The sequence below is a fragment of the Lepus europaeus genome, chromosome 4 (assembly GCF_033115175.1).
Source record: "Lepus europaeus isolate LE1 chromosome 4, mLepTim1.pri, whole genome shotgun sequence".
In the NCBI taxonomy this organism is placed as follows: Eukaryota; Metazoa; Chordata; class Mammalia; order Lagomorpha; family Leporidae; genus Lepus; species Lepus europaeus.
This window is the reverse complement of record NC_084830.1, coordinates 127,273,933-127,346,021: the sequence shown is the minus strand read 5'-3', so window position 1 is coordinate 127,346,021 and position 72,089 is coordinate 127,273,933.

The window sequence follows — 72,089 nt, the reverse complement described above, 5'->3', positions numbered from 1 at the left end:
TTGGGTCAAATAATAGTTCACATGGGAATAAAATAGGGATCTGTTCTTTTAAATCAGTATTTTCTTGCCCTTCACCCCTCTCCTGGGTAGGCTAGTTGCATGTTCTCCTGCCACTGTGACAAGAGAGACAGCACATTCGTCCAGCATTCCTGATGAGGGTGTCCTCAGTACACCTCCAGTCTGCTATCGAATTGTTGTCAAAAACAATGGATCCAAATCACAACTGAAATCGTGTTTGGCAAATGCCCTTTGCCACTCCATGGCAATGAACTTGGCTAATACCAACAGTTCTATCAGCAAATTATCTCACTTGATTAATTCATTACATTTCACAACTAGTTTATCTCTTGGGAGTACACCAGGGTGTCACAAGACTGGAAGTTGTGGTTTTTAAAGAAAGCTACTGAGGCATGTCGAAATGGACATACTGGTTCACGGCAAACACCTCCTGGGTAAACATTCTATGCCAGTCACTCCTCAGCCTTGGCCACATGTTAGAATTACCTGGGGGATCTTTTGAAAAATCCTAATTTCCATACTGAAACACAGAGCAATTAAATAACAATCTTAGCAGAAGATCCAGACATCAGTATTAAAAAAAAATAATAATCTGAGCATTCCAATGTGCAGGATGCTGACATTATCAGGGTCATACTCTACAGAAGTTGTTCTTACATATTTTTGTTTGTAGTAGGCGAATTCTTTCATCAAATAAAATTATAAACCAGATGGGGTATGTTCTTATGCAATTTTCTCTTCTTGAATATGGCCTGATCTTACTATCTAAACAAGCATACAATACCACAGAATAACTGGACATCACTGCAGTTCCCATCTTGGGTTCTCTCCCCTGCTCTTTCTTCTATCATTTGCTTCTAAGGGAATTCTGGGGCGATGTTGTGAAATACCTTTGTGGGAACGTCCACAAGTGGGCTAACAAATGGGTTTTCTGAGATCAACCAACAGCCACATGAGTATGATGCTTATTAGAAAGATTTCAACCCAGATCAAGCTTTGGAACAAGTACAACTCCAACCAGTACTTCAATCACAGTGTCTTGGACAGTCCTGAGCCAGAACCACCCATCTAAGATTCTCTGATCCCTAACTCATGGACATTATGCTTGATCACAAAACAGAGAGTAGGAGGAAAAGAACATTAAGAAGGGAAAACAAAACAAAACAAAACAAAAAGAGCATCAAGAAATGGCCAAAAAACAAAACACTGTTCACATGTCTGCCTCATTAGATTTGGAGATTGTATCATCCATCATATGGCTGGACACAAAATAATTTGCTTACTAATGATTATTAATACACTGCTTTAACCACCTTCTCCCTCCTCATATTTTCTCCCCAGGTTTACTCCTGGCATCACATACCAGCTATGAGTCTTGATTTAAAAAAAAAAAAAAAGATTTATTTATTTATTTGAAAGGCAGAGTTAAAAAGAGAGAGATCTTCCATCTGCAGGCTCATTGTCCAAATGGCCACAATGAAGGGATTGGGCCAGGCCGAAGCCAGGAGGCTAGAACTCCATCCAGTTCTCCCATGTGGATGGCAGGGATCCAGGCACGTGGGCCATCATCTGCTGCTTTCCCAGGTTCATTAGCAAGGAGCTGGATCAGAAGTGGAATAGCTGGGACTTAAATCAATGCTCATATGGGATGCCAGAGTCTCTGGTGGTAGCTTAACCCACAGTGCCACAACACCAGCCCTTGGTCCTCCTGGTACTGACACTGGCTATGTTGTTGTTGTTTGATTGTATTCAAGATGAATACAGACGCATTCCACGGATGAAGAAAATGAGGCCCACAGGGGGAAAATTACTCACTAAAGTTCTTACAGCTCTTCAATGTTGGATGAGAACATCAACACAAGCTCCTCTAGAGGCAAGACTCATAGCACCGAGAAACATGGGATTCAGTTTCAGACATACCTTATTTGGGGCCCATCACCTTCGATGCATCCATTCAATAACAATTTATGGAGTAATTCTGATGTGTAGGTCCAGACTTGGTTGCTGGAAACCATGAGCAAAACTGAGAGGGTCCTGCTTTAATGAATATGACCTTCTATTTTGGCAAGATAACTGATAGATAGGCGGACACTGATAAGATTAGATTTGGTAATTTCAAGTAGGGACGAAAATGGTAAAATAATAAAAAAAGAGATCATGTGACAGAGTAAAGGGAAAGTTAACTGTGGACAGGGTGATTTAATGCCTCTGTGAGGTGGTGACAGCTGAACTGACTCTAACTGGAGGAAGCAGTCATGGAAACCCTGGAGAAATGCACAAACAAGAGCCCTGAAGGGACAGTGAGCTCAAACATTTGAGCTATAGCCACTCATTGGCTGCTTTCCCCTGGGCAAGTTATATTTCTCTAAGAGTAACTTTTCTCATTCCTGGGAACAAGAACCCTTTCTTCACATGACCTGGCATGTGATAAGCACTCAGTAAATGTTTGTTAAATAAGTGACATCAATTCCATTCTTTGTTCATTTCACCCATGGCTCAATATCATGTCAAAAGGGGCCATCTGGGCAATTTTCCACTGCCAGGGTTCTCTCTCCTTCCCCTATGTTAAAGAACAACAGACAAATCAAGTCACATGTACTTAAGGCCTTTCCCCGAGCAGCTGTCCAGGTGCAAAGTCAAACTCAGCCCTGGCAGCTGGGCTTCTGTCTCTGTTGTTCATCTGACGGTTCGGATTTGCTCCCTGAATCATTGCTGTCTTAACCTGCCTCCTTCCAGATGCAAGGCATTAACTCTGAGTCAGCTCCCCCTGCTTTGCCATGAGATGCTGTCATCTGCAGAGTGATGACAGAAGGACTGAGTGACGGATGGCAGTCCCTTCAGAGCCCATCAAAGCAGACACTGAGAAAATGTAAGGATGGAGCCATCCCACAGGACCCAGGGAGAATCAGGGCCTCCTCCCAAAGGTAGGTAAAATGAGAAACCTCTGCTCAGTATCATATTGCAGTCTAAATGGGACACAATTACACCAGTTACAATGTTAACAATAAGCTGTATTCATTTAGTATTTCAACCCTAGCGTGTCAGTAAAGACTTTTTTTCCCACATCCATTCAACAGATATTCACTGATGCTGTGGGTGAAGCATGTTACAAAGTTGGAGCAATGAACAAGACAAAGTTCTTGATCTGATGAGACTAACACCTGAAAGAGGGACACCAACAATAAACCATCAACAGTACACTATGATGTCAAGTGGCAAAAATTAAAAAAAAAAATGTAGGGGAAGTGGTTAGGAGGCACATATGGGAGTGGGGACAGTTTGGAATGGGTGGCTGGTCAGGGGAGGCTTCCCAGGAAGCAATGCCTGAAAAGGGCCTTACAGTGAGCAAGCCAGCCAAGCAGGTGCCTGCAGAATAGCGGCCCCAACAGAGCAGGGAGGAGCCAGGGGCTCTGCAGCAAGGAGAAGCAAGGATGTGGTTCTCAAAATAGATATTTAGTCATCTCCTACTTGGCATTCCTGGAAAACAGTTCTGTCCTATGACAGGCTTTCTCAGATTTATTAGTAGTGACGTCTGGGGCCAGATCACTGTTCTGGTGGCTTGACCTGCACTTTGTGGATGCGCAGTGGCATCTCTGCCTACTCCATTGGGTGCCAGTAGCACTCACTCACTCGTGATAACCAAGATCCCTTTGCCCAGCATCTCTCTAGTCCCCTGCTTTGATGTTCTCATTTTTCACAGATGTTCTTAGCTCTAGAACATGGACACCAGGATGATGATTTTGCCAACTACTCTATAGGTTCCTTCATGTCCGGAACCTTGATTGTACACTTTAAGGTACATATGGAGAAGGATTTACAAGGAGTTAATGAAACTCAGGAAGTTACAGAGCCTCTCTCTTGTAGGGGCTTCTTGCACAAATTTAGCCCTAATTTTGCAATCATTATTTTGCATTTATGCATTTATTCTCTTAGAGTCCCTAAAATACATAGGACATCAGCCCCATATAACCGGGCTCCATCTCTGGGGATTCATCTGAACATAGTTCATGCAGCCTAAAGCATAGCACTGAAGCGTGGTGGGTCTCAGCATTTCATTACCCTCTCTTTCCCTCACAGCTCAGATAACTCAGCCCTTACTGTCTTGCTCTGAGTAACTGAAATATGCCATTTTTTTTTCTCCTTTGGTGGTAATGGTAGAGGGGAAAAAGAAGGATGCTGTCTTCCCCAGTAGGGTAGTTTTTTAAAATATAGAGCTCTAGCTTTGTATGCTTATTATTACTATTATTTGAGAGGTAGGGAGATAGAGACAGAGACAGATGGGGCTCTCCTCTGCGATTTCATTCCCCAAAATGCCCACAGTGGTCATCAATGGGTTAGGGGAAGATGGGAACCAGGAATGTAATCCAGGATTCCCATGCGTGTAGCAGAGACCCTCAGCTGCTGCCTCCCATGGTCTGCAGCAGTGGAAGGCGGAAGCAAAAGTCAAAGCAGAAATTTGAGCCCAGACACTCCAATGTGGGATGTGACCATCTTAACTGCAAGAATAAACACCTTCCCTGCTAATGGCATAATTTTATAAAGGAAAGGACTTATCTTTCTCTTCTTTCTAAAAAGCACTTTTCCTATAACCTTGACAGTACTTAATAATCAGATTTTATTAAATACATAAAACAGGAAAACCTAATATATATTCAGTAGCAATCAGTGGTTTCTAAAGTATGGTCCCTGAACCAGCAGAAGCAGCAGCAGTAGAAGGGAACTAGTTAGAGACGCAAATTCTCAGGTCCCACTCCAGAACTACTAAGTCAGAAAATCTAGGAACAGAGTCCAGGATTTTGTTTTTGCAAACCCTCTGTGTGAATTTGAGGACATTGCAGTTTGTCAGCTATTTTAACAGATAATGGCAAGGTCTCTATATACGCTATTATTTTTTAAGGTTTATATATTTATGTATTTAAAAGGCAGAGTGAGAGACAGTGGAAGTAAGAACAAGAGAGAAAGTGAGCTAGCAAGGGCTGTTGCCGTGGCTCACTTGGTTAATCCTTCGCCTGTGGTGCTGCCATTCCATATGGGCGCCGGTTCTAGTCCCAGCTGCCCCTCTTCCAATCCAGCTCCCTTCTGTGGCCCAGGAAAGCAGTAGAAGATGGCCCAAGTGCTTGGGCCCCTGCACCCGCATGGGAGACTGTGAAGAAGAACCTGGCTCCTGGCTTCGGATTGGCACAGCTCTGGCCATTGCAGCCATCTGGGGAGTGAACCAGCAGATGGAGGACCTTTCTCTCCCCCTTTCTGTCTGTCTCTCCAACTCACTGTCTGTAAATCTACCTCTCAAATAAATAAAAAGAAAGAAAGCTAGTGTAAAACAGACAGACACACACACACACACACGAACACATTTATACTTTCTGGTTAACTCTCCAAATTCCTGTAACAGCTGTGGGTGGGCCAGGCTGAAGCCCAGGAACACCATGCGGCTCCCCCGGGCAGGTGGCAGGGACCCAAGTACCATCCGCTGCCTTCCCTGGAACATTAGCAGGAAGCTGGATCAGAGGCGCAGAGTAGCCCAAACCAGCATTCCAATATGGGATGCAGGACGTCCAGGCAGCAGCTTAACCTGCTGTGCCACCTTGTGTGCCCTTCTATATATGCTATTCTTCAAAATCCCCCAAGAGAAATTCTCCAGGTAAGTACTCTTACTGTCCCTACTGAACTGACTTACAGACTGCCACTCAGTGGAATTACTTCACTTCAGATGAGTATAATAAACAATTAGAAAAGATGTCAATTCTCTAATATCTGACTTCAAATCTCATCTTCTTTCGCCTGTAGCATATTTCTTCCTATGAGAAGCTCCAAAATCATCTGTGTCAAATTCCTTCAGAGAACAGGTCAAAGTGCTAGGCGACTATGGCAGTGTAACTGGAAACAACAACCATCATCCTAAGGAGTACTTCTGGGCACAACTCTGGTGTGCCTGGTCCTCAGGTTCGTGACTTCCTGACATGGCTTTTCCAGGCTCTGAAAGGGTTACCCCACCTCCCAGAAGCCCCGACTTCCTCGCAGTGAGTCACTAGGGCACAGAGGAGACCAGGTACGTGGGTGTAACAACACACACAGCGCAGCAGGCATGCATGCATGTATGTGTCCCTACCGAGAGTGAAATGAAAACAGAAATGGAAAGCAAAACCCCTTCCCTTGGTGCCTGTCTCTGCCCGTCACCTGTCATAAATCTTGGAGACCAGAGTTCTATGTGCAAATGAGATTCCCCCCAATCCTTGCATGTGGCTTTTTGGAACTCAGGTCTAACGTCTAGCAGTGCACGTTCTGCAACTGCTTTGTGTTCTGGATGGATAATAGTATCAGGCACCGAAGTCTGTGGTTGGAGGAAGAAATACAAAAGGAAGCAGTAAAAGTAAGATAACTGGCTATTTATATCTGCTGTGTCGGAAGTGGTGACAGGTATAATTACTGAGTAGAAATTACAGGGCTGAATCCAGTGGTGTTCCTCCCGCTGTTTTTGGGAAGATAAAAGATTGAAAGTGTTCCTGACATCTCTTCAAAGAGAGGATGCTCTGGCATGCACTTTCATTTATTTTCACATTGATTAAAAGCAATTTCCTGTTGTTCATAGTTCAACAAGGGGCATTCCTAGTCCCTCCAATGCAGTGAATCCTCTGGCGGGAGGAGCTCTTTGAGCTCCACTCTCTTAGGAGCACCCTCCCCACCCCACCACATCCTGCGTCCAGGGGCCTTGCAGTCAGGAGAAAAACAAGCTATTAAATTAATTCACACGCAGATGTTACTGTCTTAATGGACTATAGTCCCAGGCATCTTTACAATGAAAACAGAAAAATCAACAAAAGGAAAAATCCTATAACATAGAGCTGCAAAGAGTCTAAAAATCATCTAACTCAGTGTTTCAGAAACAATCAATGACCAGAATTACCCGATCCCTTCAGAAACAGAGTTTCCCCAGATCTAATGAGCCATACTCTCCAGAGTTCAGATACGAGAAGTTGTCATTTTATGATGGTCTCCGGGTTTTTGTTGTCATGAGGCAGGTTTGGGGCTCCTTAATTCACAGGTGAAGGAAACAAATGTAGCATGGCCAAGACGTGTGAGGGAGACAGAGGCACTGGGCACCAAGCTTAAAATGTAAGGGGAGCCCAAAATCTAAACAATCAAGATAAATAAAATTTTAATGCAACAGTTTTGAAAATGGAAATTAATATCAAAATCCCAGAATGAACAAAATAGCAGTTTTAAATGAAGATAGATCAATATCATTGATGTTTCCTTTTTTCTCAGGCTTAAATATTGCTCAGCTTGGCACTCTCACTGATTCTTTTTGAAAGTAGTCTATAATATATGATTTATCTTGGTTTCTAAGGCTTCTTGAATGTTATCATAATTTCTTTACAACCAAAAGAAGTACCTCACTCACCTCATTGTACATTTGGGTAAATAGTGAAACTTGATGGTAACCATGACAAATACAAGGGTATTTCAAAAAGTTTGCTGAAAATGCATATTAGGAAAAAGCTATGCATGGATTTCAATTTTTTTTGCACCAAAATAAACTTACCTTCTATTTTCTACAAAATTTTTGAATTGCCCTCATAACAATCTGTAGAAGCAATTCACTTTTTAAAGTCAGGAAATTTAATATTTTTAAAAACTTATACCTAACCGTGAAAAACATGAAGATTATTTTTTTGGTGGGCCCCCTAATGATACCAATTGACTAGGGGTAAGCAGCTACTGCCCCCTTTCAGGTGGGATACAGACAATGGGCCACAGGTTAGGAAGTACTGCTATGGTGCAGCAGGTAAAACCAAACAAAAAAACAATACTTGCATAGATACCACTTCAATCCTTTATATGTCCAAACTGGCCTCTATGGGCATTTGCTTTTTGTGATCCCTGATATAGCAGGAGGCTACACATCGAAACAGGGGTGAGATTATGCTTAACTCAATGTTTCAGTCTTCTATCAGACACCAGCCAAGTAAAGGCGCTCTGACTTGGGCCACTCTAAGCCATGGCTTTCTCCTTTATTTCTAGTGTGCCAGTGTTTGTCAATTCATTCTCCAGCCGAGCTCTTGAACCAATATATTCAATTGGGAAAATTCAAGATAAGGCAAAGAACTGACTAATTCTGCTTTAGGCGGATATCTTTCTACAATCAAACTTTTGTCTTTTATTTTAAATTTTTTTCGACCACCTTTGAACTCAGAATCTATATTTCTAGCTTGGATCTCATTCCTGGCTCCTGAGTCCTGACCCTTGTTCCTGTACCTGAAACCTTGATTTACTCCAGATACTTGGGTATTCTTGTATCCTGGAGACAGGAGATTTGTCCTTAGCCCCACAAGCTGTTGATAAACATTGTGGAATACTTTTGGTGTTCATAGTAGTGGTGTCATCACAGTTTACAACACAGCCAAAACTGCTACCCAACTGGAGCTTGTTTTCTAGCAGGAATCATGGGTAAGGACACAAATTCTTCACCATAGGGATGCTTACTGCATGCTCCAACAAATTCTAATGCCCATCCCTCTCTGAAGTTGCAAACCTAAGTTCCCACAAGGTATGGCAAGGCATAATGAACGCTAGAGTGCTGGCATCCCATGTGGGCACCTGTTCGAGTCCCAGCTGCTCCACATCAGATTCAGCTCCCTGCTCATGTGTCTGGGAAAGAAGTAGAGAATGGCCCAAGTCCATAGGCCCATGCACCTATATGAGAGACTTGGAGGAAGCTCCTGGCTCCTAGCTTCAGCCTGGCCCAGCCAGTCCTTGAGGTCATTTGGGGAGTGAACCAATGAATGCAAGATCTTTCTCTCTTTTTCTCTCTCTCTCTTTTGTGCTCTCTCTCTCTCTCTCTCTTGCCTTCTCTCTCTTTCCCTCCCCCCCCACCATGGCTCTGCCTTTCATTGACATGAAAAGATGACAAAACAGAAAGTAAAAGTGATATGAAGCATATAAAATAATTGCATATGCACACATTTACACAGAAAAGAGCTTGGAACAGTACATGGAATCACTCTCATTGGTTTTTTTCTTGTGATTAAATTAAATGATTATTTTGTAGACTCCTAGTGTAATGTTTGTGCAAATAAATGGAAAAAGGAAGGCAGAAACGTTTGCCAGGTCTTCAGAAATATTTCCTGGGGAAATATACAAATTCTTATTCATTCAAAAGTGAAATGCCAATCATTATTCTTTATGCTAAAGATGTAAAATTGAGTAAGATAAACATGATGGCTTATTCCATGAAGCTTACTTCCCAGTGCAGAAACAGACAGGTATCTATCCAACCAACAAATGATTAACAACAATGTATCGGGCAGAGATACACTTTGAAAAAATAATAACACAAGTTGAGGCAATAAGGAATAGATGGAGCAAGGGAGACTTTTGTAAATCAAGGGTCAGGCTATTCACAGAAGTACTGTAGAACTGGAAAGACAACAAGCGCCAGCCTTGTATAGATAAGAATTAGGGAAGAATAGTTCACATCCAAGGAAAGTAGATTCCAAGTTAGGGCAGGAATAACCTTGGCATTTTTAATGAAAAGAAGATCAGTGTGTGCAGAATGCACTGGGAGAGACAGATGTGGCATGAAATGTACATTGGAGAAGTCAATTGACAAATGACTTAGGGCACTGAGACTGTCCTCAGGAGTTCGAATATTATTCTAATTGTGGGGTACCTGAAAGTACTTCTCATATGTCTTTGCACCATGTACAAGTATGTCAAATCTATATTCTTGGGAGAATCCCACAGTGAGAAGAATGTTATTTCCCCAGTCCTCAAATTCGGGCTTGGCCATGCAAACTTGCTTTGGCGTGTGGCCTGTTGTCAGACATGACACACACAGGAGTTTCAAATATACTTGCACAGTTAGGTTGGCTCTCAAGCTTCTGCCATAACTATGAGAGGCATATTCTTGAGAGAGCCTGCTGGCCCCAAGAGATGGGCGATATGCTGAGTAGACCTAACCCAGACCTGTAGCCTAGAGTCCAGACTAGACCAGTCTGAATAAGATGTGCAGTGAAATCCCTCAACTCACAAGCGTTTGAGTGAGAAGAAATGACTGTTGCTTCAAGTCATTGAACTTTGGTGGGATTTGTTATTTACAGAATTATTGCTGCAACAGTTGACAAACACAGGAGAAATAGGAAGGCCGTAGGCTACCAAACAGAACATTGGCAAGGTCTGATTTATAATTTTTTATTTTTTTCAAAGAACTTTATTTTCTTATAATTAATTATTTTTATTTAAAAGGCAGAGATACAGAGATCCCTACCTGCTGGCCCACTCTCCAAATGCCTTCAATGTCTGGGACTGGGTTAGGATGAAGCCAAAAGCCAGGAACTCAGTTGGAGTTTCCCAGGGGGTCAGCAGAAGCAAGAGTACTTGCTCCATCAGCTTCCTCTTCCCAGGCTATGTATTAGCAGGAAGCTGGAATCAGAAGTGGAACCAGAATATAAGCCTAGGCACTACAGTATAGAATGCAAGCATCCCAAATAACACCTCACACCCAATGCCTGCTCCCAATTTATATATTCTTTTAAATTTTTATTTAATAAATATAAATTTCAAAAGTACAACTTTTGGATTATAGTGGTCCCCCCCCCCCCATAACCACCCTCCTACCCACAAACCATCTTATTTCCTACTCCCTCTCTCATCCCATTCTTCATTAACATTCATTTTTTTTCTTTCTTTCTTTTTTTTTTTTTTGACAGAGTGGACAGTGAGAGAGAAAGACAGAGAGAAAGGTCTTCCTTTTGCTGTTGGTTCACCCTCCAATGGCCATCGTAGTCGGCGTGCTGTGGCCGGCGCACTGCGCTGATCCGAAGGCAGGAGCCAGGTGCTTCTCCTGGTCTCCCATGGAGTGCAGGGCCCAAGTACTTGGGCCATCCTCCACTGCACTCCCGGGCCATAGCAGAGAGCTGGCCTGGAAGAGGGGCAACCGGGACAGAATCCGGCGCCCTAACTGGAACTAGAACCCTGTGTGCCGGCACCGTAAGGCAGAGGATTAGCCTATTTAGCCGTGGCACCGGCCAAGATTCATTTTTAATTATCTTTATATATAGAAGATCAACTTAGTATATACTACGTAAAGATTTCAACAGTTTGCACCCACACAGACACATAAAGTATAAAGTACTGTTTGAATACTAGTTTTTAAAATTATTTTGACTGCTGTGTGTAGAATGCAGTTCAGAGGTAATGGTAGAAATAATGGATTCAACTGAGAACCAAATTTGTTTTTCTTGATTGACAATGATGGTGCCATTTATTACAATGGCAATAATCAGAAAAGGAGAATGTTTAGGGTAATAAGAGAAGATTCTTGAGTATAGGTAGCCCCTACCAGGTAGAGATACAACCTCACGAGAAATCCTGCTCTATTTACAAACATGTCTAGCTGCCAGCCCTTCCCTCTGACACTGAAATATCTTCCTTGGAGCTTTTACCTACTGATAGCGGTGCTCGCAAGGAGTCATACAAAACATCACCCACAGGTAAGCCTCCAAATCTAAAGCTGTTTTCGGAATCCTTGTCTCCTGAGAGTTGCAGATCCATATCCTCTTCCATAAATTCTCATATAACCATCCCGGTCTGCATTACATGGGCCATAGCTCTTGTATTATCTTGTAGTTGACTATTTACATGCCCCAACCCCCACATATCACAAGGACAGAATCTGTTATGTTTACTCTCTTCTATACTTCACAATATCTAGAACTATGCCTCCTACATGGGAGAAGATAGAAAAATGTCTGACAAACTGAATTTACATATTTCAGACAGATATGACATTTTTCTCTATGTCTGCTCATGTCCCATTCACTTGATCTTGGTTTTTAAAGAAAGTTCTAGTCATACAACCGAAACAAAATTGATATTTCACTTTGCAAGAGGTGTGAGAAGGAATCCTAAAAACTTAGCACACTGTGGGAGTCCACCAAAACAAGGGTTAAAAAGGGAAGGTCCAGAAAATATTCTATTCTCTCAATGTCTCTCTTTTGGTTCTACTGGGAATCATATTGGTTTGTTACCTAGCAACACAGAGCTTATCACTGGGCAATTTACAACCATTTCTCATTTGTCATCATTTGTCTAATCAAATCTGATCATAAATAAAATCTTCACACATTCAACTGACTTCAGTTTGTAATTAGAATCCATCTCCATCAGGGGAAGGACATTAATAGTCTTGCACCTTGCATGTGTTGATTTATTTGTGCCTTTTGTCATTTCCTAACATGCTACCCTTCACCATCACACATGATTCAATCTGTCTTGATTTCCTTCTGTAAAATTCCATCTTTTGCTGTGAGTTGCTATCAATCCAGGTGTCATTGGATGAAATCTGTAGGTCATATCTGCTCATTAATTCTGAGCATATCATCTGTGCAGAGTAACTTAATTTTGCAGTATAATGCTTATGTTTAATATAGCTTCTTGCTTCCTTTCTATCATGCCAACTAGTTCTGTCTACTTAAATCAATGCCACAAACATTTCTTATCAGGAATCCTAGCATACATAAGTGGCTTTGTCTGTCTGTCATTAGCCCCCCCTTATTCTGTTAACAGGAATCCTATACCTTTGGAGACCATAACCATAAAATTAGGGTTAGTGCTGCAAATCTGAATACACTTTTGGCCACAGAAACACACATTACAAGAAAAAAAAATGGTACTCCCTTTCTGGTCTTTGGGCTTGGTTCAGGATGGGCTCATGGCACAAGTCCGACCAATCTTTGGGGAATTATCTCTGCTCATTTCTCTAAAATAAAGTGGTATAAGTCTAGCACTTCCTGTACTGATAACTTTTGCTGTGTGCAACAGGCTCATCTACAGGCCATAAAACATACCCCAACATAGAAAGCCAGAGCGGAGAGGCAAATAATCATATGAAGATAGTCAAATGAAATAGAAATAGAATAAGGTTATGAGAGAGAAAGACACATGAAGTAAAAGAGGGAAGAGATACAAAGGAGAGAGAAACAGAACATAAGAAGAATTTGAGAGAAATGTTGATGGATTTCAGTCTCTAGTTTAAGTCCCTAAGAATGCGAAGTTTCCCTGATTCCTTTGTGTTGTGTGAGGTATACCAGTATCCTTTCTGTAAAGCCCACATTTTCTTTACATTAACTTTCTCTCAGGGGTACTTCCTTTTTCAATTATACGATTCACAAGCCTACCAAGTTGTAAAGCATTCTTTAGTTTAAAGAGCATGTTGACAATTATCATATGACTGAATCTTCAAATAATCCATAACTCCTAGGAAATAATTAATATAGAGAGAAAACTGCACCCATTTTGCAGGTGAGGAAATATAGTTGCAAAAAAAATGTTTTGCTATTTTGCTTTGCAGCTAGTGAGGGAAGGACTTTAGACTCTCAGTGCAGCGTTCTGTAAACAGCTATCTCCCTACATCACACCATGTCTGCTAAACACCAAACAGTATGTGAGCAGCTGTGTAGCTTCATAGACATCTGGTCCCATGGCTGGCCTGATACTCAGGGAATTTGTCTAATTGAAGAGATAAGATAGATGCAGATATGGTAACTAAAAATGCCAATATTGGCTTCAAATAGATAGAAGTGATGTAATGACTATGTCAGTCTTGGGCTGGAGTCATCAGAAAATAAGGGATTCAGACAGGCAGGAGGAGGGAGAGGGCTTTCCACACACCAGAAAGACATGAATAAAGGAGCTAAAGTGGGAGTAGACCAAGTGTGCAGGAAACACAGCCTTTAGCTTTCCATTTCTCTCCTCCACTGCCCTCACTCTGGGCCTTTCATCTCTCACTTGGGCTGTCTCAGAAACCCCTAACTGCTTCCCCCCACATCTTCTTCTGTATTACAATGCACTGTTCACATTATATCCCAAGTGGTCTAGTGTGCGCTGCTCTTCAAGCTCCAGCCACGCTGAATGTCTTCCAGTTGACATAAAGCCTCCTGCTCTCTCTGGCCAGAGGGTATTTACACTTGCTGATCTCTGCCCACCATGTTTCTCTCACTTGCTTACTCTCATTCTCATGGAAGTTCTCCTTATCCCTTTACTCAAAGAATAATTACTGGGTTGGTATTATGCATAAGAGAGGCAGATTTAAACTGGTCATCACTAACAAGGATTATGAACTCAAACTGCTATGTTGAAACATGGTCCTGATACCTACCACCTGTGTGACCTTTAGCAAGTTACTCAGATATTCTGTTCCATCTCCATTTTATTAGACCTGCTCTTCATGCTGTTATAGATTAAATAAGAGATAAGTAAAGGCAGAGGGATTGAGAGGGCACTTTGGATACCTACATTCCATATCCAAATGCCTGGGATTGAGTCCCAGATGTGCTCATGATTCCAGCTCCCTGCTAATGAACATCCCGGGAGGTAGCAGGTAATGTCTCGCATACTTGGGTCACTGCCACCAACAGGCGAGACCCAGGTTGTGTTCCTGGCTCCTGGCAGCCTAGCCCAGCCATGGCTCTTATGGGCATTTGGAGAGTGAGCCAACGGATTCAATCAATCTCTCTCTCTCTCTCTCTCTCTCTCTCTTTCTCTCTCCTCCCCCCTCAATCTTTCAAGTAATGAAATAAAAATTTTTTAAAAGATTACATGAGCATATATCAAGGCAAATATCAATGTTCAGTACATTAAGGGCTGTATGAGGGTCTGTAATAATAACTGAAGCTGAATTGTACTCACTTTCAGGACACATTTAAGTCCACATAAAAGCCTTCTCTAAGCACAGCACCAGGACCAGACTGAGCCTATTTCTATGAACTCGGTTGTACTTATCTTACTTTTTTTTTCATTTGAAAGTCAGAATAAAACAGAGAAGGAGAGGCAGAGAGAGAGAAAGATATCTTCCATTCACTGGCTCATCCCCAAATGGCCACAGTGGCCAGAGCTGCGCCCATCTGAAACCAGGAGCCAGGAGCTTCTTCTGGATCTCCCATGAGACTTCTTCTGGGTCTCCCACACGGGTGCAGGGGCTCAAGGACTTGGGCCATCTTCTACTGCTTTCTCAGGCCACAGCAGAGAGCTGGATTGGAAGAGGAGCCGCTGGGACCTGAACCAGCGCCCACTGCAGGCGGCGGTCTTACCCACTACACCACAGCGCCAGCCTCTACTTACCTTATTTTAGACCATTTTTCCTGTTGGCTTCTAAATCCCAGGAAGGCAAGGGTAGTATCTTTTCTAGTTACCATTCTATTTAAAAATTCTAGAACAATGGCTGGTCCAGAATAGGAGTTAAATATATTATTTATTTATGAGAAAAGCCAGGGTAAAATGGTTATTTCTTCGAAAGCCAAGAAAAATTAGTTGGGACATCAACTGCATGCACTGTGGATTTCTGAGTTTGGGGAAAGACATGAGACTATTTCAATTGGGGGAATTTTACATCTCCAGCACCCGCATCTTAAAGGTGATCCCACCAGCCATATTATCCCCTGAACAGTGATGACCCAAACAGATTCTGAGATACTTGCCTCCCTCATATGAGGACACCTCAGTCAGTCTGTGACTCATCCTAGGAGGGGATCTGACAAGGTCCCACTGACACTGACACCATGACTTTAAAAGTTATTACAAAAATACCTTTAAAACCAGGTCATGGCATGAGGGCCTATGCTCACAGGAAGGGCTACGATGATTTTCAAATGTCAGAGCAAAGGAACATTACTGTTTCCAGGCAAAGGGCAATGCTGCTTGAAGAGTGAGAAAGGAAGGCCTTTAAGTGGGATTCAGGGACTCTGATTACCCAGGAGAGGAAAACAGAAAGACCTGCATAACTCTTTGTCCTAAGTCCTACACTCAGGATGAAACCCATTAAACCACAGTCATTTCATGGTAAAATGAGGGCGTATCCTTAGGCATGGACAAATTAAGTTTCTAGGATTGGAAGCTAATCTATCTGTTCTCTTCATCTGGTGTATGGCATTCATTCTTCGGACAATAATTTGCTCACTGCCTCCTGGGCCACATGTGGATGCAAGAGATGTTAAGATGAGGTCACTGTGGGAAGATCATCGACACATGGAGTAAGGCAAGCCCAATGGGGTCCTACATTACAACCACAATGGGGCTCAAGGGAGGTCTAAACAGGTATCAAAATGCCCAAGCTTGATATCCTGAGAAGCCTCCCAAGAAAGCGTCTTAGGTATACAACAAATAAAAAGCCATTTGCACGGGATGCAGGGCAATAAAAAGTGCTGGGGGGGTGGGGGGGAGGCGGGGCTTACACACCTCCTCAGCCTCATGAGGGAGTGAAGTATCAGCAATGACCTGAAAGAAGTGAAGGGCAGCCAGTGTTTGGGTGAAGACCATGAATGCAAAGAGAACACACAGATCAAGACCCTGAGTAGATGTGTCTAAGAAGCACAGGAGCCCAGTGTAGCTACTTTGAAGTGGAGCAAAGAAGAGACAAGGAGTCAAGAAAGACACTGAGTATTGCAAACCCTGCAGAGGGCTTCATCTGGGTGAAATGGCCTTCAATTCTATATATGGGTAAACGGCATTGAGACTAGATTCTTCCTGAGATCTCATCTAGCTCTTAAATTCAAGAATTTTCTTATTTTATTATGTCTATGACAACTGACACAGGCAGATCATGTGAAATAGACAAGTTTATATAAACTATATTCTAACAGACTGTTCCAGACAGGACCAATATGTGTAATTTTATCTCCTGTCTAAAACTAAGAGATATATCCTAAGACGCAATGGTGCAAAGTTCTAACATTGTCTCTGGACTCTGACAGACCAATTGTCAAATACCACCCCTACCATATCAGCTGCACAGCTGCTTCCTTTGCCTCACCTCGATTTCCTCCCCCATGCAGTAGAAATAACTGCGGCTCCATATCATTGAGTTATTCTGAGGACGAAATAAGATGATGTGCAAAATTTTCAGCACAGTATTGGAAGCATTGTAAATTCTCCAAAATTTTCACTATTTTTCTTTTTTTTAAATAGTAGACACCAACAAATGCTTACAGAATTGAATTTTCAAAACCACTATATTTGGGATTTGTGTGCTAATTTTACCTCTTATATATCATCCAATATGCATTTCAGAATTTTGTTTCAACAAATGCTTATTAACGCTTATTTTGTGCTCAGATGCATTTCATGGATGAGTAAGAACAAGTTTCTGTTTTACAGGGACAGGAATGGAAGAGACAGAGCCACAAAAGTGATTATAATTCAAGAGAGGCCGGCACCGCGGCTCACTAGGCTAATCCTCCGCCTGTGGCGCCGGCACACCGGGTTCTAGACCCAGTTGGGGCGCTGGATTCTGTCCCGGTTGCTCCTCTTCCAGTCCAGCTCTCTGCTGTGGCCCAGGAGGGCAGTGGAGGATGGCCCAGGTCCTTGGGCCCTGCACCCGCATGGAAGACCAGGAAGAAGCACCTGGCTCCTGGCTTCGGATCAGCGCAGTGTGCCAGCCATGGCGGCCACTTGGGGGGTGAACCAACAGAAGGAAGACCTTTCTGTCTCTCTCTCAGTGTCTAACTCTGCCTGTCAAAAAAAAAATAATTCAAGAGAGACTATTAAAATTTTTATAAAGGTATAGAGGTGGGGAGCATACCTAATGGCAGAACAGAGAGGACATGAGTTCCAACTGGGGTTGAATATGATGGTCTCCTGTGGGAGATGAGGAATTTGAGCAGGTCAGAACATGTGTCTCACATCCATCTAGCGATGGACAGATGACACTGTAAAAAAATTTTGCTTCCCTTCCAGATGGTACTAGTAAACCATGAACTCAGTGACTTATAAAACTGCTGCAAGTTTGTAGACAGCTTGACTCATATTGCTCCTGGGCAAAGTGACTTCACATAAGCAATGTTGAGTTCCAATGGCCACAGTGATAAGTGGTGCTGAGGAGCTAAATTCAATTCACTTTGCTGCCTTCCAGGGGAACAAAAGAGGAAAGTTCTAAGAAAAAGAAAGAGGAAACAACTGTGATTACACTCAACTATATGGTCACGTAGGGTGTAATTACCCAAGAAAGTTATTTCTAAATGGATCTTTGCTCACTTGCCCTTTCACTCTTTTCTTTCTGGATCCATTAATTCAGTTGCTGGACAGCCTGAGGCAAATAGCTCTTCTTGGTAAGTAGCAACACATTCCTATTCCTACTGGGAAAATATGAGATGCTTGGGAAATATTTCACAAAAAGCTAGCCGTCCACACATACCTCTTACAGGAGTTGGTCCAGGGAGAGCTTGTATATTTCTAGGGCTACAACACACTTCACTATTAGAACATACTGAGTGTTCCCAAATGAACAAGTGAAATGTTTAAATATCCTCCTTTTTCCATTCCCACTCACCTTCTTCTGCTCTCAAGCTGTGCAGATAAATGGCCAAGGCAAAACATTTTACTTCCATTTCCCCAATTTGTATAGCTTTGATTTCTTTCTCTTGTCTAATAGCTCTGGCTAAAACTTCCAGGACTATATTGAATAGCAATGGTGAAACTAGGCATCCTTGTCTGGTACCACATTTTAGTGGAAATGCTTCCAACTTTTCCCCATTCAATAAGATGCTGGCCATGGGTTTGTCATAAATTGCCTTGATTGTGTTGAGGAATGCAATACATATTAAACATCTATATATTTCTATACTCTTTGAATTAGTTGCTCTCCTCACATAGTAGAAAGTCTCTTATTTCATCTGGCAAGGTCATGGTCTAAGAAATATACCCCAAAGCAAGTGCTACTCTCAGAAGTTTGGTGGGCATATGAAAATAGCCTAGGATGTTTGATAATATGGAGAATCACTATGAACTTTTTAAGTGTAGTATTGTGGTTCTATTTCTTATAAAGTCGTTATTCTTTATAGGTAATGTCATAAAAGTTTAACGTTAAATATGGCATCTAGGATTTTCTTCAAAACAGTGCAGGTAGAATGCTTGGGGAATAGGTAAAACAAGACTGGTTCTGAGTAGATGTGATAGTGCAATTACCAGGGGTAATTATATATTTTTCTACTTTTATAAATGTTTTAATTGTCTAGATACACTTTACCAAGAGAAAGGCTGAAGTCCAAAGATCTCAGTGAATTTGAAGAAGCACCCAGTGTTCTAGAACAATGAAGGTTTTGGTTGGACAATTTTATCTGTGCCATGCAGGACATCATAGATTGGAAAAAGACAGATACCATGGCAGGTGATGCTGAGGTTGAGAGAAGGTAAAATTTAATGTGAGGGAGGGTGTAGAAGAAATGAGACCAGGTTTTTCAGTGTTAAGAACTGACTAGTAGGATTATTCATGTGGCTTTCAGTAACCTGTTTTTTAACTCATCCTCTCACTAGAGTACATAGGGAACTTTGGGTTAAAAACAATGAAATGAAAAGAACTATGAAGATAAAAGCTACATAACAAAATTTTCAGACCAGCTCCTGACACAAAGAGCATATTAATTAATTCTTTGGGTGCTGGTATAGAAGGGACATTTATCACATTTTAAAATGCTAAGCAAAAATGGATAGTGAATACATAAATGATAGAAGCAGTTTTCTTAATATGTCAGCATTGTGAGCCGAATAGAGCAGGATGAAATGAAACACATAAATGCAAAGCCTTGTCCTGAAGTTCAAATACAAATGGCATAGGCACAAGATAGAAGACATGGAGCTTAGAAATAGCTCACATGTATATACTTGGGGAAGTTTAAAATCCCATAAGTGCCATATAAACAATGTGATAAGGCTGAAACCAGAAAAGCTAATTCTTTCAAATGTGCATTAGAAATAATGGAATATTTAAAATGAAGAAGATGTTAGACATATCTGTATTGGCCAGGCCTTCCTTGGAGTGTCAGATTCATTTGTGTCCAGAAGACAAATAAATAATAAATAGGGAGATGTAGCATATTCAAAAGAGAATAGAGGATGAAGAAGAGATCCAAAGCCTTGTCTTTGAGAAGCTATTGAAAGAACTAAGGATGTTGAAGTAAACAACTCAAACAGATGTGTGAATCAGGTTCAGATTGATGGCCCTATAATGTGGCACAATGAACATCAAAGAATGGGTTAGAATTGTTTAGTACTGTTCTGTTCAGTTGAATAGCCACACGGGGCTATTGGGCACTTTAAATATATTATTAATTCAAACAGACATATGCTATAAGTATAAAATATATACCAGATTTTAAAGACTTGGTGTTAAAATGTAATATTTCTTTAATAATATGCTAATATTTTGGATATATCAGGCTGAATAAAATATTGTAGGCTGAATAAAATATTGTTAATTTCACCATCACTTTGTTCCTTTATAATGTGGCTACTGAAAACTTTAAATTATCTAAATGACTCACATTTGCAGATTGTACTCCTTCCACTGGTTAGTACCATGTTAGAAAAACAATTAGTGAGGAGAAGGGATTAAGATTGAGGTAGACTTTATAGGACTCTTTAGATTCTATTATTTAGGGGATGCCTCTCTACAGGGCTATGAATCAAAGAGAAAGTTTTCCATCATACTTAGTGAAATAAGCCAGTCCCAAAGGTGCAAACACTATATGTTCTCCCTGATTTGTGAGAACTAATAGAGCACCTAAAACAAAATTTGTAGAAGTGAAATTGACACTTTGAGAAGCAATGACTTGAACAGCCCTTGTCTTGACTGTCAAGGAACAGGATTTTTTTTTTCTCTTTGCTTCTTCATACTATTTGTTGAACTCTTTACTTAACATAGAAGTAACCATATGTTTATAAAATCAATTGAAAATAGATCTCAGTAAAAAAATAACAGTGGGAATAACAGAAGGAGAAGGAAGTTTATAACTATAAAGCTGTATAGTTCTGCATACATTCCTATGGACCTACACCTAAGGATACAGTTTAGAAACTTGCCATAGGACCCAAAATCCCATTAAGCTTGGTGGTAAAAATGCCATTTTAAATGTTAAAGTGATCATATAGATAGCATTAAGTGTTAAAGGGATCACATAAATAAGATCGCCATGGCTCACTTGGCTAATCATCCACCTGTGGCGCCGGCACCCCGGGTTCTAATCCTGGTTGGGGCGCTGGATTCTGTCCCAGTTGCTCCTCTTCCAGTCCAGCTCTCTGCAGTGCAGCTCTCTGGAGTGCAGTGGAGGATGGCCCAAGTGCTTGGGCCCTGCACCCGCATGGGAAACCAGGAGAAAGCATCTGGCTCCTGGCTTAGGATCAGGGGTGTTTGGGGATGAACCAACAGAAGGAAGACCTTTCTCTCTGTCTCTCTCTCTCTCACTAACTCTTGCCTGTCAAAAAAAAAAACTTAAAAAAAGGGTCTGGTAATAATAATAGACAGAATTTAAAAAGAGAGAATGTTCCAACATGGGAAGCAGTCCACACAGCAGACTCATAGAATGACAATCACTCTAAACAGCACTCTGAGCTCAGAATCAGCCCTTAAGGCATTCTGGTCTGGCTGAAAAGTCCATAAGAGCATTTCAGGCATGGAAAGTCAAGACACTGTGGCTAAAAAAATGCCCTACTAGAATGATCTCTGTGACTGAGAACCCAGTGGAAAGAAAGGGCCATCAATAAACAGATGTACTTTTCTCTGAAGGGAGGAGAGAACTTCTACTTTTCTTATGGCATAGTCTAAACGTTAATGGAGACTACAGATTCAAAAGGCTTCCATAGCCATGGCAGCTCATATCAAGAGCCTGAGGTGGTCACTGACATCATACATAAGAGTGTTAATTGTTAAATCAACAGCAGGAGTCACTGTGCACTTAATTCCCATGCAGGACCTCCATCCTCAATGACTTATATTATGAGAATTAACTGTAAAACTTGCTCTCAAACAGTTGTGTGTGTGTGCACGCACGCATGCGCATGCACAAATTGCTGAAATCTTCACTTACTATAGAGTTAGTACTCTGTGTATAAAGTGAGTTGAAAATAAATCTTAATGGAGAATGGGTCAGGAAATGTGAGAGAGAGAAGGAAGAGTGGGAGTAGGGGCGGGGGGAGGGTATGCTGAGAAGTATCACCGTATTCTTAAACTTGTACTTGTGAAATTTGTATTAAATAAAAGGTTTCTTTAGAAAAAAAAAGAAAAGGTTTTCAACAAAAGTATACTTCCAACTAACTGTGTTGCCTTAGAAAAGTATCTTAACCATTCTGACTTTCAAGTTCCTTAACATGATCAACTTGAATATTCCCTTAGGTATTTCCTACTGCAGAAATGTTGGGATTCTACTCAGACTAGGGTTACAGGCCATTTCCTGTCCTGGAACACAACAGGCAAGCCCTGTAGTAAGAAATATTCTCTTCACTATTTTTATGCAAACACTTTCAACCAATTACTTCGTAGTTTTCTCAATTTTCAAACCTATAGGGAAAATATTGCATTCAAAGTTGATGACCTCAGCACATCCACAGTATGCTAATTATCATCTTTACCCCCCAACACAATATTCTGGTTATGATTTATTGTATGCCTACATCATGCTAGGTGTTCCTGTGCATTACTCATTTAATCACCACAGACATCTTTCACAGTGAGCACTATTATTATCCTTATATGACAGAGGAATACAACTAGTTTTAAAACCTGTTTCTATAAATTTGGGTGTGTTATAAATCTCTCCAAGCCACAGTGAACTAGCATAATAATATCAATCACTTGTAGTACATCCAATCATGGTATAAACTGTAGTGAGCATTAAGGGAAATAATGTACATGAATTTCCATGGGAGTAGCAGATTTATAACAGACAGTGAATACATGCTAGAATCCTTCCTCTACTAAACTAGTCCATTATGAATTCTACACATCCTCCAAATCTAGCTCCACAGGGCTTCACCGTTTACCTACAGCAAGAAGAGCAGTCTGCCATTCCTGGCCAGCATAACCTTAAGTCCAGTCATTTCCTTTTTGCCTTCATCATTTCCAATCTTCCTCTGCAGTAACATGCAAGCACATCATGTCCCCCTTGCTCAAGCACAAAGTTCTGGAATGAAAATACTATCTCAGAGTCAGATTTTATTCAGTTTAGTGTGGAGCACAAATGTGATTATTAATAAACACCAATTAATAATGATAACTATCATTTGTTTGAAGTTTTCTGCTGCCAGATCCTGAACAGAGTTAAAGCACTTTATATACAGATCTAATTTATTCCATGCAACTTGAAAGGCAGGTACTTATTTTACCCATTTTACACGTGATGTCAGGATTTGAATTTTTGAATGTCTCCGAAGCTCATGATGTTAACTATTACAAAGGAAGGATAAATGACTGGATAGAGGGTAAGATGGATGGAAGGATGGCTAAAATGAATGGGGAGCAGAAGTACAGGATCTGCACCCTTGGAATGCAGATTCAAGACATCCTCTGAGTTACAGTTTTCTCCTCTAGGTCCCAGCATGTTACTGGGAGTTCAGCAGAGAGGAAAAAGCAGCACATTTCACCACTTTAAAGATTCATAATGAGCTAAAAGGCCAAGTCAAAATCAATTTATTATTCACCAAAGTCTCAGGTCCCTGCCTGTTTTGTTCTCCTGAATAAAACATACCTTCTCAAGTATAGGAGCTGCCAGCAGCTGAAAAGAGAATAAGGGAACAAGTAATACATATTTACATAATTAGAAAGAAGGGAAAAACATTCAAGCAGGTTTCCTTTCTAACGTTTATGTCTATCTGAATCCCCAGCTCAGGAAAATGTTTACCTAGTATAGAGAGCATGTGTATTCTTCACCTGTTAGCAGGATTTCATGAGCAGGGATTTCTTTTCTCATTAGCAGCAGCAAGCCCAGAATTTGGTACAGCATCCTGAGCCCATCGGAGCCCCAGTCATCTGAAAAAAATCTGCATTCTTTACCCAGGCAACCACCAGCCCATGGCAGTGACATTCAGTCCACCGGCATCCCTGGCATAGGTTGGGAGCGGGCCTTGTGGTTTCGAAAGTGACAGTGATTGTAATTTATTACCTGCATTGATTCGCAGAGTGTGACTCCTTGTACAAACAAGCAGACATTTTTCAATTGTGCTATGCAATGGATAAATTGTTTTGCATAGAAACTGTACTTTTTAAATTAATTGAGGTACGCAACGCAGATATATGCATTATGCATGTACAAATACTACATCCTTGGGGAAAAAAAGCCCCAGATGGATTCAATTTAGCTTTAAAACTGCATTTTATTAATGCATTTTCAGGGAAAGAGCTTAAATCAATGACCCTACTCCCACTAAAACCAGAGCATTCAGGCAAACAGAATCCGGGCTGCCTGCTTTATTTCCCGCCCCCTCTCTGAATGCAATGGCATTTCATTTTCCACACAGTCCTTTTTTATTCATAATGTCATATTTTAATCCAATCAATGTACATTAGCTACAACTAATGTAAATGTCATTGCTACTCTTTCCTCAAACCATTTTTTTTAATTTGCTAAAACTCAGTACAGCACAATTTTTCCACATCAGATTAATAAGTACTGGACAGCTCTTCTATATTTCTTTTTCCTTTTCAGTGGAGTATTATTGAACAAAGCTCTAGGACATTTTTAGGACAATAAACAAAACAGATCCTCCTTGAATCCCGGAGAGTGCTTGGAAGTGTCAACATTTTCACCCTCAGTCCTCCCCTTCCTTTTAATATTCCTGCAAGAACCAGGCAGAATTCATAACACATGGCCCTCACTCTCCAAGTTACCTGCCTTTGTACATGCTGTTTCTTCCACTCTGAATGCCCTATCCTGATATTCTAAAGAGTCAATCAAATACCTCTCTTCCAGGAAGGTTTCCTTGATTTCACCTTTATCTCATCCCAATCAAAAAATCCATTGTTTTTTAAATGGTCAATCTCTTGGGTCTCTGGAAATAGTCCATCTTGTATGGCAACATCTGATGTCTCTGCATTAGCTCTCCATGTAGACTGTAAGTTCCTAGAATTTAGGAACCAGCAAATGGCATTTTTTATCCCCTGCACTAATCAGTATAAAGAATGCACAGAGATGCTAGAGAAATAAAGAGAAGGAAAGAAAAAGAAAAGAACAAAAAGAAGAATAGTGGGGGAAAAAAACAAGTGAGAGAGCAAGGGAGCAAGGGAGAGAAGGTATGGACTGTAGGGCGGAGAAGGCATGGCTGTTAAGGACAGCAGGGCTCCATGGTTACTGACCACAAAGCACTGGGACGTATACGGGAATTTCATGTTTGCAGCACAGTGGGTGGAGATGCAGGAGTACGGCATCACCAATTCTCAGCCTAGGACAGACCCTGCAAAGTTCAGTGTGCCCAAGAGTAGCCTGGGGCGCTTATAAACTATTGCTTCTTTGCAAGTGGACTGCCATCCCAGCCTTGTCCTCAAGAAGATCCAACTTATCAGGCTTGGTAAGGGGACCAGCAAGTACTCTATTTCCAATAGGATGCCAGATGGTTCTGAGGTAGTGTTAGAAATCACATGACACATGGGCCAGCGCCGTAGCTCACTAGGCTAATCCTCCACCTGCAGCGCCGGTACCCTGGGGTTCTAGTCCCGGTCAGGGTACCGGTCCTGTCTCAGTTGCTCCTCTTCCAGTCCAGCTCTCTGCTGTGGCCCGGGAAGGCAATGGAGGATGGCCCACGTCCTTGGGCCCTGCACCTGCGTGGGAGACCAGGAAGAAGCACCTGGCTCCTGGCTTCAGATCGGCACAGCGCTGGCCGTAGCAGCCACTTTGGGGGGTGAACCAACGGAAGGAAGACCTTTCTTTCTGTCTCTCTCTCTCACTGTCCAACTCTGCCTCTCTGCCTGTCCAAAAAAGAAGGGAGGGAGGGAGGGAGGGAGGGAGGGAGGGAGGGAGGAAGGAAGGAAGGAAGGAAGGAAGGAATCACGTGACACAGTGGCCTGGGGAGCACACCAGGCTCCACTTCCCTGTACCTGCCTCTCTTCAGTACCATCTACTTTCACCACCGCAGACCTGACGGTGCCTGTAGGACCTAGCTGAGATTTGCTTCTGAACAGGAGTAGCCAGAAAACATCCTGAGTTTCTGTTTTATATGGCGTTATTTTTTTCATTATTTTATGTTTTCAGTTTTGTTGTTTTTCTTGCCTAAGGCTTCTGCCTCCTCTGAGGTACCAATTTGTATGGTTGATCTTACGCTGATTCCAATACATTCCAGGTATTTAGACACAACCAAGCCTTCCTGGTCCCACGTTCCTGTCTAGTCCATGTTCATACTCAGTTACATCAGTAGCTACAGCATTCATCCACACAGGGTCCCAAGCGCTAGGGCAGAATAATTAGTTCATGGTGTAACAGGCCATTGGATTCTTCATCGGAAGCCTGGATTCAAATCATGAGTCTGTGCGTTGTCTATACAAGATACCCTCAGGGTATCCATTCATTACACAAAAATAATAATCCCTTGATGTAAAAATTATAACAAAATCAAGACTTGGAGCATAAAAACCTGAATTCAAAATCCAGTTCTTAGGAAGATTTTAGATACATTGAAATCAGGTTCACATTTTCTAGCCTAAGAAAGAAAACAAAATTCAACAACAAAAAGTAGGCTTATTTCACTGTTCACTGGAGCATTGTCAGTAGCAGTTAAATAGAATAGATTAGACCTTCTTAAAATCTGGGTCAGAAGCCTTTCAAAAATTATTCTTGCAGAAGCATGCATTCTTTTAAATTATTAAATTTAAATAATTTCTTGTAGGAGGGAAGGACAAGACAGTTCTACCACTTCGTAGCTATACCACAGGGACAAGTTATTTATCCTCTAAGTTTCGGTGTTTTTCTGTAGAAAATGAGGTTAATAATGCATTATCTACATCAAGGAGTGGCAGTAAGGATTAAGTAAGACAATGGGTGCTAAAAGCACAGTGCCAAGAACACAGTAAGTGATAGTGGTGATAAATGATAGGATATTGTTATTGTTGCTATCATCACTACCATCATCGTCACCTCACAGCCAACATCAACATAAATTTCAGTGACTTCATTTGTTCAATAAACAGTACAGGACATACACTGTAGTGAAAGGCCTGAAATTTAGGGCCAGTATTATGTGTTGCCTTGACAAATGGTAAAACCTAGCAAGGCCACAATTACCCTGACCATAAGTTCCCATTCCACTCTTCCCATCCCCCTTCCCAGATAAAGCTCTTTCACCAAGCAGCCTTCCTTAACAAGAAGATTAGACACCATTCTTGTTCTTCCCTAGGTAGTAAGTTTCATTTTCCACTAGCCTACACAATTATTCAAACAAATGGATCACAGCTTCTAAAAAGAAATTAGAAGTACCCCATCCTCCTAATACTACAGAGCTTCTTGCCTACAGCCCCTACTTGTTCACTCTGCAGCGAAGCACAGCCCCCTGCATGGCTAGCATGCCTGCATTCCCAGGCAGTGAATATGCGAGATGATTACCACAGTGGACCTATCCAGTACTGGGTGTTGTGTGTATGGCCATCCCCACAGCGCAAGAGTGAGAATCCCTTCTTCATCCGTGAGATGGAGAGGAGGTGAAAACACCTCAAGCATGACCACTGATCCTGCCATTCACAACCCAGAGGAGAAAACACTTGGGTAAAGGGGCCTTTAGATCAATTGGATGGGTGATAAATGGAGAGGCAGAACATGCCATGTGAGCAGAGAGAGAAGCAGGACAGTCTAGATGGAGGGGTGCAGGACAGCAAATTTCTCAGATAAAATCATATTTGAGTCAACTGGAAATTCTCAGATGAAGATTCATAAACATGATTAGCATGTAGCACTGTGCTAAAGTCACCCTACCCCTAGTTCTTACCCAGGGCACTCCCAGCGAGAGAGAGCATGCTGGTTCCATACATAAGCCTGATGCTCTCTGTGCTTCAGATGGTGCTCTGAGATCCAGGATTGTCTATGCCCTGTGTTGTTCTAGTTCTGTGTTTATTATTCATACCTCGAGCTGCTCACTGTGTTGTTGAGTCTTTCTCTGTTATAATAGAGTAGTTGCCAACACCTGCTCTTGTCTGCTGTTTGTCACAGTCTACAGACAGCATGCTCAGACTCCATCTAGAGCAGCTGAGCCCTTAAATCAGCCATCCAGGGCCAAAACTTACTTTCCAAAAGTGGAAATAAGCACTTTGCTGCATTTCCTTCTTTGGAATTTCATTCGTCTCTCAATCTACGTCTCTCCCACTCTCTACATGTGCATATGTATGTGCATATATTTGTGTGGAAGACATATATCATATCTACTACATGTTTTAAATGAAGATAAGAACATTTACTATTTGAATACTCGCTGTGCTCCAAGCACTATATAAGGATATTGCATACATTATCTCATTTAAGCACTGCACAGCCCCAGAAGGTAAAAAGGGGTCCCCTGGATGAGAAAATTGAGTCCGGTGGATGTATAGTAACTGATACACAAACACACAGCTATTATATATAAAAATATATAAATAAAAATTTAGGATTACTTGAGTCTAAATTCATGCCTGGAACCTCTGCCCTATTCTGATACAATGTTTTTCATCACAACTCAAAATTCTTTGGCCAAAAATGTTAGAAGCTTGTTACTTAAAAAGTTTAAAGCAACAGTGCAAGTTGAAAACCATCCTTTAACAGAAATAAACCAGTACTTAAATAAAGTACTGGTTAGTAGAAATTACTACCACATCTTTGTATAAATGCAAGGTTGGTTTGTCTTCTTTCAAATCAAATCAAATACTGCTCAAGTTGAGTGTTCTCCGAACTAGATGCATCATGAATACTAGTGGACCTGCTGTTAGATATCATTCTAAACATCTGAAACCATATTTTCACCCTCTACAGCTCTGCAGGTTAGTTCCATAGTAATCTGAATTAATATTTCTTTTGTGGACACCATAGAGGAGAAACAGTCTAAACAGTATTTGAAGAAGAAAAAGACTTGCATTGTCTTAGCTGAGACTTTGCAGTCAAGATTTGATTATGACTTCTTTTAGAGACCAAATTCCAATAAATCATGCAAAACCTAGATATGCCCATTTGCAATAGCCAAAAAGAACACTGTGGGAAAAGCTGTGCAGAAAGTAATGTGGTGGTTGAAAAGAGTGTTTTATAAGGCCTAAAACCTCATTTCCTCCTATAAAAGTCTAGGACCTGATTTAAGATCCTTGTCTTTTGTTCTATCAGAAAGAAGACTTCAATAAGACTCCATCAAAGTGGTCCAGAGAGAAGCATGATACAACAGCAGACTCATAGAATGGCAAATGCTCTAAACAGCACTCTGGCCTCAAAATCAGCCCTTAAAGCATTCAGATCTGGCTAAAAAGCCCATGAGAGTATTTCAGACATGTAAAGCCAAGACACTGTGGCAAAAAATGACCTATTGAAAGATCTCTGTGAGTGAGATCCCAGAGGAAAGAACGGGCCATCAAAGAAGGAGGTATCTTTTTCTAAAGGGAGGAGAGAACTTCCATTTTGATTATGGCCTTGTCTAAATAAGGTCGAATTTTGTGAACTCAAGAGGCTTCCATATCCTTGGCAGCTCATGACAAGAGCCTCAGGTGATTACTGATGTCATAAATAAGAGTGCCAACTGTTAAATCAACAACAGGAGTCACTGTGCACTTACTCCCCATGTAGGATCTCTGTCCTTAATGTATAGTACTATGCAAATTAACAGTAAAACTAGCCTTCAAACAGTACTCTATACTTTGTGTGTCTGTGTGGGTGCAGTCTGTTGAAATCTTTACTTAGTATATACTAAGTTGATCTTCTGTATATAAAGAAAATTAAAAATGGATCTTAATGAAGAATGAGATGGGAGAGGGAGTAGGAGATAGAATGGTTTGAGTGTGGGAGGGTGGTTACGGGGCAGGGAACCACTATAAATCAAAAGTTGTATTTTCAAAATTTATATTTATTAAATAAAAGTGGGTTTTTTTGGGTTTTTTTTGTTGTTTTTTTTTTTTTTTTTTTTTTTGACAGGCAGAGTGGACAGTGAGAGCGAGAGACAGAGAGAAAGGTCTTCCTTTGCCATTGGTTCACCCTCCAATGGCTGCCGCGTCCAATGGCACTGCGCTGATCCAAAGCCAGGAGCCAGGTGCCTCTCCTGGTCTCCCATGCAGGTGCAGGGCCCAAGGACTTGGGCCATCCTGCACTGCACTCCCGGGCCACAGCAGAGAGCTGGACAGGAAGAGGGACAACCGGGACAGAATCTGGCGCCCCGACCGGGACTAGAACCCAGTGTGCCGGTGCCACAGGCGGAGGACTAGCCTACTGAGCCGCGGGGCTGGCCCAAAAGTTTTCTTAAAAACAAAACAAAACAAAAGTGGTCCAGAAATATTGCTAATCTTCAGAAGTGGGACTGAATTTCCTGCCCCTCAGTATTTTAGCAGAGTGAGAAGGTTTATTTTAGGAAATCATGTGTTTTCTGAAAGTAATCCATCAGCTTAAGAAAAATACCAAATGTTGATATAAATTTGGCATGGGAGCTACTCTTGCTTATGTGACCAGATCTCTGTTTTCTTCCAGGAAAGCTACACTATGTGGGAGTTCAAGCAAGGATTTTCAATGGACTGGATGTTCAATATAATGTCAGGTTTAATAAAGTAGCTGAACTTAACCAGGAAGATTGCTTTATTGAGAAATCTCATCCTAAAGGAAATTATTTCTTTAACCAATTACTCAAGAAATCATAAAGTGTTGAAATTCATAGGGACATAAAAAAGCATCTGGATCAGGAGATTATGACCTCAGGTCTGTGGAGTCTTCCTAGAGATTATAGGTAGACCTCAGTGGCCTCATTAATAATAAATACACACAGATTCATTTATGTTCATGTGTAAATATTTGTTTCATTAGTTTTTCTCTAGAGAAGAGAGTAGAAAATGTCTATCCATGTTTTAAAGGTTTAGATACCACTGATTTTGATCAATGCTTATTTATCTGTGAGCATACTGGTGTCCAGGGAGGTCAGGTGATGTCATAGAATCATAAAGCTGGAGAGAAGCAGAACTGCCAGTCATTGTCTCTTCTGATTCCCAGACCAAGGCTCACACTTCTTCTAAGTGACCTACAATGGTAGGATTTCTTCTGTGGCTGCATCTGAGCTGCAGCCTATAACTAGGATTGTCAGAAAACAGAAACTTAAAATATTTTGCTCAAGAATAGGAGGTTGATATATTGAGTGCATTTATATCTAAGATTTGGAATAGTGGAGTTTCTTAGTTTGAATTTCCCCAAAAAAGAACCTGAGATAGGCACTTGGACTTAAATAATTTAATTTGTTGGTGATTCCAGGAATGTATGAGGGATTAAGGGAATAAGACAGAGAAGGGATAAAAGTCAGTGACTGGTATAGGAATTAGAAGGGTAACACTATGGAAATAGGGCACCATCTTGGGACCTCATGGCTCATAGATATGCCTCCATAAGGGCAAGAAGGAAGTGCCACTTATCTTTTACCTGCCATCTGTCACTAACTGAGGATTTTTCTTGGCCATAAAGGAACGATATGGGAATCATACATGGGCACTGTCTCCCAGAAACACCCAGGTACAGGAAGGTTTTCACAACACCTGTTAAGAGATGTTTTAAGAGGTAAAGGAAGGAAGATGTATCTGTGGATTTGAGTACCAGTAGATCATAACATGTGGGGTAAAAGGGGAATTTAATAAGTCATCTATTACTACAACCTCTTATATAATGGATGTAAATGATGTAAAATTAAGATTCCCTATTTAATACAAGTTAAAATAGCAATTATTCTATTATCTTCAATATCAAAACATAGTTTTTTTGTTTGTTTGCTTGTTTGTGGTGTTGCTTTTTTTTTTCAAGGTCATCTCCATCCTTTGTTGCTTTAATTTATGTGGAGAAAAAATTTACAGGGGTCTTCCACTGGTGGCCAACTTCTCTTTTGAAGCTACACAAAATACGATCAAAATATCTTCTCAATGATTCCCTATAAGAGCCAGATTACAAGATAGTTCCCCATGATTCCCACCTTCTAGAATCTAAGATGTTGTATAAACTCCACCCACACTGAATAAAGCTTATTCATGTACCCAAGAGAACACTATAGAAATGACAGAATGCAACGTCAAAGACTAAGTCACAGAAGTTACTATAGTTTCAGATTATTCACAGAAGAAAGCCACAGCCGTGTCGTGAGGACACCCAAGAAGTCCTGTGGAGAGGTCTACATAGGGAAGAACTGAAATCTGCCAAGAGTCATCCAAGTCAGCTATTTTGGAGATGGATCCTCAATGTTCGCCAAGCTTTCAGATGACTACAAGTGCAGCCAACATTTTGATTGCAAGTTCATGAGAGACCCTGAGCCAGAAACCCCCAGCTATGCTGCTCCCAGATTCCTGACAAAGAAAATGTAATATAAAAAGGTAATATAAAGGCATTACCAAAGAATGTGGGAAACAGAACAAGATAAGTTTTTTTCTAGTGCAAAAATTTTTGAAATCCTTAGTTTATTAATAGTATGTATTTTTCGACGAGCTTTTTGAAGATTCCTCATACAACTTAAGGGTTTTAAGCCACTGAACTTCAGTGTAATTTGTTACATAGCCTAGATACCTGGTACTTAGCTTTTTGCTACTTAAAGACAGAGACTGCCAGTCTTAGAAACGCCCCCCTTTTGCCTTCTTTCTTCCTTGGTGGGGCCTGGTTTTCTGTCTCTTTACTTCCTTATAGGACCGATCCTATATGTGAATATATGTATTTTAGGTTCAGTTTGTATTCGTTAAATCTCTTTGCTAAAAGTGACAGAAACTCATATTCTCCCAGTTTACACATAAAAAGAAAGGCTATGTTGTCTCACATAACTCAATTTCCATAAGAGGGGATGTGGCCTTCATGACAGTTGGAACCATGAACTTAAATAACACATGAGCTCTTCCTCTTTCTTTTCTGATTTTTATTCTACATTTTGGCTTCCTTTTTGAAAGAAGTTACACTACTTTTTACATAGCTTTTATGTTCCTAACTGTTTGGCCGGAAACCAAACACTATTCCTTCCTGCCTGGTAGCTCCAGTTAAATCTCAGGGAAGAATTACAATTGGTCTGACTTAGACCATGTTCCTATCTCTACATCACTGTGAATGGCAACACTTTATCATGCCCAGGTCGATGCTGTGTACATCCCTGTGACTGGGGGTATATTACATGGAGGGTTAAGAAAATTTTAGAGGAGCAGGTAATCCTAAAATGAAAGTGACCTTTTGGACCAAGAGGCAATAATGTCTGCAGTCTTAGCTAGACATGATGTCCATCATATTTGGATGAATGTGGAAGCACAGAGATTACTTTCTGGTGTAAAATCAGTACATCCTATTAAAAATGTGATACGCTAATATCTAAAAACCAAAGGATATACTTAAGACATGGTTGGTAGTAGTAAAAAAAATTATATTTTAATTAGAAGAATACTGTTTCAAAAGATAGTGTGGAATAAACACCACATAGAAGAACAAAGTTTGCTCAGATGAGGACTTGGATTTCAAGCATAGATACATAGGGGTTCATGCTCAAGGTCATGGCTTCTTCACAATAGTATAACACACTAGACTTACAGTTCTATGTGAGGTAGTTTGAGATTTTTATTTTGAATAATTATTTCCAGGAGATAAGCTATCATAGTTTTTATTTTTCACTTTTCTTGATTCTTTTCCTTTCTTATGTACCAAGGTAGAGTCATAGTCATCCTTGTGGTAACAGCTGTCTTGCTAGCATGCTTCCCAAGATAGAGTAGTCTCCTTTTTAAAGATTTATTTATTTATTTGAAAGGCAGATTTACAGAGGCAGAGGCAGAGAGAGAGAGATCCTCCTTCCATTGTTTCACTCTCCAGATGGCTGCACCAGCCAGAGCTGCACCGATTCGAAGCCAGGAGCTTTTTCCCGGTCTCCCACGTGGGTGCAGGGGCCCAAGGATTTGGGCCATCTTCTATTTTCCTCCCAGGCCATAGCAGAGAGCTGGTTCAGAAGTGGAGCAGCTGGAAACTGAAACAGCACCCATATGGGATGCTGGCACTGCAGGCGGCAGCTTTACCTACTATGCCACAGTGCCAGCCCCTATAATATAGTCTTATGATTGATAAGATAGTCATCTGAATACACAGTCTAGATTTGGATCACTGATTTGCTCCATATTAGATTTATAATTTTGTGCAAGGTCTTTAAACTTGCCTTGTCTCAATTGTGCCTCATGATAGAATTTGGAATCATAATACTATTTCATATGGATATTAAAAATTAAATGAATTAATGTATACAAAATTCTCATACTAACATCTCATTTATATGTGCCACATATATCCTAGCAATTGCCATTGCTATTATTATTATAATTATCCTTTAAGTGATGGTATTGTACTTAATGCTATTCCCATGGAAATTTATGCATACCCTAGGATACTGCAATTGCAGTATGTCACCCATTTGAATATCGACTGCTCCTTAAGTTGAGGAAAAAGAGAAACTTGAAAACTGTCTTTCTAAGCACTCAGTGGATTTGATCATAGTCTCTATTAAGAGACTGGCAAGACAAATGAGTTAGAATAATTTGTGGGACATTCTGACTGGAAATAGAGATCTCTTACAATACTGTAAATCCAGTCATCTGGTAAAGTCTGTACTGATTGCGTATAGATCTGTCTTCAAGTAATATAAAAACAAATATATCCCAATGCACTTCCATAAGAAATGAGCATTCATCTGTGAGTTGCTGGTTTTCCAATTGCAATAACAAAGATTTAAACAATATTTAGGACTCAACATATCCATCATAAAAGCTAATCTTTCCTAATGCCCATTTTTATCCAACCACAGTGTATAATTAAATGCTAGCACTGAGAAGCACCATATTTAGAAAAGAACAAGGCAAGATCATCGACCACAGCTATTTATATGCTCCTCCAGCTCAAATATTTCAGACTGTGCACACTTGCTACCGACAGGGCTTACTTTTTAAAATTCTTTAAAACTACTGCATAAAACACTGTTGAAAGGTGTAGCAGTTAGACCATTACATCAATAATCACAAAGCTTTAAAAAGTAAACAATACTTCAAGATCATTCAGTACACCTAGCTGGGTAGCATTTTACTAAATATTTTTAAGACTTCTAATAGCACAGAGGGGCTTAAGGAAGCAGTGTGACTGTGACACAAGCACAACACTGTCTATGGCAGTCACAGTTAATTTCCAAACAAGCCCCAACTGAGCATGAGAATACCTTTCAATGCAGCTTTCTGGATTAACACATCAAATCAATGAGCAGTAGCCTAAAACTGAAATCTGTTAGCCTTGACCCAATGGTGGATAGCTACATTCCACAAAGGATACTCAGTTTCCATACTAATCTCATGATATCATTCAAATTCTTCAGTTATGTAAACCAGATTGATTGGGCCACCCCGCCACCCAGCCACCCACCCACCACACCCCCCACCCACCTCCCCCCCACCCCCCCACCCCCGCACTGTTCTGCTGAACAGTCAGCCCATCTCAGTTACCATGCTAATGAAATCCCTTTCCTGGGCATTGTCATAAGCTCTTCTGGTGAAAATCACAAATTTGTAATGGAGCAAAATTAATACCACACAATGTACATTTTAAAGTGCATGATTCGTTGCATTTTATTGTGTTCACAAAGTTGTACAGCACTGTCACTGTCTAATTCTAGAATATTTTCATCACCCCATGAAGAATCCCTGCATCCATTAGCAATCACTCCCCTATTCCTCGCTCTCCTCTCACTGTTCCAGCTCCTGGGAATCACTAACATATTTTTTGCCTCTATAGATGTCCCAATTCTGAATATTTCATATACATGGAATTGTATAATACATTGTCTTCTATTCCTAGTCCTTTCACTTGGTATAGTATTGTGAAGTTTCATCCATGTTGTTACACATATTAGTACTTCTTTCTTTTTGTGTAAATGATAATATTTCAGAGCTGGAACTGTGGCCCAGGCAGGTTAAGCTACTGCCTACAGAGATGACAACCCATCTTGGCTCCTCCACTAATGGGCTGTGAAAGCAGTGGAAGATAGCCCAAGTGCTTGGGCCCCTGCACTCAAGTGGGAGGCTCAGAAGAAATTCCTGGGTCCTGGCTTCGGCCTGGCCCAGCTCTGGCCATTTGGGGTGTGAACCAGCAGATGGAAGATCTCTATGTCTCTCCCTCTCTCTCTCTGTATTTCTACCTTTCAAATAAGTAAAAGAAATCTTTTTTAAAAATAAAGAAAATCTGTTAATTAAATTAAAAATAAACATTTCTTTTTGTGATACACCACATTTTTTCCATTAATAGTTGATAGGGATTTAAACAGTTTCTATTTGGGGCTATTATAAAACAACAACACCACTATCAACATTCATATGCAAGTTTCTTTTTTTTTTTTTTTTTGGCATGAAGGGTATGATACTTTATTTTAAAAAAAATCTGTCCCACACTGATCACCCTGACCAGCACTCACATGATAATGGCTTTTCTCTTGGGTATTAACATTGCAGTATTTTTATATACTGAAATGCTTCAATAGGACCAAGAACGTTAGAGGGTAAAGATCTTAGATGAAAATGAACACTAATAATTCTGGTGTCCTACCCAGCAGAATTAATTTAAGCTCCTTGTGAATCAGTGGCATTGTAACGGCATGTAGTTATGAAGAACCTCCATTCTCTTAGAAGTAGGCAGTGTGACTGTTTACTTCCTTGTACTTTCATTTTTATGTTTTTTAAACTTAAGCTATGTCCACCCTGGCTAAAGCACAAACATACAGGACACCTCAAATAACTTCCATGCTACCATTGCACAAATTTACTGATTTTACTAAAAAAAAAAAAAAAGAAGAAGAAGAAAAAAAAAAGAGAAAGAAGAGAAAAAAAAAATCGAACTACCATCAAAAGAACAAGGCATATAAAAGTGAATTTCAAATCACTGGAAAAGTATAGTGCTTACTTGTCCCATACAGACGCAAACTTAGATTAAATGCTATAATTATAACCTCCAAATTTCTGCAATAAAATTAATATTTATGTATCAGTTTTGCTTATAGAACTATATTTTGCAACAGATGAAAAAACGTTATTTTAGAGAACGACATATTTGGTGACAGTTCCACGTATCTGTAGTAAAGACAAAGCCATGTGATGTGAAATCTGGCTCTCAGTAAGCTAAGGTACAAAATTTTGACCAATGATCAAAATTACAATAATTTGATCTGAAAAATCCAACCCATGAGATTCCTTTTTCAAAAAAGCAAATGTGCTGTTGAGTAATTGTTCCGGTAACCTTTCCTTGTCGTGACTATCCGCAGATGGAACCTCTTCAGGTCTCATCACCACTCACCAACAGCTCAGGCTAACCCCTTTACTTCTGGGTCACCATTTCAGTACCCAGGAGTTTCTGAGGCAGCGGAAGATCAACTTTATAGAAACAGTAGATACTTGAACCTTTCAGTGACAGTTCTGAAATCTGTAAACTCAAGAATCACATTATTAAGCTCAGCAAATATAAAAAAAAAAAAAAATTGAGATTCTGGTACTTCAAGCCAGCAATCTCTTTGTGCTTTTTAACTTAAGCTGCTTTTGAATCTTTTTGGTATTTATCAGCCATTTATATTTCCCTTGAAACAGTAAAAGAATATATTTAAAACAATTTTTAAGGGTAAAAGTCCTGCGGGTTGGGGGCTTAGGAATACTATTTTTTAAAAACACATTATAAATCATTATTTTTTTCCTTCAGCATCTGGAATAGTAGAAATTATTTCTGGTCCCTCCTTAGATCAACCAACACCACTTTGCATCATGTATAACACTGAAGTTTACAGACATCCCTGAAAGTTTTTGATTAAGTAAACGAGTGAATCACAGTGGAGTCTCAATCAGTTAACAGTGTAGATCCATTAAAAAAAAAGAAAACTGAGTAGTAAAAGAAAATCTTCAATCTAAAAAAGAGAAAAAAAAGAAAAACCAAACCCATCCAAGAACTGAAACCAAGTGTGTGTTGTCACTGATCCTGTACTTGCATCCTCTGATTGATCAGACTCCTCCTCTGCCTGTCGCAAAACAAGTCTGCTGAAATCTTCACGCCAAGTTCTCAGGACACCTGTGTGAAGAGGCTATGCTACTGTCGCGTCTATGGGAAGATGGTGGCAGGTGGCACCGTGTCTTCCCTAATGGATTTCACACCCAAAGATGAACTTCAAGTCTCCCTCCATATGCAAGTTTCTAAATGGCATTATGTTTTCAATTCCTTTGCACATATATGCATCAGGGTGAAATTACACAGTCACATGATGACTCAATATTTAAGTGTGGAGGAACTAACAGACTATTTTGTAAAGTAGTTGTACACTAACACATTCATACCAGCAACGTATAGGATTCTAATTTACCCACTTCCTCACTAACACCCACAGTTATATTTGTTTTGAATCATACTCATCCTACTGGATGGGACTGTTATCTTACTGTGCTTTTAGTTTGCATTTCTCCACTAACTGAAAATAGTTAGCATGCCTTCACATACTTATTAGCCACTTATCCTTGGGGAACTATTTTTCAAATACTTTGCTAAATTTTAATTGGGAAATTGGTCTTCCAATGTTGATTTTTAAGAGCTCTTTTATTGTGATTATTCAGCCCTCATCAGATATGATTTGTAGATGTTTTCTCCTACTTTTTAGGTTGCCTTTTCACTTTCTTGAAAGAATCCTTGAAGTAAAAAGATTTTAATTTTGATAATAACCAATTAATTACGGAGTTGTTTCTTTTTTTCAATTTTGTTTTACAAGTTTCATGTATTTCATAGATACAGATTTAAGAACATAGTGATACTTTCCCCCATACCCTCTCTCCCCCTATACTCCAACCCTTCTTCCTCCTCCCTCTTAAATTCCCACTCTTAATTGCTCAAATATATATTTTCAGTTTACTTAATGATCATATAGTTAACTCTATACTAAGTAAACGAATTCAACAAATAATATGAAAAAAAAAACACACTCCTCAATGGAAGAGACAAGGGCTGTAAACAATCATCTAATCTAAAAATGGCCATTTCACTCTAACACATTACATTTTAGGTATTTTATTAGTTACCTTGGATTAGGGAAAACATATCTCTTTTTGGGACTGGCTTATTTCACTAAGCATAATGGTTTCCAGATGTGTCCACCTTGATGCAAACAACAGGATTTCTTTTTTTTTTTTTTTTTTTTACAGCTGAGTAGTATTCCATGGTGTATATATACCACAATTTCTTTATCCAGTCAACAGTTGATGGACATCTGGGTTGATTCCACACTTTAGCTATTGTGAATTGTGCTGCAGTGAACATGGAGGTACAGATATCTCTTTCAAATGCTGATTTCTTTTGGTTTGGGTAAATTCCCTGGACTGGGAGTGAGATGGCTAGGTGATATGGTAGGTCTATATTCAGATTTCTGAAGTATCTCCATGCTGTCTTCCACAGTGGCTGGACCAGTTTGCATTCTCAGCAGCAGTGGATTAGGGTATCTTTTCCCCCACATTCTTAACAGAATTTGTTATTTGTTGATTTCTGTGTGAGAGCCTTTCTAACTGGAGTGAGGTGAAACCTTAGTTGTTTCTAGTTCTGTGTTATATCTAAGAAGTTTTTGTTTAATCCAAAGTCAACATATTTTCATATTTTCTTCTAAGAGCTTTATGGTTTTAGCTCTCCTATTTATGTTTTTGATAAATTAGTATCAACTGAATTTTAATAGTATACAAAAACCTTGTTTCAATTTAATTCCATTTCCTTCTCTTCTTTCATGCTATTATTGTCAAATTACATCCAGATATATTTTATGTCCATAAACACAGACTAACAGCTTTTGTTTTCAGCTGTCTTTTGATTTCATATCAGACAGGAAGGAAATTAGTGCTATAAACAATGCATTTATCCTATTATCTGTTAGTTACATGTATCCTTCATGTATCCTTTCATTTCAGCCTGAAGGATTCCTTTAGTATTTCTTTTATGGCAAGTTCTACTGAATTTTCTATTTTTCTTGATCTGAGAATATTGTAATTTCTCTTTGGTTTTTGAGTGACAGTGTTGCAGGTATATAAATTATTCTTTGACAATTTTTCTTTCAGGGCTTTGAATATTTACTTCACTGCCTTTTGTTCTCCACAGTTTCTCATGATAAATAAGCTGTTAATATTATTGAGAAGCCATAGCATATTAAGAATCAGTTATCTCCTGCAGATTTCATGATGTGGCTTTTAATGGATAGGGTTGTAGAATAGAAGATAAAGTCACCACCTGCAATGCCAGCATCCCATATGGGTGACAGGATGTTATTACAGCTACTCCACTTCTACTCCATGAGAGCCTTTCTAATTGGAGTGAGGTGAAACCTTGGTTGATTCGACTTTTGCATTATATCTAAGAAGTTATTGTTTAATCCAAAGTCAACATATTTTCATATTTTCTTCTAAGAGCTTTATGGTTTTAGCTCTCTTATTTATCATATTAGCTCCCTGCTAATGGCAAAAGAAAATGGTCTAAGTACTTGAGTCCCTGCCATTCACTTGGGAGACCCAGATGAAACTTCTGGCTCCTGGCTTTAGCTTGGCCCAGCTTTGGCCATTGCAGCCATCTGGGGGAGTGAATCAATGAATGGAAGCTCTCTCTTTCTCTCTCCCTCTCTTTTTGTAACTACGATGTTAAATAGATAAACAAATCTTTAAAAAAGATTTGGCTTTTGCTATTTTAATTATGTGTCCAGATGTACATCTCTTTAATTGTATCCCACATGTGGCTTTTTGAACCTCATGGGTTTGAAGATTAATGCTTTTCACCAAATTTGGAGAATTTGTGTCTATTATTTCTTTAAATATTCTTTATCTCCCCCTTTCCTTTTTTTCCTTTCCCTCTTAGGTTCACATTACGTATGTGTTTGTATATATGATGACCTTTCATGGGTCTATGATACCATGCTTATTTTTCCTTATTCTCTTTTCTATTTACTCCTCAAATTGGGTACCCCAAATAACCCAATGTCATGTTTTCTAGCTCTATCTTCTGCTTTTGAGAATCTGTTAGTTCTTCATATTAAATTTTCATTTCAGTTATTGTACTTTTCAACTCCAGATTACATATTTTTATAAAAAGTAATTTAACATTTTAAATATTATTTATTTATTTGAAAGAGAAAGAGAGAGTACTCTCATCATATTTGCACCCCAAGTTCTCCCAAGAAACCCCAACTAGGGTTGAAGCTGGGAGCTAGAAACTCAGTCCAGGTCCTGTACATGGGTGGCAGAAACTCAATTACTTGAGCCATCACCAATGCCTCCTAGGGCTTGTTTCAGCAAGAAGCTGGTGTCAGGAACAGAACTAAGTATTGAATCCAGGCCCACTGACACATGCATCTTAGCAGGTATCTTAACCTCTAAATCAAATCCTATCATTTTTAATATCTTTAATCTCCATATAGATATCCCCTGTTTCCCAAGACGTTAATTGCCATATTTTATTTGTTTAGACATATTTCTTCTTAGTTCTTTGAACATATTTCAAATATTTTGATGTGAAGTCTTATTTAATAAGTCCAAGATCTGGGCTTCCCTCATGGAAAATCCTTTTTTTTTTAAGATTTATTTATTTATTTGAAAAGCAGAGTTACAGAGAGAGAGAGGCAGAGGCAGAGGCAGAGTCAGAGAGAGAAAGAGAGAGAGAGAGAGATCTTCCATTTGCTGTTCACTCCCCAGATGAACACAACAGCTGGAGCTGCATCAAACTGAAGCCAGGAGCCAGGAGCTTCCTCCGTGTCTCCCACGCAGGTGCAGGGGCCCATGGGCTTGGGCGATCTTTTACTGTTTTCCCAGGCCATAGCAGAGAGCTGGATCGGGAATAGAACAGCTGAAACTTGAACCACCACCCATAAGGGATGCCAGCACTGCAGGCAGCAGCTTTACCTGCTATGCCACAGCACCACAGCGCTCCAGATAATCCTTTTTACCTATGCAAGAGCTAGTTTCTTTTATCTAGGTATGTCTTTTGTTGTTGAAAATCAAACATTTTAAATATTACAAAAAGGCAAATCTGAAAATCTTTCTCTACCCCTCACTCTCTGCCACTCCCCCCACTACCCACATGTGGTGTGTTGGGGAATGGATTTGTTGTGTGTTGAGGTATGCCTTCAACACTAACACAGACAGCTCACAACTCTTAGTCTTAATGCCATCTTTTCATATAGCCTCAGGGCCAATCATAGATGGAGTTTAAGACCTTCTAAGGTCTGCTTGAACATGTAGACAGTACGTGCCATGTGTGCACCTTCATATTTATGCATGGTCTTCTAGATTTCAAGGAATAAATCAAAACTTTCAAAGACTACATTAGCCTATGTCAAGTATTTAGTTGTATTAACACAAAGCTAATACCATACTCATGGATATCTCATTCCTAAATTTATAGTTAGTCCATTGTTTGCCCCAACTGTTATTCACCACCTCAAGATAATTCCATGATAAAAAAAAACAAAATTGCCTCATTATTTTCAACAAATATTCCCAGGAAAGAGCCTATTCACACTGGGTGAGCTGCAACGCAGGTCTAATAATGGCAGTCTTTTGAGTAAGTTCTTCCCAGAAACCATCAGACAAGTGAGATGATCCTAACTCTCTCTTAGAAAGGGGGCTTTGAAGATAGTCAACTCTATACTGCCCCCTTCAGCAGCTGCCAGGCTGCAGGTTTCATGTCATTGCAAATGTACTCTCTTCCTTTTCAGGGATAATGTATAACTGGTAGTGGGAATTTAAACAGAGAAATTTAAAACACAAAGCTCACTATTCTTACCTATATCCTGCCATTTTTCTTGAATATAAAGGCTCCTTTTGTTTCTATAGGTCTTTTGCTGATTTCCAGAGTTCATTTTGATAATTTTCCCTTATTCATGTTGCTTTTATGAGCAAGAGGATTCTTGGAAGTCATTATGTCACTATTTTCTCTGATGTTGCAAATTAATTTTATATTTGTCTGTACACATCACTGTTTGTATGGGTTATACAGACTTGTAGAACCAGAACTCTTATCGTGGCTGATAGGACTCAACAGGATCTTACTCCCTGCTTTCCTCTGTATCTAACAGCTATCCCTCATAAATGATAAAGCATTCCTATGGCTCCATTGCTGTATCTCAAACATCACAACATCACATGACCACAAACTTTGCATTTGGTATTCTCTCTGCCTGGAATTTTCTCCCACTAGAAGAAATGTCTCACTCTTCTAACACTTCCTCAGATATCACCTTCTTAGAGAGGCTATCCCTGCCTCCTTTGCTGAAAGAGCTGTTTTATCTTACCGCCAGAGCCTTCCCATCTGCAAATTATCATTGTCACAACACAATCTATTCTATTCACACCATTTATTAAACTACAAAATTACAAGAATGTTTCAACAAGTAAACAGAAAGTGGAATTATAATTTTAGCATACATAACATTTTGAAATTGATGCATCTTCAAAAAGTTCATACAAATTGAATATTATGGAAAAGCTACAAATGGATTTCAAAACACTTTACAACAAAAACCCTGATATTTTAATTCCATTTTTCCATGAACTTTCTGATGTGCCTTTGTATAATGTTTGTTTTACTCATTTGATTTATTTCTTCCAGTATAATGTGAGTTTCATGAGAATAGTAACTTGTTCATGTTATATCCCTATGGCCTGCATAGTTACTAGCACATACATAGTAGGTGTATTATGGAAGATAATTGGATGGTGAGAATTCTACTTACAATCAATAATTCTACATGTAATCAATCCTAACCTGGGATTAGGATCCTAGAAGCATACATATTATTTCAGTTAATTTCCAAAGACAAACCAATCAAAACATATTGAGTAGTCAATTATACTGAGAAGATGATGAAAAGTATCTTGGATTTCTTCTGCAGAGAAAACTTGATAAGGAAGAATGGGGTGTCTTGCCTAAGCATTCAGACAGACTGCTCATTTTTGCCGTGCCCTAGAACAAACACTATTTCTATCTCAGTCTCCATTTTCCTCATGTGCAAAATTACAAGGTCGAATCACATGATCCCACCGTGTCTTCCAGCTCCTATCCTCTTGTTCTTAGAGTCTCATAATGTACCCAATTACCAATTAGAGAGAAAACTGCTTTAACTTCAAAAAGTAAAATTGATTTCAAGTGCTATCCAATGAAGGAACAAATATGAAACACCAGGATACCACTTTAACAGAATCTTTTTTATGTCTGTAATGGTACTTTAATGTTTTTTGTCAAGGACATTTTGAAGTTTATAGCACTAGAGTAAAACATATAATCTTTCATCTGGTTAACCAAATTATGGCTATTGTATTCCAAATTATTCTAAGATGCTACTGAGATTAAATTTTCTGAGGCCTTTCTTTTATTTATTTTAAATGAAATAAGTTGTATATCAAATCCATCAAGTTATAACAGAGATTCAAGATGGGTCTTCATAAGTGTTGCACAATAAATTGGAATATTACTCTGGGTTTCAGCATCACTGATTCTTATCTCAAAAGACCACTTTGGAGTTAAAGTTTTGTAGAACTCATAAGTCAGGAAAACACAGGTAAGTGGGAAATCAATCAATAGCCAGATAGTTTCCATCTCTGAAGTAGAATAAAGAATCCTTACAAAATGCTGGTTTTTCTAGATCCTGATCATGAAGTTTGTATATTCTTAAGATAGAAGCAAGGTGAGAAAATTATGTGAATGATGTATGTATATATTTCTGGGTATTATAATTTCTCAACCATGTCCCCCATGGACTAAAATTTTCTTGGTTCAATCCACAGTGCACATTATAAAATAAGCAACATAGGTGTAGGTTAAATAAAAATTTGGTCACTAATTAGTCTATCAAAAGAAGAAAAACCCGGCCACTTTGGATTTCTACATGGGAGCTGAATAATGCTGCCCCAGTCAAAAAAAAAAAAAAAAGAAAGAAAAGAATCACTCCTTTCCTTCAAGATCATCTGAAACTTACCACATGGCTGATACAATTTTCTGCACTGGCAGAAGTGTGTTAAGAACCCCAGGTAGGTTCAGGTAGAGAGGCAAGTAAATACAGTGACACTATAGACAGGTTTACCTTATATGTGACAAACAAAATTGTCTCTGAACATTTCAAATTATCCTATGGAAGTCAAAATCCCTCCTACTGGAAACTATTGGTTTGTTCCTCAGAGTATATTGCTTTGCATTATTAGTTCTTAAAAAAAATACTAAATCAATAAAGCCACTATATGGTATACCAATAATCAGCTTAAAAAGTCAACTCAGTTTAGGCTATTCTGTTATTACCAATAAAATAATATTTTATTTGATCTATATTTATTGATCAATAATTATTTTTTATCTAATATAGTCATGGCTATTTTTAGGACAGTTTTTCTGTGCTAAATGTTTTACATGCTTTGGATAATTTATATTTCACAAGAACACTATAAGACATCATTCTTCCTATAAAAGAAATCCAAGATATCTTTGGTCATCTTAATATCATTACAGGTAAGCAGCAGTGGAACCAGGATTCTAATTCACCCTCACACTCCCGCCAAGCTCTTTAATCCTTCCCTCATAGCTAGTGACCTTGGTTTGTAGATAACAGAAAACAATGATTAAGAATGCAAGTTCTGAAAAAAAAAAAAAAAAAAAAAAAAAAGAACTTCTTCCTAGATCTAAATTATCCCTAAACTTAGTTCCTAGCTACATACACTGAAGTAACTTACTTAAACTCCCTGAGCTCAGTTTTTAGTTTACAAAATGCATCCCTCTCAGAGTAAAACAGATAACATATACACATGCGTGCAAAGGTCTGACATATAGAATGTTCTCATTTAGGATTCCAAACTCATATGCCTAGCCGAACCAGAGGCAATGTGCAGGAGTAGAAGGGGCCTAGGCGTTACAGTGTGGAATAGTGGGGATTGCACCATATGGGTCACACATTGTGTGCAGGTTTCCCAACCAACATTTTACAAAAGAAGGTATAAGCCAGATAATGCATACTGGCAGACTGCTTTGAGATCCTAAGGCCCCAGTTTACTGAGCCAGCAATTATAGCCTTCTGAAGTGGAGGAATCTTCTCAGGTTGTGTTGTTTCCTGGGGAGTCAGGGACGGCTCGACATGGAACCAAGACTTCATTTTATGCTTGTCCAGTTCTCATCCTACCACCCTAGGTGCGTCTCCTCTAACGCCTTGAAAACCAACTCATTTTTATTTCTGTAAATAAGTTCTGATTTCATAAGATGAAAACATTTATTCACATCAGGACCTGAGCAATGCTTGTGGGCATGCATGGGATTGCTTCTACCAGGGCATGGACCATTTAAATTGCTCCCCACTGGGCATCAGAACCCTCAGTGACAGAACGCACAGTATTCCAGCAGGAGGATTATAGCTTTCTACATGGAAGAAAAGGGCCAAGGCTTGAGAACATATGCAACTACCAATTAGACTCCCTCAAAACTATATTTAATTTAGAGTCCTTAAAACAAACAAGGATCGTTTTATTTTAAATATCTGTTTTTTTTTTTTAAAGGCTGTCACCCTTTAAACTACCTCTTGGTTTTGATCCTAAGGCAATGGGTTGGCAGGATTTGACAAAGAAAAACATATTTGACAGAATCATACATTTTTGACATAAAAAGACAACTTAAGAATGCAGAAAAATCCCAAATATTGAATGTGAATTTCCAAATATTTCTGTCAGTTTATTCCAACACACACACACACACACACCTATTCTCACTGCCGATTTTCATCCAGTAGGACAGAGCTCATAACTGTTTATTTTGTTTCCTTAGGACAAACAACAATGCCTACCATATATTTTCTCTGTTTTCTTAATTTCCCCCTTATAACTTTAAGCCATTGATCCCAGGACTAACCTCACACATTATTTAAAAAAGAGCTTCTACCTCTTTTCCAAGCATTTGAAGACTGCTTTCATAATTTCCCAATCTCTTTCCATTTATAATCCATAATTTCCTTTCTTCTGTGACATGATTTCAGATCACTTTAATATGTTGATTGCCCTACTTGAGCTATTCAACTTAGTTGCTTTTACTTAAATTTGGCAGCAGAGAATTCCAGTCACTCTCATCATGTACTTATCATTTTTAGCATAGTGTAGGCAGATGCTACCATCCCAGCTAAAGACTACATTTCCCAGCCTTCCCTGCATCACTTTGACTGCATGGCTATTCTGGACAATAAGACGTGAATGAAAATGATGTGCACTTCTGAGTCATAACTCTAAAGTGAGCTGCCTGGATTTTGAATGTTGTGGTAAGCCCGTTGTAGACCATAGATAGGGGAACGCATCTTAGCAATGGAAGGATAACAAATAATAAGTAGTATCTAGGTCCTGGGATAAGCTTGAAGAGTACAGCTGTGATGTCAGCTTTGTACTGCCTATTTTCAGATAATGACATGATAGAGAAATACGTCACTGACTTAGCATTTAGGAAACAGATGGAGAAGATGTAAATATCGCAAGCCTAACAGTGTTCTTACTATGCTATGTAACATCTCAGAGTGCAATCCAACTGCTGTCTCAAACAGCAGTTTGGTATTGAGAACCCATATTTACTCATTTCACATCCAATGTCCATTCCACTGTGATCTCCAATCTGACATTTAATATGATTTTTCTCAATCTTTACTTGTAGCCTTTTGCTATGTGATAATCATGCCTCCAGCATTTATTTTGTTTTCAACTAAAATGTAAAGGACATCACCCTCTGGAATATCATTAAAGATATCTCACAAGTTTGGTATGCACCCATTCATCAAATTTTGGTGAACATTTGTTCAATTATATTGAAAACAGAAAATTTCCTCAACTGTTCAGTCACATAAACTGAGCCTTAATATTCATACACATACACATGCACACAAACATTAATAACCATCTTAATGTATCTGCATGTTAATAAGGTATGTTTGTTGTGCTTTCACCTTGATCTTCTAAACCATAGCTCAGCAAATTAAGGCTCTTTAGTCAAATATGGCTCCCCCCTTTTTTTAAAATAAAGTTCTATTGGAACGTAGCCATTGCATTTGTGTATGTATGTTCATGGCTGTTTTGAGGCTACAATGGCAGAATTCAATAGCTTCTTCATATACTATATAGCTACAAAGGCAAAAATATTAACTATTTGGTACTATGCAGAAAAAGTTCTCTAATGCCTGCTCTAAATTAGCTTTATCCAATATTATTTTTCCACCAAGAAGCCTTTTGAGACTTTGTTTCCTAATCTCTCTGACCTATGAAATTGTAATGCCAGAGATATACCTTGTACCTGTGCCCGTATTTTGTCTGTGTGTTGTACACTACACACAAAAACTGTAAGACTCTTCACTTCTTAAAAAACCAATCTTGGGGCTGGCCCTGTGGCATAGCGGGTAAAGCCACCGCCTGTGGTGCTGGCAGCCCATATGGGCGCCGGTTCAAGACCTGGCTGCTCCACTTCTGATCCAGCTCTCTGCTATGGCCTGGGAAAGCAGTGGAAGATGGCCCAATCCTTGGACCCCTGCACCCACGTGGGAGACTTGGAAGAAGTTCCTGGCTCCTGTCTTCTGATCGGTGCAGCTCTGGCCATTGCAGCCATCTGGGGAGTGAACCAGTGGATGGAAGACCTCTCTCTCTCTCTCTCTCTCTCTTTGTAATTGTGACTTTCAAGTAAAATTAATAAATCTTTAAAAAAAAAAAAGCCAATCTTTGCATCATTATATATAATATTCCCCCTGTTGAAAATGCATGCTCTAGTAGAGTTTTTCAGTTTCAGGGATGTTGATAATTTGGGCCAAATAATTCTTTGTTGTGGGGGCTATCCTGATATCCTGAGTTTTGCAGGATGCTTAGCAGCATTCCTGGCCTTCACTCACTAGAGGCAAGTAGCACTCCTGTATATAACCTGCGATGGTGCAAAATGTCTCAAGACAATCCTAACCATCTCATGGGAAAAGGCAAAATTGTTCCCATTTGAGAACCACTTACTCTAGACTAATAATATTATAAAGGGGAGGGAGGGGCTGATTAATATTACCATATCATAAACTTAATAAGTTTTTCCTTATCATAGTTACTACTAATAGATAGTATCTTATCTCTGTTCATTCAAAAAAATTAAATCAATCACCAACAACATCTTTAAATATTTTATTTGAAATTTCCTTCCAACATTGACATTACACTTACCGGTCAGGAGCTGCTTGAATCTCCTTGCCTATCTCCAATCAACTACGACATTTTCTATTTTAACAGCATTCTTCAAAAGCTAGTCGGGGATTCTGTAATCTTATTTAACAATTCTTTCAATGTGTTTCTTCGAAGCGAGGAAAATGGAACTTTTTAAGAGTAATTCGTGCTATCCCTTCTCATACACTAAGCTTCCATTCTCCATTAACAAAGGCCATTCTACCATCTGATCTGTAAGGATTATTCTCATTGTCAGGAAACTAAAGGAAAATACGGATGGAATTGAATTTCTTTGTCATTGAACATGGGCAATAATCTCCTAGATATTTCTGCTCTGAACAAAAATATAAATGGTTGGTCGCCACTCAATTTCATTATATCATAAAGGATTTTCTCGAAAACAAAATGGCTCTTGAGACATAGATATATTCCTGAGAATGAAGAGGACAAATGCAAAATATTGCTGCATGTTTCTTCTGAGCTATCTGGAAGAAAGTGTGTGAACAAGTGAGTCAAAAAGGAAAAATGTGCTTAATTCTTACTTTCCTGGTAGAATCGTGTTTATAGCAAAGAACCATTTCCACCACATCTCTAATTTTATCACATTTCTGTGTGATTTTCTGTAACTTGCCTTTTACAATGTAATAATCCAAAAGAAAAAAAAATAAAATGACCTTTTAGAATTTCTTGAACATAAATGATTTGAGAACAAATTGAAAGTCATTGCAAGGTCAGAAATGTGGTGTGAGCTACTTGAGTCAGAGCCTTGGTCCTTCTAGCCATTCTTTCAGTCCATCAAGAAACAAACCTATGTTTAACATGACATTGGCATGACTCAGAATTCACTGAATTAGGACTTCTTTCTTATGCAACTATTAGTGTTTAACAATGGAAAATCTAGGATCTGGAAGTAAGTGGACATCATCTTTGGATTGCTGAGGACAAAAATATTCCCTGACGTTGTTATTCCACAGACACAGTCAAATGGTATGAAAAGTCAAATGGCCCTTTGATAATCTTTCAAATTATAACGTACAAACTACCATGAAGTCTGCTTGGTCTCTGCTTCACCTGTTCTCCTTCACACTAAGTCCCACCCCCAGCATCTCATTCTCCTGCTCCCTTTAATCATTCAGCTCCGCCCGGTGTGTTTCCAGGAGGGAGGTATAGGCAGGTTCTCTGTGTTCTGGATCACCAGAAGGTGGACAAGGCCATCTGCTTGTGCACAAGGACAACTATGTCCCCCACTGTGATGCATAGGATGACTCACTGGCCAGAAAGCAAATTTCATTTCAGTGGATGAAAAATGCAGAGAAACTCCCTAGTACCATGAGATTATTTAGAATATAACTGTGGAAAGTTAAGGAGTTTAGAAACTTTCATTAAGCTTTTGAATCAATAATATCTTTATGTGGTTCACAAAGTTTGTATTGTCTACAGATAGTGTTCATGTTGTACCATCCCAATATATACAGATTTTATTTGCCATGCTTTAGTTTGATAATGGCATTCCCCTAACAATATGCATATGTTTCAATTATATCAGGATATTAATTGTGGCTAATTGAATAGGAAGCACACTTTGCTGTTAGCTCTTCAATACACAAATCACCATAAAAATAGCAGACACAATCATGTGAGCAGTCAATGGCTTCCAAAGTCTGTAATAACTGATCACTGCATATCTGTTACTGTCAGCAGAGCACGTAGTTGTGTTGCTTCCTTATCTTCCAGTGATAAACCCATGTGACATTTTATAAAAACATATAGTCAAAAGAGGGAATTAGCAAATAGAAGATCTCTCTCTCCCTCTCTCCCTCTCTCCCCCTCCCCGTTTGTCTAGGTAACTCTTTTTTCTAGGTAACTCTTTTTTCTTTATTAGATTTATTTACTTATTTGAAGGGCAGAGTTACAGAGAGGCAGAAGCAGAGAGAGGGAGAGAGAGGGAGAGGGAGAGGGAGACAGGGGTCTTCCATTCACTGGTTCACTCCCCAGATAGCCACAATGGCCAGAGCTGAGCCAATCTGAAGCCAGGAGCCAGGAGCTTCTTTCAAATCTTCATGTGGGTGCAGGGGCCCTAGGACCTTCTACTGCTTTCCCAGGCCATAGCACAGAGCTGGATTGGAAGTAGAGTAGCTGGGTCTCGAACCGGCACCCATAGGGAATGCCAGCACTGCAGGTGGCAATTTTACTGGCTAATCCACAGCGCAGTTCCCGTAACTCTGACTTTCAAATAAATAAACAATCTTTAAATAATGAAAAACTTTAATTCTCTTTATTTCTAATATCTTAATAACAGTATATCAAATAGTTTTACTATTTTGGCAAAAAAACGTTTAAAATTACAGGACGATCATAATTATTGCACTATTAAAATTGATCTGTATGGTTGGAGTATGCAAAGTCATTTTTATGGCCTCATGCTAACTTGAGGACTACATATATAAATCTCTCCTTAGAATGAAGAACTAAATGTCATTAGCCACAAAGGAAGTATGTATTCACATCGTGTCTACCTGCTATAAAATATCATTCTCAGAGTTGGGACAAAGAAAGAATTACAGGTGTTGTTCCCCTCAAGGACTTCCAGCTCTCCTTTAAGAAGGTGAAAGTTTTACAAAAAGGAAATCTTAGGTATGAAAGGACAATTTACTTAGTGAATTCTCTTGTAAACCCTGAAATTAGGAACCACATTTTCATTGTAAATGCATGATGAAAAACATTTTTATGATAACTTACTTTCAATAATAAAGTTGAAGTATAAAATGTGGTGTATTCTTTTTATTACTCAGTATGTAAAATTATAATAACATCCTAACTCATAGATGACTAGAGTAAGAACTGTGTAACTACTGGCCTATTTTTTCTCTGTAATTTTGTAGTAGCAAAATATATTGCCCTTTGTTTTAGCCTGGACTCTTAAATCACGATTATAAAATAATTTTCGCAAAAATATTTGATAGTTCATCAATTTTAAGAGCTTTTCTATATCTTTTGGTATTTGAGTCTTCTTATTGGAAGTCTCTATACTATTGTGAGACTTATTGATCCTTTTTCCTTTTTCACTGGCCTAATTCTGCTAGATTCTTATGTATTCACAGTTTAAGTATTACTCAAGCAGTCATCCAATATACTTTCATAAATATCATTAAGTCTTGTACTTTGTAAATTGCCTTTGCAATTACCTTATAATGTGTGCTAATATAACTCAAACTGCTGACAGCCAACAGAAATTGCCAAATAAATGTGATGTTATGGTCTACATCAGAATTAACAAACTATAGTCCAAGGAGCAAATCCAGCCCACTACCTGTATTTGTCAATAAAAGCTTTCTGGTACAGAATCATGTCCCTTTGTGTGCATACTGTGTATGACAGTTTTTATGCTAGAACATGAAAGTTGAATAGTTGTCACAGAGACTGAATGTGTGGTTCTCAAAGCCCCAAGTATTCACAGTCTGGTCCCTCACAGAAAAGTTGGTCAATCTCTGGTCTGGGTTAATGTTGGCATCATTGAGTGAATGGAGCTGGTTGCATAAACATGTATCTGGCAAGGGGTCAATCAGTCAGTAAAGGTTTTGGGTTTGTGGTTTTTGTTTTCATACTGTCTGGGGTAGAATACTCTCTGTGGCTGCTGAAGGGAAGGGCAGGCCCCGTGGGAGGGGTGGGATAGCTGCAGGACTCAGAGCATGTGTAGAATTAAGGGTCAGAGTATGTTCTCAAACAAAGGATGTGGAATGTGAGATCAAGAGGACGCCCCCTAGAAGAGATGGGTAAAGCTTGGGTCTAACTAAAATCTTCCTGACTCTGGCTGAGTTGGAGAATTTAGCAGCAAGAGGGAATCCTCAGTTAGACGGATTCAGGACCCACCCATGATCATAGGAAAATATAACCAAGTCCCCTGCCACCTGCCCTGCTCAACTCTCTGTGGTCTTCAGTGTGGCCATGGAAGTCATGGTCAGGGCTTGGAGGGAGCCTAAATGAAATTCTTGTCTATGGTATTAGCTGGAAATCAAAGCTTGCCTCAAGGGCTATCCTTTCCAGAAAATCTTTAGGACCCAAAGGAGCAAGGCCTATGGCCCTCATGGTGGAATTCCAGGCATGGTATTCAAACATAAGAGAAGGAGGATTTCCTTCTCATTAACAAAATTTTCATTTTGATGAGGTTATTTGTCTTTCCTCAAGTTAGATATTTATACTGCGCCAATCTCTTTCAAATTAAAAATTCCTTGAAATGTGCATTTGGATCCTCAGCTCCTGGAAGGACAGCAAAGATGTTTAGTCCAGAAGCCCAGTCTCGGCAACGTCTCTATTTAATGCCAACCCTGATCTGTCATGAGGCCTGGGGAGTGATTAGCCACATGGGGGGCCCACAGGCATCCGGAGGGGCATTCCAGCCCTCAGATCTGTCTTAAGAGTTTGCCAGCTGGGAGAAGGGCCCACACTGAAGCGCAGCAGTTGCCCGTCAGGAGAAAGAACAGAGCTGCTGAGGCCTGTGGTGCCTCTTGGCTCTGTGCTATGCTTCCAAGACCGCTGCCAGCACATGTGCAAGGCCACCCCAGGGGCAGGGGCAGAGGCGGCTTCCCTGGCTCTCATCTCTGTTTGAAGGCCAGTACAGGATTTTAAGCTGCTTGGGGAGTGACAGCTGCCATGGCATATGCCCTGGGGAATTGGCAGGGGGAAGATTTTGAACTAACTATAGGTTCTGTTCCCTGATATTCTAGTTTTTTTTTGTTGTTTTTTTTTTTTACAAACTTAATTACAGCCAGTAATTTTAGGAGGCTGTAGCTGCTCTGATGTTGCTTTTTTTTTTTCCAAAAACTGAACTGCATGTTGCAGAGAAGCTGCTGTAAGCCATTTTCAGGATATACCCAACCTTGACTTCCAGCTCCCCTTTACATGGCAAGTGGCCAGTGGGCCCAAAGTTCAGGGCCCAGATGTAACCCCTCTGGTCCTACGATGTCTTCCTGTTCAGACCAGCTTACCATGCCTGCTACCTTCTCTGCTAGTCTAGAAGGAACTTCAGTCAGGCAGGGACTGTCCTGCTCACCTTTGGCTCTCTTATACTACCAACATTGTGATGTGTGCATAGTGCTGGCTGTGTGTCATGGATCAAGTTGGTTCACCACGCTGGTCCTCAATTTTCTGTCATATAAAATGAGATAGTTGGAGTAAGTGATCCCTTAAGTCTCATTCAGGATATTACATGGGGAAAATTACTGCCCAAATCTGTTCTAACAGCTATGTTAGTATCATCTTCTTATTCAATATCATCTTCTTAAAGTATTTTCATTTAGGGAAGTTGGGATAATCCTAATTTCCAATAAGTTCTTTTGGTGTTAAATATTTATTATTATTATATAATTTCCAAGACTGCTGTCTTTGTAATATATTAGGTAGGAGTCTTCAAAAACTTCCTGGAAGGATTGAGTGTATAGCCTACCAAATAAGATAACATATGCCCCCATCAAAGTACCTGGGTTTTTTTTTTTTTTTTCAGCTCTGGCTCCTGACACTGGTTTCTCCCTGCAACAGTGATGGTTCAAGTAACTGAGTTCCTGCCACCCACATGGGAGGTCTGGGTTGAGTCCCTGGCTACCGGCTTGAGTCTGGCCCAGCCTAATCATTGCGGGAAAAGTCACTGGACGGGTACTCTCTGTCTCTTTTTGTCTCTGCCACTCAAATAAAACGCTGTTAAAAGTTCATTAAAACATGTATTATGAACAAACTATGCATAGATTCCAAAAATTCTTTTCACCAAAATAAACATTTTTCAATTTTGTTTTTATAAACTTTTTTGAAGTACTCTCATCTACTCAAGCACCTGATAAACTGAGATCCACTATTTTTGCCATAATTTGGATGATAAAATAGGCTCAAAGAAGTAAAATAGTTAGTCCAAGATTACACGGTTATGAAAAAGACAGAATGACATTTGGACCTACTCAGGCTTCTGTTATCTTGTCTGACACTGCATGAGATCAGTTCTCTGTAAGTCAGCATGACACCAGACCTCACTTCCCCAGTCACTCTCTTTTCTGAGAGCAAAGGTCATGATGTTTTGAACGGCATTTAAAGTCCTCACCATGACCTGATCTTGCCAAAACTTCCAGCTTCTGTGTTTAATGAGCTTGATTTAGACACGGTTTTAAAATGTGCACAGAAATCACCTATACTTGCATTGCATTTTCCACCTGAAGAGCCTCCTTTTCATGTATTATGAATTCTCCTTGTAGGAACCTTTACCCTTCTTTGTAATTTCAACTCTAATGATCATATGTGTAGCAAACTTTCTGTCTGCCATTCCCTCCACCTTCCCAAAAATTGGATTCAACAATTCTCCTCGTGCAATGAAAATTCAGCAGGGGGAGACACTGTTATGAGCCAAAGGACTACAAGGGAGAGTATCCTAGATGGTTAGGGACTAAAGCCAGGCTGGGAGAATATGTCTGGACACTGGCATGCTTCCTAAAGGAAAGATTTCTGCATTCCTTACTCCTTTTAGCTGCCAAGTTTATTAGCATGTGAGATAAATAACAAGAGCAAGAAAGTAGGCCGGGAGCAGATCTAGAGAATTGGACACCAGAATGAAGAGACTGGACTCCATCCTACTGTCAAGTTTTGGTCTAGGTGTCTCACCTGGAGAACTTGTTCAGAGTGAAGGCTCTATTCCATTGGATTCTGGGAATTCATTTTAAGAAGCCCTGTAGGTGACTCTGATGCACACTTCAGTTTGAGAAACTATGCAGTGGCTTCAGGGAATTACTGAGGAGAATCACTCTGCTGATGTTGTGGACTAGGACTCCAGGAAACAAGACCATGTGGGGCTTCCAGCAAAATAGTCCTCAAAGGTCACATTTCCATGCTGCTGCCCTTGATGCTGACAGTGACTGGATTTGGACAGCAAGCATACTAGGGCACAGTGCTATGTTAGCTACCTTGATCAGGTCCCTACATGTTAAAAAGCCACTGGTCTTCAACCTCAGTATTTGTTCAGTCTGAGCCAACCAATCTGTATGACTGGGCAAATTTGTTCAATGATAGATTATTATTCCAATGTGATAACATTTATCTAAAAAAAAAGGACTTTCTCATCTTTTAGCTCTTCTTCCCATCAGCTGTACTGATCTCCAGATACAAATTATCCCTTATATAAATGAGGAAACCAGGTCCACATTAACTCTAACAGGACTGGTCTAAGGTCTAACCCTTAACTAGACCTGAAATACCTTGCCATAAATCCAGGACTTTTTTTGGAAAAGTGGCAATGAGAAATTCATGTTCAAGTGATTAAAAATAAAGAGCCATTGCCCAGGTCTCCCAGGGCACACTGCAGCTGCAGGGAAGTGTTTGCTTCTAATGAGAACACAGCCAAACCCTTCCCAGTTTTTGACAAAATATACAGAAATAGACAGGGAGTGACGTCAAATATACATCCCATGAATGATGCCATGGGGGCCCTGGAGTATGCTACAGAAACCCTTAGCTTTGCTGACATCATAAAAAGTAGGTGGAAAAAGCCAGCTCCTGACATCTCTCCAAATGGCACTTGGTGAGTAAAGAGAAAGGAATCCTGATGAAGAGTGTGGATGACTCAACATCATTAGTGTGAAATGGGTTTGGTACAGCCTGCATCTTTAGGGGATCAGAGGTGTGGGAGACGGTAATGAGGGATTGATGAGAACAAAGGGGCAGGTTAGTTGCGTCTTTTCAGCTTTCCTTTTCCTTCCCCAGATCACTTCATCTCCTCCTGGAGAAGGCCTACGATCGATGAGATGGCCACTCAATTACATATTGCACAGTAATTCCTCTAACCTCCTATTTGTCTTGCAGTTACTGGCCCATGTTTAAAATTGACTAATGATGTCCACAGAGAGGAGACTTACCCTAACTTTAAGAACTTGTGTTAGAAAAAAAGAGCCTGTTAAGGCACTAGCTCCCAGCTTAGCCCCACTGTAATTTCATTTCACTGATCAGGACTGTTGTTAAGTATAATATTTTTGGTCTAACCATAAGCTTGGGAATAGAGAGAGAGGAACTTGAGAGATTACCAGGATGAAAGCATCTGTACGTGCCCAGCACCCTCAAGCACTGGTATTTGCTATGTGGCAATCACTTACATTGTATAAATGAAATGATGGAAATCAAGGAAGCTTAGTTAAAATGCCTAAATTCTAATTCTAAAGCTACAGCAGGAAAACACAGGATGAGACTCAAGCACCTTACCATACTAGGAAGTGAAGAAGGCTACAAAAAGAAAAGAACAGACATATCAGAGGGACAGAAGGGCCTTCCTTGAAGAACCCCAAAAACCAAACTGTCAGCAGTCTGAACAAAATACATGACGTAATATCGGATTTTAACCCGAAGTAGAAAATATACATGAGTCTATACTGAATAAACTGTTAAAGAAACAAGTGGGGGTATAAATAATTCTTTCCTATACAAATTGCAAATAGTATTTGTAGACCCTTCCTGTCATAGAAGGTGAGCGTAACTCCTACTACCCCTAGAATGTATGTTATACTTATGATTCACTTCCACAGAACAGGGGAGAGAAAGACAAGTAATTTCCCAGAGGAAAAAGCCTGACAATTACTGCCTTAAAGCAGTAAAGTTCAACATCCATCAGGTTCTGTGCAAAACATGCACCCCCAGTATATGACTGTAATGACACCTCACTTCTGGGCTACTCTTTGCATAAATCCATAACCTCTAGTTATAAGAAAAACATGAGGCAAACTCAGGTTGAGGGAAATTTTAAAGAAAACTTCACCAGTGCTTGCCAAGATCACCAAAGATAGGAAGAGTCAGGAAAGACTGAGAAGCTGTTATGGATCACAGGAGAATGGGAGACACGACCGCTCACCAATGTGATATTCCGGGATGAATCTTGGGGCAGTAAAAGACATCCATGCAAAATGGTGACATAAAAATAAAGTCTTGAGTTTAGTTAATTGTTATGATACTTTCTTAATCCTGAGAAATGTAACACAGTAATGCTCAATGATAATAATGGAGGAAAGTGGTTGATTCTCTCTCTTCACAATTTTTCTGTAAATTGAAAATTGTTCCAAAACCAAAAGTTTATTTTAAAAACTTTCAATGAAACATTTCAATTTATTCTTAATTGGTATCTAGTCATGATTAATATTTACTCTATAAAGCATTGGGTTACATGGATTTAAGCTCTCTGATAAACAAAGGCTAAATTGCAAAACAAACATAAACAAAGAAACCAAAAATGAAACCATTTAGGACTATAGACCATGAATTAAATAATTCTTCTTCCTGCAGTCTACTCTTGAATAAGTACAAACTGAGTCACAAAATTTTAGGAATAGTGACAGTGATAGCTAGATATCTGGATTTCTAACCTTTTAATTCATTTTCATACAAAACTAGGTTTCAGAAACGTTTTTAAAAGATGGAGCTAATATGTGAGCTGTATAATCCGAATATCCACGAACATCTCATTTTGCCTATTTTTAGTAGCTTAGTCTTCCTTCTGACAAGAAGGTAGACATGCTACATGGCATTATATCATTGTATCACTAGTTATCATTATATCATCCCACATGGGCCTGGATTTTTTTGTTTTATTTTAGCTTTTATTTTCTTTTTATTTTTAAGTAAGAATATTTTGTCCAAGTGAGTCTTTGAGAAAACAAAAATAACTCAGAATAGAGGAAATGACAGTAGCAAAAGACCATACACACACACACAGAACAGTCCCTTTCCCTATTAATTGTTGCCTGTGGTAGTTGAAGCATTAACACAGAGTTCAGAACAGTCTCCCTCAACTGTTTAGGATTGTAAAGAACAGACAAAAGCAAATTAAGGGTTTAAAATGGAAACAGAAACTACTTCTTCCTCAAAGAGCTAAGAGTGTTTAATTTGAAAATGAGATAAATGACTAATTCCTAAAACTCAAATATTCATTGATATTCATTGATTAATGCACTGTCATTGTTACAGATGAAGCCATGAGTATCAGGGAGGGTGAATTACTAGGTTATGGCCACTGAACTGATACGTGACAGGTACAGCATTCGATAGAACTTACCCCTTTCATTCCAGAATCCATATTCTCATCTTCTAAATTATACTGACTCTAAATCAAATTATATCACTAATTACACATGTGGCTTTTTAAAAATCAAGATCATGACCATCATTTTTATAAAATTTTGTCTGCATTTGATTTTTTGTACTGAAAATGAATTTCTTGAGTTAAACGATATGGATATTTGAATCAACACTCTCTTAGATTTCTTTCTGTAATGATTGCCTCAGTTGAGAATCAGTGAAGTGCCCCACACCGTCAAGGCCTCACTTGCATTAGGTATTGGGAATTTTAGATCTTATTTTCAGCTGCATGAAACACTTTGCTTTCCTTTGCATTGAATGATTACTGGTATGGTTAAACTGCACTTGCTATTCATGAGTACTTGCTTTTTTAATCATGGTTTTGTCTTATTTTTTCCCATAAACCATGTTATTTCATTACCATAATTCAAGGAGTTATTTGTTTTCAAACACTCATTGAATGTCTGCCTTCCCTGTATCAGGTATTCTGCCAGATTCTGGCATCATGCTTGTTGGTGAACAAAACAGTTTTAATTCACGCTTTATGGAATGTACTATCCAATGGAGTTAACAGACACTGAACAAACAGTGGTGAGTGAAATGATGAGAGCAGGTTGCTTTAGCATCATATAATAAGAGGACTTGTCGTAATCTGAAAATTCAAGCTAGGTAAAGAGGGAATTCTGGTGACAAAAGGCACAACAGCATTAAGCTACAGCACTAAGATATGAAAAAAAAAATTCTTTCTATTGGTTTTAAGGCTTTTGGGGAAAGGGTTTATTTTTTCTTGATTCTTCAATGTTATTGTATTCATATTTCATGTCATTTGTTATAAACAGCATGTTTCCTTTTCCTTATACCCTAATATATAGTGGCTCCACTCAGAAAAATTCTAGTTTAATAAAAATTTAAATAAATTATCCTTTATTTGTGTGTGTCCATTAACACACACTATTACTTGTTTTTATTTCTGCTGCGAAAATCTAATATTCTCCAGCTCATAGATGTGTGACATCCACCTAATTGAGCACAAATTCTTCATACAAATGAAACCCTTTGCTTATTCCTCTTTCTCTGTTACCATCAGCACCAGCAACACAGTGTCTGCCGGCTATTGCTACATTAAAAATTAACCTAGGCCGGTGCCGTGGTTCAATAGGCTAATCCTCCACCTGCGGCGCCGGCACCCGGGTTCTAGTCCCGGTCATGGTACCGGATTCTGTCCCGGTTGCCCCTCTTCCAGGCCAGCTCTCTGCTCTGGCCCGGGAGTGCAGTGGAGGATGGCCCAAGTGCTTGGGCCCTGTAACCGCATGGGAGACCAGGAGAAGCACCTGGCTCCTGGCTTCGGATCAGCACGGTGCCATTGGACGCGGCGGCCATTGGAGGGTGAACCAACGGCAAAGGAAGACCTTTCTCTCTGTCTCTCTCTCTGTCCACTCTGTCAAAATAATAATAATAATAATAATAATAATAATTAACCTAGTGCTATATGGCTGAAAACAGTAGTCATTTATTACTACTCAGAAAGCAAAGCTATCCTTTGGTGATTCTGCTGCTCTGGGCTGGTCTGTCCGGGCTCAGTCATGTATCTAATGTTAGCTAAAGTCAGGTGAGTGGTTCTGGCTGGATCTCCCAGCTGCCTGAGACCTCATCTGCACATGTTGGCTAACTCGTCTTTGTAATGAGTGGCTATTGTTCATGACTCCGTATCCTTAGCTGGTCAGGATGGACTTGTCTGCAAAGGCATGACACCCTTACTTCTGCTACATTATATTTGCCAAAGGAAATCACTGAGCCAGCTGCCTCAAGAGGTGGGGAAACAAATTCTATACCATCTTGGGAAGAACTACAAAATCCTCGTACAAAGGGTATGAATCCAAGAAATGGTAGACAATTGGGACTAATTTTCTGGTAAATCTACCATAACGACCAAGTTTAATTTTTGCTTAGTTTTTTGTTTAGAGCTGACTATTCCTTGAAGGCCTATTAGAACTCATTGACTTTACATGCGATGAATCTCACTACCTAATATTTATGAAGCATTTTATTAAATATTATGATAAAAGCTTTATACTCACAGCTATTCCTCACAATAAATATGAGAGATAGGTAATATCATTGCCCCTATTTTGTAGTTAAGGAAATGGTTTTCTAAGTGTAACTTTTCTTAAAAACTCACAGCTAGAGTATCAAAGCCAAATTCAGGTATAACATATAAGTCTGTTTTAACATCTGAATTTGGCCTAATTAAAATTTGGAACTATTCACAGAAAACCACACCAAGTGTTTATTCTACCAAAATAGTTATATTTCACTTTGTGCTAAATCAAATAACACTTTAATTTATATAGTGTAAACCAATGTATGGAAACTATCTATTCTGGCATCTTCAACACTGAAAATACTATCCACTTGCTTAATTTGCTTCTACAAATTAGAAGTAAAACCATATTATTCAATTTTTAAGAAAGGTGTCTGTTTCATAGCACTATGGTTAGAGAAACTGTACTATAAAGGAGACATGGTAAAACTAGTCTTTTTTTACTTGACAGGTAGAGTTAAAGACAGTGAAAGAGGGAGAGACAGAGAGAAAGGTCTTCCTCGCATTGGTTCACTCCCCAAATGGCTGCTATGGCTGGCATGCTGCAGCCAGCGCATCACGCTGATCCAAAGCCAGGAGCCAGGTGCTTCTCCTGGTCTCCCATGCCGGTGCAGGGGCCCAAGCACTTGGGCCATCCTCCACTGCCCTCCCTGGCCACAGCAGAGAGCTGGACTGGAAGAGGAGCAACCGGGACTAGAACCCGCACCCATATGGGACAATGGCGCCACAGGCGGAGGATTAACCAAGTGAGCCACTGTGTCAGCCCCCAAAACTAGTCTTCTTTTATAATATCTTTCAAATCACTGAGATCAGAAATCAGATCTTAAATATCTGCCTGAATCCCCTATGTCTAGCATAGCATGGAGGGTGATAAATCTAACTGTAGAACTAGACACTGTTGGAGAGCATTTGGTACTTATCTTTTTTTTTTTTTTTTTCATATGTGAGAAACAGATCCAGAGAAGAGATTTGATTGACACCAGACCACTGGCAAAATTACAAGTTGATTGTGAAGTAAATGCTGCACTGTTGACTTTCAGCTCAGAGCTTCCGCTTTTGTCTTAGCCTGATGTTCTTGAAGAGAAAGCGGTACTGTTCCCTTCCCTTTGCATACAAAGGCATATGAGGTTTTTTTTTTCCCCTCATTCTTCTCTAACTCATAAACTTGCTGGACTCAGTGCTCCTGGGAGCGTTAAAGCAGAATGTGCCTATTTACTTTTATTTTTCATACCGTTTTCCTTCTTTTTTATGATGCTGGCTTCTGACTGTGAGGCAGAAACACATAAAAATTGGCATAAAAGCAGCCAAATGTGCCCCAAATGCTGTATTAACTGTAAAATAAGCTTAAATGCCTCTACACAGGGTCTGGTCTATCTGTTAGCTTTTAAGGCAGCTCATCCTGAAGTGTTCCTATTGTCTATAACATAAGGGACAAGGTGTAGGGTAAAGACAATGCCAGCTTGCCCACGTCTTCGCAACAAATCATCGCACAGACTTGGGCAGTCCTGACATCTGTTGGCAGATAAGGAGCAAAAGGAAAGAGTGAGGCTCTAGTTCAGTCTCAGAAAGCACCAGAAAAATTATTTAGGTATGTGATTTATCATCATCAGATCCCTCGTAGGGTCAGAACAACAGATTTCCAGGCAGAAGACAATATATACTGAGACCATGCCTGCTATTTTTATTCTCAAAGCCCCTTATATGTCAAGAATTTCAAAAGGGAAACACCATCATTGCGACCTCCTTAGCCTCTATTCCAGCCTCCAGTCTAATGTGTGTGTCTTGTGTTCGCCTCACTGGACTCACAGGGAGCATTCAAACATGCAAGGCACACTGTGTCTCTTCCCTATCTAAACCCCTTCAATGTCTTTCCACTCCCTGAGGATGACATCTAAACTCAGGACCAGGTCTCACGAGCATCCTCCACACAGCCACTGCGATTCTCCTGCCTCTCCCCTCTTATCTTCGCTGTATTTCATCAGTTCCTCAAATGATCTCTGATCTTTTGCCTCTCTAGATCTTCACACATGCTGGTCCTTCTACCTGGAACATCCTTTCATCCTTTCCCACTCTTACCCTCATTTTGAAGCCACAACCTAGAAAGAGCTTCTTGGAAGGCTGTGAGATATGTGCTTTGATTTTCTTCCCTTGGCTCTGCCCTATGATCTCACAGCACCCTGGACCACTTTGATCAGAGTACTTCTGTTTCTGTTGTGGGTTTTTTCTTTTTTTGTTTTTTTGTATTGCAACTGAGGCTTATGTAAGATAAACAGTTTATAAAATATGCCAAACTATCTCTTTTATAAAAAACTATTTATTTCTGAGGCAGACAGACAAAGAGATAGCTAGATAGAGAAAGAGCTCCCACTTGCTGGTTCACTACCTGACTCTCCTCAATGAGCAGTGGTCACAGCCAGGAGCTGGGAACTCAATCCAAGTCTTACATGGGTGGGAGGAACCCAACTACTTGAGCTATTGCCCTTAGTTCCCAGGATCTGCATTATCAGGAACCTGAAGTCAGGAACTGGAACCAGAGATCAACCTGGGAACTCTACTGTGTCACACAGGCATCCTAACTGGTGTCTTAACTGCTGGACTAAATACCTACCCCAGCTCTGGAAAAAACAATATATACTTGTATCTTAATATGCATCTCTGGCATCTAACATGGTCAGAGATCAATGCAGCTTAGTGGTTAGGACAATACATTCCCTGTGTAGCTCCTGGCTATCTAATTAGCTGTGCAAAATGGATAAAGTCATGTGGACTCTGCAAATCTCAGTTTGCTCATTTCTGAAATAATAAGAAACATATCCAATGAATGAAGACCTTAGAATCCTTCCACAGGTATTCATGAATTTACTGCTTAACAGTAGACAAACTACTTTCTGTTCTAGGTTTTCATTTCTTCACCAGAAACTTGAGAAGACTCAGTAAAATTACCTACGTGGGGCCATACAGTGACAGGTAAGAAACTATTCCAGTCAGAAAATAATGACAGTTCTGTTATTAAACTTTATTTTCTCAAAAATTTTTAATGTAGGTTGGTAATATAACAAATGTTGAAAATAAAACCTCAAGAGCTAAGGTGACTTGCCTAAGGTCTTGTGGACAAATAGAACCAAATTGGAAACATGACATAACAATTCAAGGTTAATATCTTTATTGTTAGAATTCTCAGTTTAAGATAAAGTATGGAATACTAATAGCATCTTTGGCACATTGTGTAATAAGATAGTAAAAAAAAGGATTTTCTCAAGTTCATAGACTTTCACAGCTGCAACAAACTTTAAATTTTTTTAAAGATTTTATTTATTTATTTGAGAGGTACAGTTAAAGACAGTGAGAGGGAGAAACAGAGAGAATGGTCTTCCATCTGCTGGTTCACTCCCCAAATGGCCACAACGGCCGGAACTGCACCAATCCAAAGCCAGGAGCCAGGTGCTTTTTCCTGGTCTCCCATGTAGGTGCAGGGGTCCAAGGACTTGGGTCATCTTCCACTGTTTTCCCAGGCCATAGCAGAGAACTGGATCGGAAGAGGAGCAGCCGGGACTAGAACTGGCACCCATATGGGATGCCGGCGCCACAGGCAGAGGATTAACCTACTGCGCCATGGCACCAGCCCCCACAAACTTTAAATTAAATTGGATTCTGGGGCCGGCGCTGGGCACAGCAAGTTGAAGCCCTGGCCTGAAGCACTGGCATCCCATATGGGTGCCGATTCTAGTCCCGGCTTCTCCTCTTCTGATCCAGCTCTCTATTTTGGCTTGGGAAAGCAGTAGAAGATGGCCCACGTCCTTGGGCGCCTGCATCTGCATAGGAGATCCAGAAGAAGCTCCTGGCTCCTGGCTTCAGATCCGCGCAGCTCTTGCCATTGTGGCCATCTGGGGAGTGAACCAGTGGATGGAAGACTTTTCTGTCTCTACCTTTCTCTGTAACTCTTTCAAATTAATAAAATAAATCTTTGAAAAAAAACTTTAAAAAATTAAAACAGATTCTATGTATGATGACTGAGGACTTAAAAGGTGACATGAAACCAAGGACACCCTACTGTCATAGTGGGCTTTTCTTATGGACACCAAACACTTGATGGACCCTCCTTGTCTGATGATCTCAGTTTGCCTGGAATACAAGTTCTTTCTTACATGATACTTCTTTCAATTAAGGATCAATTAAGTAGACCCAACTATGTAGATAAAATAATCTGGTGTGCCATTTTGTAACTGACAGTCCAGCTGTGAAGCATGGATTTAAAGAGGCCTATTACTTGGGTAATGGGGAACATTTAATGGTATTTCTGGAAAAAATTCATCATTCATTTTACTAAGCTGTGAATGAGTAGTCACTATGTGTCGGGTCCTTTTCTAGGTTCCAGGAATATTCAAATGGATAAATAGAAAATCTTTTCTATATAATAATTGGTTAAATATAGTCTAATATTTATTATCTAGCTTTAGGGCTTAGACTACACTGATTAATTTTGGATAGATATTGCCCAAATCATTCAGACAATGATTTTAATATCTTAAAATCTGTAATGTCATGTCATATATGGAAGCGCTTAGGGGTAATGGGTTGTTTGCTTACATTATGGTATAGAGCTAAGGTCAACTAAACTTCAATAGAGGGTAGTTGGTTTTTTTCTGATCCAGTCCCAAAGTTGCTGTCCCTGGTTCTGGTCAGTTACAGGATGCTCATTGCAAAGGAAGGTGTATTTGTTCTTCTCAAAATTTTCATCTTTTTAAATCTTTATCACAACAATGCTTTCTTTCAGCTTCAGAGACTATTTTTGGTGCTTTTGTCAGTATCCTCCTAAAATCTGAGTTGAAAGGACCTGTAGAAACTATTATACATATTGGGAAATTTGTGTTCCAGAACTGGAGACAGAATTGTCCAACAGTGCATAGTATGACGAGACTAAAGGCTAGACGAGGGTTGTCCTGATTACTTTTGATCTCATTGCTACAAATATAGTCCTGCAAGTGAACCTGAGAAATGAGCAAGAAAAGAAAGTACATTCATTTTATATACAAAGACAATGATGAGAAAAAAATGCAGACAAGTGAGAAAAATAGAAGAAAAGTGTCTTGCCCAGAATCTCATGACTGGGAAGTTGCTAAGGTGAATCCAGGACTCAGGCTTCCTAATCCCTATGATACTCCCAGTACTGAGAAGCCTTAAGTTTAGCATAGATAACTTGCAGATATGGAGTTGTGATTTCTGTTATCATGCAATTCAGGTTTAATTCATGACTCTACACCTACCACCCTTGTATTTTTCTACTAGCAAACCATGTGGTAGGACCTAAAACTGCATTGGAAGTTTTAATTTTCCCCACCAAAGCTCCAGCCACATGAATGAAATTATCTTGGAGCCTCCAGAATAGACCACCTGCCAACTAAATACCAGAAGAATCACCCAGCCAATCCCTATTCAAATTCTCGGCCCACAAAGTCATCAATTCTAATAAAATGTTAAGTTTTCAAGTTGTTAACCTTAGGGTTAGTTTGTTTAATTTTAACAGAATAATCACTACACCATTTTATTTAAAATAACCAGTACAATGTTTGACATACAGCAGACACTCAATAGTTTTCTGTTGACAACTGGATAATGACTACTGGACAACCTGGAGAAATTTAAAGACAACTAACACGGACTAAATTCATATCTGTACCAGTCACTCAACTCTTCACAATGACTCTGTGAAGGATGTTATACTATAATCTCAATTTTCAATGGTTGAAACTTAAGCACAAAACATTAAATAACTTTTCAGAGGAGGTCACAGATCTAAGAATTGGGAAATTAGGATTAGATCCCAGTGGATTTCCATGCTGTCTTTAGATAGTAAATTTCCACACAGATGGAAACAGAGATATGTGATGGAAGGGCTCCAACAAGGAGCCCTTGGAGTTGGGTTGGGAACGTGTACAGGTGTATGATACCATGGTCATACAAGTGTGTCAAACACATCATAGGTACACACATATTGAGCCCAGTCTAAGGCAATATTGTACTTTTTATTTTCAAGAATCGTTTGACCTTGGTCCTTAAGTCAGACCAGGTAGCCATTTGAGGTGAGGACTTTGAGTTAGATCTACATTCAGACAATTCAGATAACTGTTCCATCACATATCTTGTTTAATTTTGAATGTCATTTAACCAGATTCTCAGTTTGAACAACCAAAAAGAGTGAATAATAGTAATGATAGTATCTACCCAACTAAGTCATAGTTAAATGACATATAGGTAAAGTAAGTGACTGACATGCAGGAACTGCTTAATAAATGGTCATTGAAACCTGAAAACCACGGAGTCTGCACTTGTCCCTCAAGAGCTTTTTCTCCCTCCAGAGATATGTTTGATTATTTCTATAACCTGGTCCAAAAGGCTTCTGTCATTTGGTCCTTAAGTCCCTTCAAACCTTAATTGACATGACTCATGATGGCTCATACCCTTGCCATACTTCTGTTCCTTCTATGTTCCACATTCTATACCCTGTGGGGCTGCTCTACAAAGAATAATATTTTACTCCATGAAAGCCCATTGAGACTAACTTGATGATTCTGCTAAAGGCTGATTCTTGGAGCACATTGGTGTTCATTCCATGACTGTTTTCAGAGCTTCAAAATTTGAGAGAAAAAATAGAAGATACATCATCTTTCCTGGGCTTTTCATTGTATAAAGGAGGAAACTGAAAATGAGAAATGTGAGAGGACTTGTACCAATGGTTACAAAGTGATAGAGCAGTGGAAGAAGAATGGTAATGCAATTGACACTTCTCTCCTTGGAGGGTTTAAAAGAGACCCAGCACTTCCCCAGGCATGCACACTACTCCTCACTGTGATATAAACATCACAGGAAAGTGCTGGAGTCCAAGATTTAGGCTGCCAGTGCTCAGACACTGCCTGGAGATTCCTTGAAATAACCTTTTCATTGTTGGATCCATTGAAAACAGGTCCAATTTACACAGGGAGAAAAATAAATGGTCCATGTATTCATAGGCAGACAGATGTTCAAGCTCACTACTAAACAAGGAAATGCAACTAAATGCTGTAGAGTGTGTTTTTCACATATAAAATTAGCAAATATTAAAAAGATGGATCATAACCAGGTTATCATTTTAGGCTAAAGAAATTATGCTCTCGTATACTATCAAAAGAATGTCAACTAGGAAAACCTTTGACAAACTTGTATAATCCTTTGGCCTAGCAATCCCACTTAGAGAGCTCTGTTCTACTAAAATACTCTTACAGGATTCTGATATGTTTATAAGGCTATTTCTTTTATATTTCTATACTCAAGAAAAATCAAAAGAAATTTCCAAGTCCATCAATAGGGAACTACTTAAATTAGGATACATTTACTCAGGAATTGTATGCAACTAGCTTTAACAAGAAGATTTCTATGTATCAAGGTGTGAAGAATCACATACATGAAAAATAAAATAGTTGAGAGAAGACCAAAGTAGGTGTTTCATGTTTTATTGTATGTATTGGTATCATTTAAAACTCTTGCAAAAATAGAAACATCTTCTGTAAATAAAGGCATAAAATGAAGAGAATTGAAGCTGATCCCAATTCTCTTTCCAAATTTAATTCACTCAGATTTTTGCCTATGCAGAAAGTTGCAACTTCTGGAAGCCCAAGGAAAACTCTTGATGAGAAATCTAGTGCTTGTAAAATACTGCCATTTATAGGGGGGAAACCTGCTGATTTCAGCAGTAAGGGCATCAAGAGAATAGCTGATTGGCAAATCAGAGCTAGCTTATGGTGTGCAAGTTGGCAGAAATGCAGGCCACACGAGGCAAACATCATCCTGTTGGATCTTTCGTACATAGAAATGGCTGCATTGCCTGTAAATACTGTTTAAATGCAGCCAGATTTCTCAAGATCTCTGAATAACGCCTTTGCCTCCCATACAGTCACTTGCCTGGTTCTCTCAGAGTCAGACTGGGACTGCAGGCCACTTGCAGGCAATTGCTATGGCTGCCTTAACAAACTATCACAAACTTAGTGGCTTAAAAAGCAATACAGATTTCTGATGTCTGGTTTGGGAGGTCAGAAGTCTGAAATGAAGTCTTTAAGGGCTCAAATCAAGATGTTGGGAAAGCTGAATTCCTTCTAGAGACTCTAGGGGAGAATCCATTCTTTGGCTTTTCAAGCCTGTGGAGGCCACCCACACTATCTGCTCAAGGCTGTGTCACTTTGCACTCCATTGGTGCTGTCACATCGCCTTCTCTCACTCTGACCATCTGCCTTTTCACACAATCTAGAATAATCTCTCCATCTCAAGATCCTTAATTTAATCACACTTGCAATCTCTTCTGCCATCTAAAGTTACATATCTTTAGCTTCCAGGTATTAGGACATTGACATGATTCTGCCATTCCCCTTATCTTTGAAAATTCCTCAGTGGTTAGCAGTATGGCCCAGAGAAGAGCACCTGAGTTTGTGCTCTCAGCAAATCTGAATACTGCATACCCTATACCATCCAATGAGACAGGGCTGTGATGATCTGTGGAAGTCAGACCTGGAGATTTTCACATCACATCAGCAAAAGGATATCTGACAAATCTCTGTTGATGGCATAAACTATGTTACCAATGATGACAGCAATTTTAATATCTCCCACATAATCATCATGGTAGGTACTCATTACCTTGACTTTATCCTATTACAATATATGGGGGATAGTTACATATGGCATATTTCAAAAGAAGCTGAATCATAACATATACAGTAATATGAAATACCTCCCCATAAAGTCACCTCCACACACACATTCAGTGATGGTAAGTCCTGGTATAAAAATGGGTAAAGTTTGCCACATGTACCTATGTATGTCCTTCCTAATGCTGATTTTATTATTCAAGAATCTTCCAATTACTACTAGATGATGTATGGAAAACAGCTCTAATTTTACATTGAACATTATGTGTTGAGAAGTATTCTAAATACCTTGTAAGTATTCAGTTATCAACAGTTAGAAACACAGTTTCAAATTTCCCAGAAGAGTGTAAATGGGATCCAGGAATATCAAGGCACAAATACATAGTATCAGGGGAAAAAAAGAACTGGTAAGTTATAAGGTATGAGCAAAATATATTGTTGAAAATATTAATGGAGCGGTGCTCATGCCCTGTATTTTGTTGCATTCAACATAAGCTCGTGATTCTATGCACTGGGCACTGTAAATAATATCCCCTTAAATGTATATGGGAGCTTTCAATCTTTCAATATACAGAAGCACCTTTTTTATCCTGTGTGATATTTGTGCCAACTCTGTGAGGCCAGCTGGGACTCTATCTCACAGAATGGAGAAATGAGACTGAGTCATTCGCAAGATTCAGCATTTCTGAGAGATGAACTGTAACTTAAAATTGTGTCTCCTACAACTCTATTTCCATACCTGTGAAATGGAGATTTAAAAGGCAGATCTTTTAAAAGTAAATATTAATACTTGAAAAATATTTAGAACGCTTCTTAACACATAATACTCAATGAAAAAATAGAGCTGTTTTCCATGTATAATTTTGGAAATTTTAACTGGAAATTTCTTGAATAATAACATTAGGAAGGACATAGTGGTTGTATGAGGAATGGGTTAACAACCACACACAGGCAATCTATACACATTTCAACACCACAAACCTACATGCACCTGGAACTCTCCATCATAATCAGGTCTCTCTTATGTTCCTTTTGTGGCATAGTACTTATTTCAGCTCCCGTTATTGTGTGATAATTTAATCAATATCTGTGCCCTACATTCAACTCTGAGCTCCACAAAAACATGCAGCTTAGTAGCTAATGCTCATTATTATATTTCTTAGCACTGCACTGCTACCTGGGAGATGCTCAAATATTTGCATGAATGGATCAGAAACTGAAGCTAATTAATTTTGTCATGTTCTCTATTCCTAGCGACTCCATTTTCATTCCCTGATAAAACTGCAGAATAACATAAACATTCAACACTGGGAAAATATTTTCATAACTTTAACATGTAACATTAGTTTAGATTAATTACCAACCCATAGTTGAGGCTATAGAATGCTTTCAGACTCATTTGTACCTTTTCTTGAGTGTTACTGTAGTTCTCAGAGGTGGCGATCCTAGCTTTTTGTCCTCTTTTTTAGAAATCATTAAACAGAAGTTCCAAGAAAGATGGCTTTCCCAAGGTAATAAAGCTAGTGCATGTTTGAAATTAAACTGGAAAATAGATCATTTGCATCCTCTGTAATAACAATAAAAATGTTGATAATTATCTAGTAGGCAGAATTAGGCTGACATATATGTATATATATACACACATGCATAATTAATTAAACTACCAGGAACATTAACATGCCTATTATATATGTATGTGTTAGCATATACTCATATATATAGTCATTTAATGCACCTAATAGTTCAACTCATAAGGTGAAATATAGATCAAGAAAATGAGGCAACTGACTGGCTAAAATTGTACAACTAGTAACCGTTGATTGCTGGAACAGAAATTAAATCTATCTCCACATGGTTTAAATATCTCCAGATATTTAAACCGCCATGCCATACTGCCTCCCTTTTCAGCATGATTCTATTCCAATTACAAGATGTTGACTCCCCTGTGCCCTTTCTTGATGATTAAAATATTTATTGCCTCATTCCCTACCGTATGAAGTCCAACTTGTTTTCACTTTTTCCTATTTTTACTGTTTTCTGACCA